Source organism: Prenolepis imparis, unplaced genomic scaffold (assembly GCF_030444845.1).
Source record: "Prenolepis imparis isolate NDT839.2.m4 unplaced genomic scaffold, iyPreImpa1.0 SCAF_4, whole genome shotgun sequence".
In the NCBI taxonomy this organism is placed as follows: Eukaryota; Metazoa; Arthropoda; class Insecta; order Hymenoptera; family Formicidae; genus Prenolepis; species Prenolepis imparis.
In genome coordinates this window covers 20,759,952-20,831,164 of record NW_028141162.1, presented here as the reverse complement: position 1 = coordinate 20,831,164, position 71,213 = coordinate 20,759,952, and the positions used below count along the sequence as shown (strand labels likewise).

The window sequence follows — 71,213 nt, the reverse complement described above, 5'->3', positions numbered from 1 at the left end:
AAGCAGTGGTATCAACGCAGAGTACTTTAACTGATTAACATAATATCACTTTGTAATATTAGTAAAATAAAAAATTAATAATAATATTCAATATAAAATAATATTAGGTATGTATTTATGTATTATAGAAATAATATTAAATATATATTAAAAAATATGAGCAAATGTAAAAGCATTATTTTTACAATATTTTTTAATCGATTTGCAAAAATTCAGTACTCCATATTATGACATGTTTCATGATGTGTATATAAATATAAAAAATTACGATTGACATAAAAAATTATGATTCATCTCTGCATATCTGATAATATCAATCGAGCTCAATACTGTGTCTTCTATATTGACTCTCAGAGTTATAATATTTTCGAGACAAAGTATGAAATTCGGTCTATTATCCACCGCATTCCAGCAATGCTACATTAGTTGATACAATGTCGGTGGACAGTTGAGAGGTTTTGGTAACCTGTCCCCCGCACACACATATTGCCATACTTCAGAATTATTTTTGTTAGAATAGGGCTGCTTTCCCAATGATGTAATTTCCCACCTCACACAGCACATGATATCATACGAATATTCTGTACTCATACTATGAATGTACGTACTGTATGTAATATACTGAGAATATCTCTATAATATCTTTTGTAGTATATTATTTCTCGTATATTCTCACGATGTTTTCAAAACATCTCTTTGTAGTATATTATTTTTCGTATATTCTCAGAATATACGAAACTCATCAGTAATATTTGATCTATTTATCGAATATTCTCAGGATATACTAAAATATGTATTCTCAGGATATACTAAATATATATATTCTCAGGATATACGAAACTCATCAGTAATATTTGATCTATTTATCGAATATTCTCAGGATATACTAAAATATGTATTCTCAGGATATACTTAAATATGTATTCTCAGAATATACGAAACTCATCAGTAATATTTGATCTATTTATCGAATATTTTCAGGATATACTAAAATATGTATTCTCAAGATATACTAAATATATATAATAAGTCAATATATATTCTAATCTAATCTAAATATATATATTCTCAGGATATATAATACTACAATATATATTCTCAGCATATAGGGACTTCCGTTTCCGGTGAGATAGTGTGTGTAAGGCAGAAGCCCGTTGCAGTTTTTAGTGAGTGATAGAGAGAGGAGAAAGGAGAGTGAGAGAGTGAGAAAGGCGTGAGAGAGAGAGCGGTGTGAGAGGAGTGAAAGGAAGTAAAGGTGGTGGGCACTAGGGAGAAAAGGGAGGAAATAAAGTAACGAAGAGTCAGCTCGGGGAGAGTGAGGTTAGAAAGACAGGGAAAAGGAGAGGCACGTGGTGGGAGAAGAGAAAAGACAAGCAGGATAAAGTGCAGAGGGAGTAGAACAGGTGTAGAAAGTGAGGAGACTAGAAGCACGAAGTAGGCAGAGTAGATAGAGGAGAAACTGAGTAGGTGGGAAAAGAATAAGAACAGATAGATAGAAGAGAGGTAACGCGAATAAATAGTAGAGAGAGGGCAAACAAGTAGAAAATATGTCGGAGAAAGAAAAGAAGAAAGGAAAGGAACTAGGGAAGGAGCTGTTCAGTAAAATAAATAAAATAGATCGAAGAGGAAGCATGGGAGACATCGAAGAATTATGGAAAAGAAAGAGAGAGGCAGTAGAAAAGATAGAAGAAGGGATCTGGGAAAGAGATAGATGGGCAAACAAGGAAGGGAAAAGACAGCAAAAAGAACTGATAGGAGAGACAGGAGAGGGACAAGGTGAACCGGGAAACTGGTGGAGAGAGATGAAAGAGGAGTGGAAAAAAGAGATGAAAGAAGAATTTAAAGAAGCAAGGGAGATGATGAAGGGAGAATGGAAAGTGCAGTGGGGGGAATGGCGGAGAGAAATAGAGAATATTATAGAAGGGAAGATGAAGGAAAGGGAAGAAAAATGGAGGTTAGAAAAGGAAGAATTATTGATGAGAATAGATAAAGTAGAGAATGAAAGTAAGGGGGACATAAAAGGGGGAGTAGTAAGCAAGAAGGTAGAGGAAATGGATAGGTGGATAGAAAAAAGAGAAAGAGAAACAAGGAGAAAGAATATAGTGATAAAGGGAGGGAAAGGCACAGAAGAGGAGATAGAGAAGGGAATTGAAGATACAATAAAAATACTAGGCATAGAAAAAGACATAGAAGAAAGGAGATTTATAGGGGGTAGGGGTAAAGGGGAAAGAAAGATAGCGATAGTAAAAGTTAAAACGATAGAAAAAAAGGCCGAAGCAATGAAGAGAAAAAGAGAGATAAAAGATAAAGAGATTAGAGTTGAAGATGACTTAACGTGGAAAGAGAGAAGGATGAAATGGAGACTAGAGGATATAGCAGAGAGAGAGAGAGAGAGAGAGAGAGAGAGAGAGAGAGAGAGAGAGAGAGAGAGAGAGAGAGAGAGAGAGAGAGAGAGAGAGAGAGAGAGAGAGAGAGAGAGAGAGAGAGAGAGAGAGAAAGGGAAAAGAGTGTGGGTAAAATATAATAGGATACAAATAGAAGGAAAATGGTGGAGATGGGAAAAGGAGAAAGAAAGACTAGTGGACTGGGAAGGTAAAACATGGAGGACACAGGGGGAAGAACAGAAGGAGAATATGGAAGTGGAATAAAGAAAGTACACAGTGAGAGAGAGGAGGGGATATCAAGAGAAGAAAGATGGGGAATTACTTTTTGGAACGTAGCGGGGATATCTAATAAAGACAAGGATTTTTGGAATAGGGTAAGAGAGTGGGATGTAGTGATGTTATTAGAAACATGGATAGAGAAAAAAGGGTGGGAAAGAATAAAAGACAGATTACCGAGAGAGTTTATATGGAGAGCACAAATGGCAGGAAGAAAAAACAAGAAAGGGAGAGCAAAGGGAGGGATGCTTTTGGGGGTGAGAAAGGGGTTGAAAAGGGAGGAAGAGGATGAAGAGGAAAAGGAAAGAGAAATGACATGCAGAGTTAGAATGGGAGAAGAGAAGTGGAGGATTAAGGGAGTATATGTAAACGGGGACATGAGAGAGAAGTTAGAAGGGATAAAAAAAATGGATGGAGGAAGAGGAGGCAGGAGTGCAAACGATAATAGGAGGAGATTTTAATGCGAGGACAGGTGAGGAGGGTGGATGGAGAAAAGAGGGAGAATCAGAGGAGGAAGTTAAAGGAAGGAACTCAATGGATAAGAAAATAAACAAAGAGGGAAGAGAGCTAATAGATTGCTTAGAGAAAAGGGGATAGTTTATATTAAATGGATCCATGAAAGGGGACGAAGTAGGAGAATATACATATACAGGAGGAAGGGGAGAAACGGTAATAGATTATATCTTAGGAAACGAGGACACAAGAGAGAGAGTTAATTAGAAGGAGGAATTAGAAGTAGGAGAAGAAATAGACTCAGACCACCACCCGATTACAGTATGGTTGAAGAAAGGAACAGGAGAAAGAAGAAAGCAAGAGATGAGAGGGACGAATAAGAGAGGAAGATGGGACGAAGGAAGAAAAAAATTTAGAGAAGAGATGGGAATGATGGAAGGAGGGAGATTAGGGTTAGAAGAAGAGATGGAGCAGGTAGAAGAAAGAATAAAAACAACCTTGGAAGTATGCGAGAAGATGGAGAAGAAAAAAAGTAGGAACAGAAGTGGATCGTGGGACGAAGAATGCAGGAATAGAAAGAAAGAAGTTAGAAAGGAATTGAGAAGATGGAGGAGAGAAAGAGAAAGCGGAGAAGAATACAGAGAGAAAAAAAGAGAATATAAAGATCTATGTGAGAAAAAGAAAAGAGAAGAAAGAGAAAAAATAGTAAGAGAAGCGGGAGAGGCAAAGACAGAGGGAAGAGTATGGGAATTAATTAAAAAAGAAAGGAAAAGAAAAAAAGGATTAAACGAGGGGATAGAAATGGAGAGTTGGACAGAATATTTTAGGAGACTACTCGGTGGAGTAGAGAGAAGAGTAGTAAGAGGATGCGGGACAAAAGAGAGAGCACAAGGAGAAAAGGAGTTGGAATGGGAAGAGATGCAGAAGATAATGGACAGACTAAAGGAGAGGAAAGCGATAGGAAAGGATGAAATACCGAATGAAGTATGGAAGTACGGGGGAGAAGAGACGAGAAAGTGGGGATGGAAAATTTGCAATAGAGTTTGGGGGGGAGAAGGATGGCCGGAGGAATGGAAGGAAGGGATAATTATACCTATTATAAAGAAAGGTGAGGGAGAGAGGGAGGGAGATTACAGGGGAATAACATTGATGCCTTCATTATATAAAATTTACGCAACAGCCTTAGGTGAAAGATTAAGACAGGAAGTAGAGGAAAAAGGGTTATTCAGGCAAAGGAAGTCAGGCAGGGTTCAGAAAGGGAATGGGCACGATAGACCAAATATACGCGCTAAACTACCTAATAAATAGACAGCTAGGTAAAAAAGGAGGTAAAATGACGGCAGTATTTGTGGATTTAAGGGCGGCCTTTGATTCGGTGGACAGGGGAAAGTTGATAAAGGCAATGAAGGAAAGGGGAATAAGAGAGGGGTTGGTGGAAAGAATAGAGGAAGTATTGAGAGAGACAAAGAGCAGGGTAAGGGTAAATGGGAAACAGGAAAAGATATTTTGGACGGCAAAAGGTTTGAGACAGGGGTGTCCATTGAGCCCAACACTATTTAATATTATATTGGCAGATTTAGAGGAAAAAATGGAGAAGGGACTATGGGGAGGAGTGAGTTTAGGGGGGGAGAAAGGTGTACTCGCTAACATATGCGGATGACATAATATTGATGGCAGAGGAAGAACAAGATATGAGGTCAATGTTGTATAGGCTAGAAAGGTATTTGGAAGAAAAAGGATTAGAGTTGAACGAGGATAAGACAAAAATAATAAGGTTTAGGAAAGGAGGGGGAAGGTGGAGAAAGATGGATTGGAGATGGAGAGGAAAGAAGCTAGAGGAGTTAAGGAAATCAAATATTTAGGATACATTATACAAAGAAATGGAGGACAGGAAGCGCAGGTTAGAGATAGGAGAAAAAGAGCGGCCATAGTTATGAGAGAGGTATGGGGTATAGGAAAGAGACTATGGGGAAAAGATTGGGGAAAGAGATTATGGTTGTATGACACACTGGTATGGACAGTAATGGGATACGGGGTAGAGATATGGGGGTGGAAAGAGAGAAAGGAAGTAGAAGGAGTACACGAGAGATTTATGAAGTGGACAATGGGATTAGATAGAAGAACTCCAGGATATATGGTAAGGAAGGAATTAGGAAGAGGTATGATGAGAGAAAGAGCAGGGAAAAGAGCATGGGGATTCGAAATAAGGATGGAGGAGGGAAAAAGGGGAGAGATAGCTAGGAAATGTTGGGAGGAGATGAAAGAGAGGTGGAAGAAAGGGAAAAGAACAGGGAGTTGGGAACAGGAGAGGGAAGAATTTATCAGAGAAAGAGGGTTAAAAGAAGGAATAGAGGAGGAAGTACAGTTGGGGGAGATGGAAAAAAGGGGGAAGGCAAGGCAGGAGAGGGAAGTAGAAGAGAGAATAAAAGAATCAAAGTACAACAGATGGTATAAGCAAATTAAAAGGGAAGGTATCTCAGGGTACCTAAAAAAAGGATGGTCAGAGAAAAGATGGAAAAGGATTATAAGATTTAGGTTAGGGAATGAGATGAAAGAGGGATGGTATTGGGAAAAGGAGGAAATAAAAAATGCAGAGTTTGTGAGAGAGAGGAGGAGACATGGGAGCATGTGTGGGAAAGATGTGTAAAGGGAGAAAAGAGTGATGGAGAAAGTTGGCAGGAAGCGGTGGACAGGATACTAGGAGAGGAAGGGGAGGGAGAGGAATGGATGATGGAGTTAGAGGGGATAAGGGAGGGAGGTTAAGAAAAGGAAAAGAAAGAGAGAGTGAGAAGAAGAGAGAGAGAGAAAGAGAGAGAAATGAATGAGAGGAGGAAAAAAAAAAGAGTAGAAAAGTACAACGGAAACGGAGGTCCCATAGAGTTAAATAGTATTAATTAGACATTAAGTGAGACTAAGATATATAAAAAGGATAGGCGAGAGAGAGAGAGAGAGAGAGAGAGAGAGAGAGAGAGAGAGAAAAATATGAAAAAATGTAAATATATGTAGTCGTTTAAGGAAATGTAAGAGATTGTAGAAATTGTAACCCCATAGGGGATCAATAAATATTATATCTATCTATCTATATTCTCAGCATATACTAAAATGATCAGCAATATTACATTTTTTATCGGATATTTTTGGAATGTATGAAGCATTCCCATCAAACCCAGAATATAAATAGAAGTAACATATGCGATATAACAAATTATACGTTATATTAATGTTGACAATTTACATAATTTTCTTTTGTAACTGCAATATATATAATGCATACATTTATACATTTTAAATTACGCGGGATTTTGATAGCTAATTAAAACAGACATCTTCCGGAAACATACGACGGTGCTATTGCGAAGATAGTTGGTCTTTTTCGGTTTGATTCATGGAAGAAAGAAGAGCTACGTGGGGACACGATTTACATCAAAGGTAATCTGCTTATTTTCTTTAAATGATCAACTAATATATGTATGTCTGGTTTGTCCTTGGACAAGAAAACGGACGTGCTTTTTGCGCAGTCTTCTTTGTGAAGCTTATTTTTGAGAAAGTAATTGACCATCAAAAATCTTGCCGCGTGCTTTTTCACTTGTGAATCTCTATCAAATTAATAGTCTTTTATACCAGTTGATGGCCGAAAGTCGAATAGACGACTGGGTCACAAGCGATTGAAGAAGAAGAATATCTTGTAAAACCGTTGTCCGAAAAATCTAGATTAGGTTATGTATTTTAAGATCACGTTATTGCAACATAAATTTTTTGCCTAATTCTAAATTCCATTATTTTGAAATGGATGCTGGCTTTGTACATTTTTTACTAATTTTTATACAATCTAAAATATATTAAGTAAAGTATATGGTTTAACTTCATACGTGAATATCACGGTAGTCACTGCGGTAATCGTCCTATAATAATATCTATAAATCTGTTCTTTTTAACTGAACTGGCCGCAGTAGTTCAGAGTTTATCTTTTTCCTTCCAATGTAGAGCAAAAAAGATCAATTCTGAACTAGTGCAGCCAGTTCAGCTAAAACGAATAGATTGTCGGTGTGCATTAATTGATTTGCGCATAACATATATATAATCATAATCACATTGTTAAAAATGAAAAAATATATGCGATAGAAATCATATTTATTAATGATATTATTTGATTAATAATGAAGCAGATATATGCAATAAAAATCATATTTATTAATGATATTATTTAATTAATAATGAAGCACTTTAACGATTATATATATATAAATAGTTTGGGATTGGAATAATACATATCGTATTTATGCAATAACATTTTAAAATCATAAACCACAATTGTTTGCAAGTGTCGGTATTTATGTAATTTAAATGTCTTATGTTTCAGTGTTCTCAGAATTCTTGTTCCTTATTAGACCGCTTTTTGCAAAGTTTCTGTATTTATTGCAAACTTCTTATATTTGATATTGCTTATAAAAAGTGAAATCTGCTTCAACAGTTTAAGCAATAAAGATACAATCCGAGAGAACACGTAAGTAAATGATACAAATATCTGTAAATATATAGTTATTAAAATAGTTATTTTTTTAAATTAAATTTTCGTATATTTTATTATAGGGTTCTTCTCACATTTAATTTTTGAAATCTGCTTCTACAGTTTAAGCAAAGATACAATCCGAGAGAACACGTAAGTAAATGATACAAATATCTGTAAATATAGTTATTAAAATAGTTATTAATTTTTTAAATTAAATTTTCGTATATTTTATTATAGGATTCTTCTCACATTTGATTTTTGGAACATATTACTTGGATGAGAAGTAATAGATATTACTACAAAAAGTTATATACTAGAAAAGTTTAAGCAAAAGTTAATTATATTGATAATTTGACCGAAGATACATTGTGGACACGTAAGTTAAATATATAATATATATTGCATTATATTCAACGATTTAATGTTGTGATATAAAATAATAAACATATAGGAAACATGTGATTTTCTTGAACACATTTCTTTAGGTCATTTTTGCATATAAAAATATTGATTACTACTTTTTTAAATGAGTATTTAATATTTTCATGCACAGAATAACCTAACGAATTGTTAGATTTGTGCTTGAATAATAATTTTTTTCGAAAGCACTTAACCTGTGTTTGAAACATTTATATACCAATGTCATTAATAATCATGTGAATTGATTAAGTGAGGCAAATTTTCAAAATATTTAAAATTAACCCTTTATAATACCATATCCATAATACCAACTCTCTATAATACCAACTTTGAAGTAACGTACTCATATATATCTATTTTTTGATTCTTATTTAAGTTTTTTACCACAACAGCAACTATAATATCTTATTCCAAGTTATAAACTGTTTTCTTATATTCAAAAGTTTAAAAATTGTAAATTAATTATTAGTTTCATCCAAAGATTAATATTTCCTAGTTTCATGTTATAATTTTTTCTTACACACGAAAAAGAATTTAAATTATAGAGGGTTATTAAGGTCTCTTGTAATTTCAACAAAAATGTTTCACAAAGTTTAATATTTTAATATATAATAGTACTCTACAAAATTCATTATTTTATATCGTAACATCTTTTAAATATTGCTTAAAATAGTGTGTGTGTATTGTATATATATATATATATATATATATCTTATCATTTTCCTACTCGTGTTTACTATTTAAAATGATGGAAGGTAAAGATTTGTATAAATACTAGTAGCAAGCAGTATCATGTAGAACATTGTCCCAAAAAGTGAAAGTTTGGGGATGTAACTGCAGAGATAAAATAAAATTGATATGAAATTTTTAGAGTGCATGATAAATTCAATATTACATTGATGTATTGACAGGGGCGGCACTTTGAAATGCAAACTTAAATAGAGTTGTTTCTTACACATTTCGTATTTTGGCTATAACTATCTAATAAATCATTTTGAAGACCCATGTTTATGTAACATTTTTTATTTCTGCTCACGGAACATGCTACTAAAGTTAATTCGAAAAGAACATAAAACAACCTTGTATGCAATGCAATGTATTTTGTATTTTTATTCTATTTTATTGTATTGTATTCTATTTTTATTGTATTTTATTCTATTTTATTCTATTAAGTACCTTTAAAAAAATGAAGAATGAGAGTAAAACCCTCAGAATTTTATTTTAGTATTATATTCATTATATTTTAGGAAATCTGCATGAATTTCCCACACATAAAAGAATTCTAGTAACTACTGAAAAATTTGACGCGATAGTAATAATACAATTAATTGAAATTATTTAATTTTTAACGTTTTCTAATTGATAAAGATATTTTATTATCATATTCAGGAATGCTCAAGTTCTTAATTTCTCACGTTTAATACTTAAATACATCTAGAACATACAAGGTGTTCAGTGTAACGGTCCGCGCGCTTTTTTAGACGTTTCCGAGTTCAAAAAAAGTTTATGCAGTAAAAATTAATCTCTGTTTTACGTAAACTATTATACTTGCAATAAAAAGTTTGAAAAAAATATTTTTTTCATAAAAATATCAATGTTACCTTGAAATTTTTAAATATAACCATATTTTTTATATATAAATCGATTCCTCACAATATTCTGCATAAAAAGTTATGAGGGTAGGAAATGGTCAAAAAATGAATAGTTTACGAGATATTTTATACTTTTACATAATCTTACATAAAGTATGAAATATTATATCTCATAAAATATTTATTTCTCGTTGATTTTACTTTAATATTTTTATGCACAAAATAATGAGAGAAATCAATTAGTGCAAAGAAAATACATAGTTGTTTTTTTTAAAAAAAAGGGTAATTTGCAACCAGCAGCTACATACTTTTTCTTGAAAATAACTATATGTTTTCCTTACATCAATTGATTCGTCTAATTATTTTATGCATAAAAGTATCAAGCGGGGAGCACACTGCACTTTCCGTAACCGTAAACTTAACCGTAACGTAAGAATTCGACCAATCGAATCCTTACGTTACGGTTATGTTTACGGTTATGGAAAGTGTGTGCTCTGGCCTTTAAGGAAGATTATCGAAAACTAAGATGCTTATTCTGTAACTTTTAACAATGTTGTTATGCATCACTGCGCAGATTTTTTGTATTATGTAATAGCTGTGCAATGATACATAATGACATCATTAAAGGTTACAGAATAGGCCCCTAAATATTTTATGAGATATTTTGTATTTTATGTCAAAAAATATATCAGATTAAGATATTAAATATTTCATAAATCATTCAATTTTTGGCTATATTAGCCTTATAATGTTTATTTATTTAGAATATTACAAGAAATGTATTTACATAAAATAGTTAGGGTAATCCATTAAAAACAAGTAAATCTTGAAATGACCTTAAAAACCGTCACCTACAAACATTTCTATAATATCAACTTATGTCCCCCTTGAAATACTGCAACTTTTATTTGAAACATTTTTCTCTACAAACAATATTTTTGGAGATAAAAATTTGGAACGCTTTATTTTAAATACCCGGTACTTTGTAATATATAATGTAATATATTTTATGAAATATATAATATTATTTTATAATGGTTATAATTATACCACTAATGGTTATGATAATATGGATTTAAACAGAATCAAAATGAATCGAAAGCGTCCAAGAAAGGATATCTTAAATATATCAAAACGACAATTATATAGATTAGTTAAACAAAAATCAGAAATTATTTCTAAATCTGTGTTGAATATGACTGCCATTCCATCACATAAGAATATTAATGATAAACGCACGAATAATGTGGAAAATATCTTAAAAATTAATTCTGACATGACAGATATTCAAAACAATGCGCAAAAAGACAATGTTTCTAATGAAGGGAATAATAATAATGATATATTAGTGAATTATGAAGATTTCAATACAGATAAATATGTAAATGAGCATAATTTAAATTCCCTACAATGCATTACAAGAGATTCTTGCGAAGTATCAATAGCTCAGAGAGAAGAATCAATGGGATCTGAAAATGCACACTTGAATAACAGCAATTTCAAAAATGATCTTGTTGTTTGGGCTACAGAATATCAAATTAAACAAAATGCTCTGAAAGCACTACTTCTGAAATTAAGACAACATTCTTGTTTTTCAACATTGTCGATAGATCCACGATCATTGTTAAAAACGCCAAGAACACAAATGATACGTGTAGTAGCACCAGGCATATATTATCATTTTGGCTTACTAAATGTTATATTAGATGCATTGACATTAGAAAAAGATATTGATTGTGTCAAAATAAGTATAAACATTGATGGATTACCATTATCAAGGTCGTCACAACAACAATTTTGGCCTATATTAGGCTCAATCGTTCCGTATAACAATGTATTTATCATCGGAATTTATTATGGAAATGAAAAACCAGCAGATGCAAATGATTTTTTACAAGAATTCGTTGATGAAGCAAATGAAATATGTGAGAATGGTATTTATATCGATAATCATAATATACAATGTAGAATTGAAGCACTGATATGTGATACACCAGCCAAAGCATTTGCTTTATGTATAAAAGGACATACAGGATATTCTAGCTGCACAAAATGCATTACTGAAGGAGAATACATAAAAAATCGGATATGTTTTCCACAAACGGATGCGCCACTTAGAACAGATGAGGATTTTATGCAGAAAGTTGATGATAATTACCATAACCCAGATGTAACATGCAGCTTATTAAAGATACCTCATTTTAAACCTGTCACAAATGTTCCTCTAGATTACATGCATTTAGTATGTCTTGGAATAACGCGAAAATTAATATATTTATGGCTTGGTGGAGATTTACACTATCGTGTACCGCATAGAGCAGTAAAAGAAATTTCTGCACGTTTATTGACACAATTAAAAGCATCGATATCTTCAGAATTTGCTAGAAAACCACGAGGGCTGGATTGCGTTAAGTTATGGAAAGCCACAGAGTACCGATTAATACTATTGTATACAGGGCCATTAGCTTTTAAATCTATTTTAAAAAACAATGTATATAGACATTTTATGATATTTCACGTAATTATCAGAATTATGTCTTCCAAAGATTTGCATGAATATTTATCCTATGCGCAAGAATTAATTTTATTTTTTATTGAAACATTTATAAAACTTTATGGAGCCCACAATGTGTCGCATAATGTACATAATCTTATGCATCTTGTAGACGATGTTAAGAAATTTGGATCACTCGACAACTTCAGCGCATTTAAATTTGAAAATCATATGCAAACATTAAAGAAATTACTTAGAAAATCTGAAAAGCCATTACAACAAGTAGTACGGAGATGCATTGAGAAAAAACTAAACTTATTAGATATATCACCATTAAGAACTATTTCGTCAGATTCTATTTTAACGCATTCAAATCTAGTATCATTACATTATGATGGCCCACTTACATCTGACTGCAACAATCCGCAATACAAAGTTATTAAATATAGTGGAATTACGTTCAAAGCTGGAACACTTGCAAATAATTGTTGTGGCTTAAGCGATGGTACTATTGTATGTATCGAAAATGTGGCGTACTGTAAAAAGCAAAATATTCCTATGATTATAGGATATGAATTTTTGGAAAAAAAGGATCTATTTGACTTGCCTTGTCCATCTTCTTTACTTGGGATATATTCTGTACATTTATTGTCACATTTGAAATCGTGGCCATTAGAAATTGACAAGGAAATATGTAAAATTACCTTGTGAAAATAATAAATTTGCAGTTTTTCCACTATTACATAGTAAATTATAATGTGTTGGTATGGTATTAGGATGGTTGAAAAAAATTTGTATTCCATCGTTGAATTTGAAGATGGGCTCCAAATTATTCCAAAAAATTGGTTAAGCGCAGATTTAAAAAAAGCTTTCTGGTCACATTATACAAGTAACAAACGATATGATACAGCAATTAAACTAATGGAACAGCCACAATCTACATGGTTGGAACACCCAATCAACAAAATATTCGGGACATTTTGTAAGTATACTTCCTAATTTTCTTTTTATTCTGATCTTTTTATTAAAATTAAATTAAAATGTGTAATATAAAATCAATACATATATATTAGGGTGGTCGTTAAATGGAAGATCATGTTGGATGGTGATAAATCAGCTCCAAATGTAGAAAAAATGATTCTCTAATTTTTTCAGATTTTTATTTTCAGCCCTGAGTCTCCCTGTTTGCACGTGAAATACCTAAAACAAAAGCCCAATGTATCATCAGGACCACCAATACAAGAAAATAAGCTGTATTAAAAAAGAATACAAAAAAAATTATATCTTCAACAAAAAAAAATCAATGGAAAATAATAAATTAATCGATATATTGATTACTCCGTAAAATAATAATTTAAATTTTTTCACTCGATTTGTGTGTAGTATAACACACACAACTCGAGTGAAATACCTCATATACGATGTTTTACTATTTTCACGGCAATGAAACGTATTTCATAAAATGTCGCTATTTTAGACTAGAACTAACTTAAATAAATATTTCTTAAATGAAAAAGAAAATTACGTGCCAACAGGGAGACTCAGGGCTCAAAATAAAAATCTGAAAGAATTAGAGATTTTTTTTTCACATTTAAAGCCGATTTACGACTATCCAACATTAAAATTCTGAAAAACCCATATAAGGACCACCCTAATATATATATATATATACATATGTACATTTATTATTACATATAGGTTTATCGTAAAAATTTGTTTTATATATATTTACTATATGGTAATAAAGCGATTTAGATTAGATATTAAAAATGATAACACTAATATAAATTTTATTTAGTTTAACTTCTTTTTTTGCTTTTTATAAATAAAAATAATTCAAGTATAAATATATATTAATACTATTATATATTATTTGCGAGTGAAAATATTGAAATATTATGTTTTCATAAATAGAGTTAACGTTTTAAATGGTCTGAAATAATTTACGAAAATAAAAAATATACACGAAGAGATATAACGTTTTCGACTATATCTGGTTTACCGGGTCTAGTTGAAAATGTTGGTAGATTAATTAGAATAATATTGTTTTTCTTTTTCAGCTTGCTATGAAAAGGTGAGGAAAAAATTAAAGGATGCCGAAGATTTATCGGATATAAATTCCTGCACTGAAACAGAAGAATATTTTTAAAAATCACGAAAAGTCAGAGCCGCTAAAGTAATAAGTGATTCATCGAATAGCAGTGATGACGAATTATCTGAAGAAGACGATTTACTGCAAAATGTTCCAAAAATTCGACAGAAACAAATAACGACTACACATAGCGAAATAAGGAAAAATATGCAAACTGGTAAAAATCTAATAACATAGCAATAATAGATATTAAATTTAAATAATGACTAATTATATATATAATAAATTATAATTTATAGAAAATGCGAATGTCTCTTGTGCGAAAGAGCAAGTTCAAAAAAAATAAAAATAAATTTATAACAGAAAATGTCGAACCGTGCTCTGAGAAAATAACAAATAACGATTCCCGTAAGTATAATCCTATAAAAACTTACCTTTAAAAAAAAGGTAAAAAAAGACGCCTAGTATGGGCACGCCAGTAGTGAAAAATTACCCATTGCAAACCCATGTGTAGAATCGTATGAAAAATTATTCATTGCAAACCCATGTAGAATTGTAGTATAAAAAATTACCTATTGCAAACCCATGTAGAATCATATGAAAAATTATCCATTGCAAACCCATGTAGATCGTACTACAAAAGTAATGATATAAAAATTGCGCGCCAAGTGAAAGTAGAAACTTTTGTACCAGTGGAAAATTTAAGTTGCAAACCTATAGAGTCGTATAATGAACCAGTGAAAAATTTAAGTTGCAAACCCATGTAGAATAGTATAAAAATTAAAAAATTATTAAAATTAATATGAATAAAAAAAAATTAAAAAATTTTAATTAAAAAAACTAGGCACTGCTAAATTTCAAAATTAATTTTAGCATATTGTTTAATTTAGCAGTGCCTAGTTTTTTTAATTAAAATTTTTTAATTTTTTTTTATTCGTATTTATTTTAATAATTTTTTTAATTTTTATACTATTCTACATGGGTTTGCAACTTAAATTTTTCACTGGTTCATTATACGACTCTATAGGTTTGCAACTTAAATTTTCCACTGGTACAAAAGTTTCTACTTTCACTTGGCGCGCAATTTTTTTTATATCATTACTTTTGTAGTACGATCTACATAGGTTTGCAATGGATAATTTTTCATATGATTCTACATGGGTTTGCAATAGGTAATTTTTTATACTACAATTCTACATGGGTTTGCAATGAGTAATTTTTCATACGATTCTACACATGGGTTTGCAATGGGTAATTTTTCACTACTGGCGTGCCCATACTAGGCGCCTTTTTTTACCTTTTTTTTAAAGGTAAGTTTTTATAGGGATATCATTCATTTTTGTATATGATTTAGATTTACTAGGGTTGCTCAAATAATGCCATTTTTTTCAGAAACTATTTATTAAACAGGTTTGAAATGTTTTTAAACATACATGGATATTTCTTCTTTTTAAATATATATTATTTTTTAATATAATCTCAATCAACTTCTATAACCTTATACCAGCACGATACAAGTATATGTATGCCTTTACTGTATCAACTCTTATTTTTTCTACGTAACCATGTCATCACAGCTTCAATCATCCCCTCATCATCTTCCCAATCTTGTTTCGCAGAGATCTTTAAATTATATGTTTAACACAGTTTAGCGATAGCTTCCAATATTTAACTTTTTGAACCACTTAATTAAATGCACTTCGCGAAATACGGTTTGGAAGATGAAGAGAGCGTGATTCAAATGTGAAAACATGGTTACGTGGAAAGGACAAAAGTTGGTACAGTAAAGGCAAGTAAATACATATAATGTATCGTACTGGCATAAAGCAATAGAAGTTGATTGAGATTACCATGTATATTGTGTATAAATTGTTGAATAAATATTCTGAAAAAATAATGTAGGGCATTACTTTTTGAGCAACTCTAGTACTATTTCAAAAGATTACAATGTCCTCATTCTGTATCTGTAATGTAAAACATTTAAATCATATTTTATATTAATAATTATATACTTATGAAAGAAATAGTAGCATAGGATGGCAGCGTAACAAGAAAGTAGTTATTATTGTGAAAGAAATATAGAACATCACATATAAGTAGTATTGCATATCACATGTATGTAGTATACATTGCAAAATGTAGATCCTTCTATTTCTTTCTTGAATACATATTTATATAATGATATTTGCAACTACTTTCTTGTTACGTTACCATTTTACTATTTCTTTCATAATAATAACTACTTTCATGCTACGCTACCATCCTACTATTTCTTTCATAAGTATATAATTATTGATATAAAATAAGGAACCGAATAATAAAAGCTAATAATAATAAATAACGTAAAGATGTATTTTTGATAGCTCATAGCACTCATAATAGTACTATGATTATCTATACATTATTTATTATTATTAGCTTTTATTCGCTTCCTTATTTTACATCAATAATTATGTATTTATAAAAGAAATAGTAGGATGGTAGCGTAGCATGAAAGTAGTTATTATTATGAAAGAAATAGTAAAATAAAATGGTAACGATACATGTGATATGCAATATACTACATACATGTGATATGCAATACTACTTATATGTAATATACTATATTTTTTTCATAATAATATAATAATAACTATTTTCTTGTTACGTAACCATCCTATTATTTTTTCATAAGAATATAATTGTTAATATTGTTATAAGAAATATAAAATAAAATAATTACTTGATTCTTATAAATCTCATCTTCTTCTTCTATCGATTATGACCCTCTGGCTGGATTCTCTTATAATAAATAAAAACGAGCTAACCGCACACTTAACCTATGTCACATGTCACATATCACATACACGTTATATATATCCCGGAACATTTAACCTATAAGCACACATCTGTCTGTGGTAAACATTACGAAGCACTAGCGCCCTTGTACCAAAAGCTGGAACTGTACAAGAATCGCGCATGCGCATTGGGGACTTGCGTGAACGATGATGATAATGAACGACGTGGACGTTTCTTACACGAAATTTTTTATATTGAGACTTAACATCATAATATTTCCGTTTACAAAGCATATAGAGCAAAAATAAAGACACTTTCCTTATATAATTCGACCTCAATCTATCGATTAAGACTAGTAAAAACTCGATCGCTTCAGCCGTTATTGAGCATCCGAAATCTATGATTATCTCAACTGTCCGATTCGCGTAAAGATACACGGTGCCTCGCTTCTAAGGGGTCGGCTTCGCCCAAACTAGGCGCGAGACACTACCGTGTCTCTTGATCTCTTTAAAAGAAAACACAGAAACTTAAAATTATAATGAAATAGAAAGAGTAAAAATAGAAAATAATTAAAAGAAAATAAAATTTACATTAAAGTTTACATTTGAAAATTATTATCAAGAAATAATACAAAAATAAAAGTAGAAAAGCTGATGTCTAATTATTAAATATCTTTTCTTTTTCTTTCAGAATTACAGCAATATATGAGCGATGATGTTGAATCAGATACGTGTACTTTTAATAATAATTTACAAGGTAACACGGATTGATTTTTTGCTTATAAAAAATTTTGATTAATATTTTGATGTTATCATACATTAGATGACAGAAATCCCAAAAGAGATTTATTCACATCCTTTATTCATAACGAATGAATAAATCCCTTTTGGGATTTCTATTAAGTAATGTATAATATATTCATGATAATTACTTTTATAATGTTATTAATATTATTGTTAATATATGTATAATATTATGAATATGTATAATATTATATATACAGGGTGTACCAGAAAGATGGATACCCCGGATTAACTTGAAGGGATGACATTTTTGAAAGAAATGGTTTTACACTCTTGTTACGTCCAGACTCAAGGAAGGAAGAATCGAAAGGAAGGACGTAACTACTTAAATCGAACAACGCCAGGTAGTGCGTTTTGTTCGAGCCGAACGAACGTTAATGTGTTCTCTAGTTAATATTTCGAGTTTTTCGCGGAGTAATTTATGGTCGTCGGTTGTAGAAAATAAGTCCGCCGTAGCCCGAGCCAACTCTCGCCTTAGACGACGATTGCGACGATTTCGGGACCGCTTTATGACCCGTTGGGAATGGCGCGTAGTCTCCACTAACAACAGCGATATATGAGAGCTGTTCTTCGAGAAAGAGTCCTTGAATTCAATATTTATTTAAGAAGTGAAATTTTAATATTTATTCCGAAGAAATTTGCATCTTTGCAATTTTGTTTAGGGTGAGAGAACTTTGCGAGGGCTCTCACTGCAGTTATGCAGGAAACCCGACGGATACAAGGGAAGGTCGCGGCTTGCGCTGCAGCTATACAGGAAACCGTGAAACCAGGGCTCGCACTGCAATTATGCAGGAAACCGTGAAACCAGGGCTTGCACTGTAATCATGCAGGAAACCGTGAAACCAGGGCTCGCGCTGCAATTATGCAGGAAGCCTTCAGCGGGGGAAGGAAGGGTTCAGGAATAATTAATACGAACTTCTTCGAATATTAGGTAACAGCTTTGAATAAAAGAAATTAATTTATTCAAGAACTCTTTTTAGTAGAGTGAGATTGTATATGCATATAAGGGGACTTACTACTTATGGCGTGCGTCGATAAAATGTTCGGTTCAAGATCGGCCCGTTGTAGGATCAGTGGGCCTCTAGGTCTGGCTGGTATATCCAATTGTTGTTATGCCGGAAGTTCACAGAGTTTCTCACTGAGTGTTCACGCTGATCTCACACTGAGAATTCGCACTGAGAATTCTTTCGCGCACTAAGTGTTGCGGTGAAAACGCAAGGAAACTGTGGATGTTCAACGAAGAACGATAAGTGACGCTCCGCAGAGAAGTTCGCGTTTATATCCCGGTTTTTTATTCACGCCCTCCGTTCCGCCTTTTGACAAAATCCTGCGAATAGAAGTTCATAATCGTGTTTTTAATATTTTTACTTTCCCTTTCTATGGGGAGCGTTGTAAGGATCGACGAATCAAAAGTTTAGTGCAGGCGTCTGCGAATCGGAGCTCGCTTTCCCAAAAATGGGGATGTCTCGAGATTTCGATATCGGCGGCGGTGTTTGTTGTTAGTTTTTCCTATATCGCGATATTTGGCGTTTGTTAATGCCGCTTTTATCGGGTTCTCGCTTTATTGCACGTGCGGCTTAGAGCTTGTTTGCTGAGAGGCGATGCGTGTGGCATCTTTTTAATCTTTATATTTTTCGCCGCTTCCTCGCGAGAGTACCCGCAGGTGTGCTATCTTATTTTGCACACTTTCGTTTTCATTATTTGTTTTCCCCTAATCTTACTAGGGAAGGATTTGCTTTCGGTGCGTTCCCGCCATCGTTGTGTTTTCCCGATTTACAATGTTTGTCGGTTTCTCGCGAGAGTTTTCGCTGCGGTGCCGCTTCGCTTGGCACGTTTAATTTTATCAATTCGTTGTTCTAGTTTTCCCCTCAAAGGTGGGCTCGCTTTCGGCCCGCTCTCGCCGTCTTTATGTTTTGCCGATATGTGATTTTAACTTATTATTCGCGAAGGTGTCGGCAAGAATCCGCTTTCGGCATCTTTCCGCCTGGTCTTTTTTATTTACCGATTTTGTAATATTTATCGGTCGCTCACGATATCTGCAGCTGTCCGTTTCGCTGGGCACGTTTTCGTTTTATTATATACGTGCCGCTTAGATTATTATTATCTCTTTTCTTCCTTTTTTATTTAATTTACCTAACAAACTTCGCCTTGGTCGTGGGAAAGAAAAGAATCGTGGAGTCCGCCGGACGTAACACTCTGTATAATATTATTAGTAATATTATTACAATAACATTTTTTGTTATTTTTAGAATCACAATCAAAATCACAAAACTTGTTAATCAGAAGCAAATAAACTACTGATGTAGACGTTGATGATGATTTAAGTATGTTAATAATTTTTATTTATTTTTAATTAGGATATACTTTATGTACTTTTTGATATGTATAATATTCATTTTTGCGTAATATTGTCTAGTATTGTGAATTTTTATAATTGTGTAAAAATCGCATTTTATTTGTATGTTTTTATAAGCATAATTACAAATATTATTTTCATTGATTTACAGTAAGTGAAAATTTTCGCCGATTTATAATTAGAAAACTGATAACCTTGGAGACGAAAATGAATATAATCCAAAGATATCAAAAGTTAATTATACAGAAACAGTCAGTTAGTTCCTTAGATTCCGAAGAAAATAAAGTTGACATTTTCCAAAATCTACCACTCAAAAATCAAAATGAACTTGAAGCGATGGAAACAAAGTTAAACAACGACTCAACTTATAGAAAACATATGGTAAATTATATCTCTGATGTTCTACATAGAATAAGTTTTACGAAAATAATTATAATTCAATAGTAAAAACAACTGGATAATGAATGTAAATGTTTGCAACGATAAAAAATAATATATAATATAGATCGATGAATATTAATGTGCAAGATAATTTTATTACAAATATTCTAAAGTCGTATATTACTTTAAGACTAACATATTACCATTTTTTTATATAAAAGTTTATATTTAAAGTTTTCTTCCATAATAATTTTCTGTTGCATTTCTCAAGATTTAAGTTTTCATTAATATATCTTCATTATAACATCATTAAAAAGCTTTTTAAAGTAAAACTAAGTCAATAAATGACTAGGCGAAACATCCAACTAATAACAGTATAATTATGTTTTAGATTAAACAATTGGCACGAATTGTATGCCAAGATACGAAAACTTCGTGCATTCGACTTATGAGACAGATTTTCACAAATCAGTTGACAATGGAATATAGTTGGTACGGAGCAAAGAAGAAAAATATCTTCTCAAACTTACAATTATGTAAAGTAATAATGTATAAGTAAAATTTAGAATTGCAATTTCGAATTTTGAATCATTAAACGGCATAATTTTGTATACAAATAAAAATATATACATTTATAAATATATCTATACAGCAATTTACTTATTGAATTAAGTAATAAAATTTCTTAATGAATTAAGTAAACATTTCTTTTTACAAATATTGGTATTTTAAGTAATTTTTATTTATATATTGACATTAAAATTTGTTCTTACATTTTGTAATTATTAAATTTAAACAAATTATCTTTTTTGAAAATAATACAAATTACTAATGTTTAAAAATTGATACGTTTTAGGTGTGATAAGAAACTCTCATGCAGATGCAACAGATGATCAAATATCAGCACCGATAAAAATATGGTTAGCCCATGCAAAAGAACGCAATGCAAAAGAGAATGCCAAAGAAAAAAATGATATTTGAAGGAAAAGATAATTCTTTTTATTAATAGTTCCTAAAGTTAAGTTTCAAATATATGCAGAAAATAAATATATTATATTATTATTTAATAATATATAACATATATTTAAAAGTATATATTACATTAAATATTATATATTATAATAAAATACAATTACATATAATTATATATATATATACATATATATATATATAATAATTATACGAGTATAATAAAATAAATAACATTTTATAAAATATGCAAAATTTATGTATTAAATAAATGTGCAATATATAAAAATGAGAAAGACTTTTTTTCTCAAAAAGTAGATACTTCATATAAAAATAAATAAAAAGTATGAAATGACATTTTTTTGTCTAAAGCTTTGTTTATGAACTAAATAATTTCATATTTTTATTTATTTTTTACATAAAGAATCTATTTTTTAACCTATATTAAACCTATATCCAACTATCTTCTGCATATATTCATGTGTAAGGTTATACCTTACTCAGTAGCGCGGACTACGGAAGTAGAGGGCGCGCATAGCGTTTTGTGACGTCACGCTCAGAGTGACGTACCGGCGTCTGATTGGTCGAGGTGGCGCTGGCGTGACCGACCACCTCGACAAGAACGCGGGATCTTTGTCTTTCGTTTCCGGGACTGCGAACCGGGCGGACGTGTATCCGACGCGGGTCCGCGATCTCGTGGAATACCTTTTGTACCGTTGCCAAAGTTAATTATATAGTTTGATTACACTACGGCTGTGTTGTTTGTCGCGTACCCTGCCTGAAAGCGTATACCACCCCTTCCGCCTTCCTGACACTAGGACTCGTTGAGTTCCCACGAGGTAACCTCGTGAAATATCTCTGAGCCTTACAGTTTCAGAAGTGGGATATATAGATACGCAGAAGGGTACAGTACTCGGCGTTGTGAGATTAAAGACTCGTGCATGGTTTTCGGGCATTGTCATTTGGCGTCCGTTTCCGTCGCGTCGGCTTTGCTCGCGAAGTGTTTTTCGGTCACGTTGTGGTTGAGTCGCCATTTTGACCACGCGCTTTGTCGAGGCACGTTGCCCGTTAACGAGCCGCCATTTTGTTTCGGTGCTACCTCGTGGTGCGTCGTCGGAAGTGAGCAGCCATACTGGTCACGTGATCAGCACACATAGCATCCGTTTTGGCGGGCTCGCGGTTGGCGCGGTTAGCCGTCGTGTCTGTTTTTGCCGAACTTATTTCATAGTCAGTGGTTTTTCGTGGTTCACCATGGTGAACCGGACCGTTATTCAACGATGTCATTGGAGGAGCTCCATGGAGAAGCCCGCATGTTCAAGCTTACGAACATTCCAGAGGATAGGACAAGCTGCATCGAAATGTTGACAGCGCATTTGGAAAAGAACGGTCCCCTGCGCGAGGTGCAACATTCGGCCCAGGTTGCTGAAGAAGCAGTGCAGCCAGCGCTGTCATCACCAGGTAGCCCGCGGTCAGTTCATTCCGATCAGCCTTTCTATACGGTCAGAAGAGGACCGCCTCAGTCGGAGGACTCTTTTAACAACCTCTGTACTGTTTTAACGAATCAACTTAAACTTCAGAATGAATCAATGCAACATCAACAGCAGCTGATGCAACAGCAACAGCAGTGGATGCAACAGATGATGGCCTCACTAGCCATTAGCCAAGGATCGGTGGCTCAACAAGCCCGACCCAATTCAGCTCCTACGGCTGTTGGTTACCAGAACCAGCCTCACGCAAGAGATTTCACAGGAGCTGAGAGTTCCGTTGCTCCAGCAGGCAACGCAGTAAAATTTCTCTCATCGCAGATCCCCACCTTCGGTGCTACAGAAGAGGAGGATATAGAATTATGGATCGAGAAGATCGAAAGCGTTGCTGAGTTATTCAATCTTTCATCGGTGGTGATGCTGGCCGCTGCAGCTACCAAATTATCAAAGTCAGCACGTCGTTGGTTTGACCTGAGCTCAGGTGAAGTAAACCGGTCGTGGTTATGCTTCAGGGCTGCCATCGTAGACCGTTTTAAGAAAAAAGTCTTGTACGATGTTGTCAGGAGGAGAGCAGAAGCACGAAAATGGAGCTCCTCCACCGAATCGTTCCAAGATTATTCTATGGATAAGCTGGCTCTCATGAGAAATTTGAAATTAGAAGATGTCGATGCCATCCAGTTATTGATCGGTGGTATCAACGATGTCTACGTCAAGTGTATTGCATCCTCACTACGGGTGGACTCGCTAAATCAGTTCCTTAGAGAGATGCAACATATTACCTCAAATTGTGGTGATGCTTTTAAGAAGTTTGGTCCAGCGAATACCAAATTTGACAAGTTCAAGGACAGCGGTTCCAAGTTTGCCAAGGCTGGCGAAACTAGCGGCGCTCCTGCAAAAGGTGCTCACCAGCAGAAGCCCGGGAATGCTGCTCTCCATTGTGTCTACTGCCGTGGTAGCGACCACGTACGGATCGACTGCCCTAAGCTCAAGAAGAAGGAGTCGGAAGGCAAGGCGTCTCTTCTCAAGGGTCAACCCGCTGCCGTCGCGGTTGTCGAGACTGCGGCTGAGGATTCGGCATCGACGATTGCGTGCGTTCAGGGTAATACTATTCAAAAAAAATTTTTCGCGGACCACGTGGTCAAAGTTGTTAAATTAAATTCAACCATTTGCGATAAATCTGCGTTAGTGGACACTGGAAGTCCAATCTCCTTTATCAATGCTTCTGTATACAATGAGTTTTGTAAATTTAGTAACGTTTCTTTGAAAACGTCGGACAAATGTTATAAACTGCTTAATGGTCAGGTCGTAAATATTCTAGGTATCTGGTCTACTAGTATCGTTTTTGATGACTTGCCTAGTCTTTCAGCTTGTATCGATTTGCACGTCTTTAAATATGATTCCGTCTCCGCGGATATTATTATCGGTCGAGATTTCCTCTCTAAATATGAGATCGATGTCTCAGTAAGATCAAAGGAAGAAAAAATTAAAATCAAGCTGTTTTCAGAAATGGTTTTTGTTATTGACGCGGAGGAAGCTCCTAGTAACGACATTTTTTCAAAAGTGCAGGCAGATTTGGACCAGGTCACCCATAAAAGTTTAATGATTGTGCTTCAAGAGGTTGAGGACACGGAAGTGCAGCCTCCGCAGCAGGATTATTTAGTTAATATTTCTTTAAAAGATAACTCTGTTTTCGCATACGCTCCAAGGCGGTTTGCTTGGGCGGAACGCATTAAGATAAGGGAGATTACGGACGACCTGCTCGAGCGTGGTATTATTAGACTTAGCACGTCACCGTATTGTGCCAGGGTGGTGCCCGTAAGAAAAAAAAACGGAAACATTCGGTTATGCGTAGACTTACGTCCACTCAATTGTCGAGTGGCCAAACAAAAATATCCGTTTCCAGTGATCGAAGACTGTTTGTCGCGTTTGAGTGATAGGTCGGTTTTCACCCTACTGGATTTGAAAGATGGTTTTTATAATATTAAGCTTCATCCGGAAGCCACAAAGTACTTTGCGTTTGCCACTCCGGATGGGCAATTTGAGTTTACAAGATTACCTTTTGGATATGAAGCGCCAGCAGAATTCCAAAAGCGCTTAATTCAAATTTTACATCCGTTAATTAGAAATGATAAAGTCATCATATACATTGATGATATCCTAATACCATCTTCATCCGTTGCAGAAAACCTGGCCACTCTCAAACTAGTTCTTATTGAACTAAAAAGGCATAATTTTCAAGTAAATTATAATAAATGCCTGTTTTTAAAGTCAAAGATTGAGTATTTAGGATACATTATATCGCCGGATGGCATTACTTTAAGCTCGCGGCACGTAGAAGCGGTTAAAAATTTTCCGATACCTAAGAAAGTCGTTCAGGTTCAAAGATTTCTTGGTCTCACGAATTATTTTAGAAAGTTTATCAAGGATTACGCCTCTAAGGCCAGACCACTTCATAACCTCCTTAGAAAATCTATGAATTTTTATTTTGACAATAACTGTTTAGAAGCTTTTAATATGTTGAAAAATGAGTTAATTTCTTTTTCTGTTCTTAGTATTTATAATCCGTTCTTAGATACAGAAATTCATACTGATGCAAGTGCGGTTGCAGTCGCAGGCATTCTGCTCCAAAAACAGAAATCGGGTTCATGGTCACCAACTACCTATTTTAGCCAAGCTACCAATCAGGCTGAAAGCAAATTTCATAGCTTCGAGCTAGAGATGCTGGCTATCGTGAAGACCGTTGAAAGGTTTCACATTTATTTGTATGGATTACAATTTACCGTAATTACGGACTGTCATGCGTTAGTACATGCAGTCAATAAAGCAAATATTAATCCGCGAATAGCTCGCTGGATTCTCAAACTTCAGAATTACAGATTCAACATCATTCATAGAGATGGCAAAAAAATGGCTCATGTGGATGCACTTAGTCGCATCGTCAATTTGGTTGAAGCTTTACCACTCGAAAAAGAATTAGAGTACAGGCAGTTGCAGGATCCCCGATTGAAGTTCTTGGCTAGAGATTTAGAATATGAAGATCACGAAAAGTTTGATTTGATCGAAGGCCTCGTTTTTAGAAAGGGCATTGATAAATCCCGTTTCGTGATTCCTGAGTCTATGATCATGAACATCATACGTGTATACCATGATGAGATGGCCCATTGCGGGGTCGAAAAAACCGTTCAAGGCATAGGTAATAATTATTGGTTCCCGTCGATGAGGAAAAGGGTCCAAAATTATATTGATAATTGTCTGGTTTGTCTAATGGCAAATGCAGCTACAAATTCTCGCGAGGGTGAAATGCAGTACACTGATTCGCCAACGTCTCCGTTCGCGATTATGCATGCGGATCATTTTGGCCCAATTTTGGAATCTGCAGATGGTTTTAAGCATTTATTCCTAATTATTGATGCTTTTTCACGTTTTACCTGGTTTTTCCCCGTTAAATCAACAACTTCAAAAGAAACCATCAAATGTCTAACAGTTTTGTTGCAAACGGTTGCAGCTCCAAGAATTTTAATCACAGATCGTGGAACTGCTTTCACGTCGCAAGAATTTACTAATTTCACAAAGCACCACAACATTGAACACCGTCTCGTTGCTGTAGCAGCGCCATGGGCCAACGGCCTTATCGAAAGAGTCAATAGATTTGTCAAAGCGTCTCTTAAGAAGGTGGTGAAAAATCAAGAAGCTTGGAGCACACATATTCCTTCTATTCAGTATGTGTTGAATAACACATACCACTCATCAGTCAAGGCCTCGCCGGCCAAAATTCTCTTTGGCACTGAGCAAATTAATCAATCAGATTCTCAGCTGATAGAATTTTTAAGAGACCTAGCAAAAATCGAGTTTAATCACGAAAAAGAGAGTCAATAGTCGAGAATTAGCGCTTGAATCTTCTAAAAAAATCAAAGAGTATAATAGGACTTACTATAATGAAAGGCACAAAAAGCCTTCGCAATATAAGGAGGGAGATTACGTTCTGATTAGGGATGCTACCCTTAAACCAGGAGAAGATAAAAAATTAAAGTTTAGATACAAAGGTCCTTATGTAGTAGCCAAGGTCTTAAACAAAAATAGATACGTTGTTAGAGACATCCCTGGTTTCAATATCTCGTCGAAACCATACGACTCTGTATTGTCTCCGGACCGCATGAAGCTGTGGGTTAATCCGATTGCTCCCGCAGTATAAGTTAATTTTACTATTATATTAATATTTATTCTGTTTGTAAGCGTTTTTCTAGTTTACTCTATTGCTATGGTATTTATAAGATGTACTGTGCAATTTTCTTTTAAGTTCATTCAAAGTTATATTCATTTCATTATAAGTTTTTCTGTTCCTTTAATTAAGTTCCGTTGTGAAAAAAAAGCGCTAGTCTGATAAGCTACTGTGATACTTTTATACATTTGTTCATTGGTTTGTTTTCAAAGTTTATGTTCTTAGTAGTCTAAGTCAAAATAGAAGAAATGTATTATTTTATAAAACATTCGGGTCGAATGTCATTGTCAGAATGGTCGAGCTGTAAGGTTATACCTTACTCAGTAGCGCGGACTACGGAAGTAGAGGGCGCGCATAGCGTTTTGTGACGTCACGCTCAGAGTGACGTACCGGCGTCTGATTGGTCGAGGTGGCGCTGGCGTGACCGACCACCTCGACAAGAACGCGGGATCTTTGTCTTTCGTTTCCGGGACTGCGAACCGAGCGGACGTGTATCCGACGCGGATCCGCGATCTCGTGGAATACCTTTTGTACCGTTGCCAAAGTTAATTATATAGTTTGATTATACTACGGCTGTGTTGTTTGTCGCATACCCTGCCTGAAAGCGTATACCACCCCTTCCGCCTTCCTGACACCAGGACTCGTTGAGTTCCCACGAGGTAACCTCGTGAAATATCTCTGAGCCTTACACATGTATAATTTATTAGTAATATGCTTAAAATATTTTGCAAATGTACTGATTATATACCAAGAGATATTACTAGTAGATATTGATAATGCAATCAAAATATTTTATTAATATACTTATAATTTACCAAGAAATATTCTCAGTATATACTGAGTAGGGTTCCAGGGCAGACATAGGAACATTCTCCGAACATTCTCAAAATATCGTAGTACATATTTCGAATATTAATGGGATATACACAATTTACATTCGCGATATACTGCGTACATGCTCAGGATCTACCTGTGCTGTATGGGACATTAGTCCCCGAATGCCCAAACATCGCTTTGTGAAGTAGATGTTCTGTCCACCAAAGATTCCGGTGCCATACAACGAACAGGAAGCAGACCATCTCCTTTCTAAAACATAATTTTAGCGCAGTTAAATCTATTATTAAAAAAAAATCATCTATCGGAGCTAACGTTAAAAGTAGGTAAAGTTAATTAACATATCTCTCTCTTCTTCTTCTGTTCATGTACAAATAAAAATAATTTATTTTTCTCGTACATTTTAATTATTTAAAAAATGTATTGTATAATGTTGTTACATGCAAAGAAAAAAAAATTATATCTTTTAAATAATTGTAATATTTACCATACGGTAATAGTCATCCTTGTAAATATCTCTAGCTAGTCCAAAGTCGCCAATTTTAACAATACGGGTTTCTCGATTTCTCGACGATACTAAGCAATTTTGACATGCGAAATCTCTATGTACGAAATGCAGCTTTTCCAAATAGCAGCAGCCTCGTGCAACATCTTCGCACATGGCAAGCAAGTCTTGCACTCGCAGAGAATGTGGATCAGACGATTGCAATGTACGATTCTCTCTCAAATATTTCAGCAAGTCACCAGCTTCCACTAATTCCAATAAAAGCAATGGTGAATCAACGTCCGAATAGATGCCCAATAATCTTAGCACATGTTTGTGACGAAAGTGGCTCATAAGTTTGGCCTCTTGCAAGAATTTTTTTTTGTCCTGCAAAGAAGCATTTTTTCATAGCATCTTTATGGCGACAGGCGTTGTGCCTGATCCTTCTAAATTCCTAACATAACTTACCAACATATCTCTCTCTCTCTCTCTCTCTCTCTCTCTCTCTCTCTCTCTCTCTCTCTCTCTCTCTCTCTCTCTCTCTCTCTCTCTCTCTCTCTCTCTCTCATTTAATAACTCAGCAAATACAAAGTAATAACATCAATGTTACAATTTCCTACTCAACAATGTTGTAACTTTTACGTACAAGGCATGGTATAGTTGCGGTTACATTATTGAGTGGAAAATTGTAACATTGATGTTACTGTTAGATATTAGGTTGGGAGAATATTATGGAATATAAGTGTACTTACATTTTGTGATCGTTTCTCTTCTTTTTTCTTTTCTTCTTTTTTCTTCTCTTCTTTTTGCATTTTTATCCGTTCTTTCTTTCTTTCTTCTTTTCTTTTCTTCGATTCTGATCTTGTCGTTATACTTTTAGCCATCAACTGGTTGTATAATAAAACGCGTCCGCACTTGTTCAAGGCCGTTTGTTGCACGATATCGCCTATGTATTATGTATTACGTAGCCGCAGTGATGCCAGAATGGATACGCTGGCAGCAGCAATAGGCCGAGTTTCCACTGAGCGCGTCACGCGTCGCGTCATCCGGCGCATCACCGAGTTAACCAATCCGGATGACGCGACGCATGACGCGCTCAGTGGAAACTTGCCATGCGCAATAATTTGCTGCTGCCAGCGTATCCATTCTGGCATCACTGCGTAGCCGTCAATTGACAATAGTACCACTGAAATTAAGTCGATGGCGCAATAATCGTTTGATCGATTTATTGACCGTAATTTATAATAAGTAATTTCATTATTATGTACTTATAAGATTGGTAATTTGTGCAATAAATGTAGATACAGATTACAAATTTTTTTCAGGATTATCGAGAAATAGATTTAGCATCAAAACCACATATATCTCATTGTTGAAGATGCCGCTTGATCTCTGCGCATGTCAATAATTGGCGGGAAACATTATTACCGCTCTGATATACTTAACCTTTAGTTTAAGTAAAGTAATAGTGAAGTGAAGTGTGAAGAAGAAAGGAAGTGTGAAGTGTAAGAAGAAAAGAAGTGTGTAGTGCCAGAAGAAAAGAAAAAGAATAAAAAAATTCTAGAAAACAATTTACAGGTATTTTTTATACTTCTGCACATATTATTTCTTATTAAATCAGAGTATATCTACGTATACTACTATATGTTATTTTTTCAAGGTTGGTTGAGTTGGTTTTAAGATTTTATATTTAAGAATATATACAGGGTGTTCAAAAAATACCGGAACCCCTGAATAACTCAGAAGAATCGAATTTTAGGAAGAAATACCCCAGACAAAAGTTGTAGGGTTAAAGAAAAGGAACTTGATGGTGACCTAGAACTTGACCTTGAGGTCAAGTTTAGAGGTCATTTAAAGGTCAACTCGATTTTTCTAAAATGGAAACCCTCATTTTTGACCTCGGATTCGGAATATATATTGTTACGTCCCTGGATTACATCCCCTATGCGTTTCCAAGATAACATCGTCAAGGAGATTATTTATGAACAACCGACACGAGATTGTTTCTGGACGCCATGATTTGGACTGGAGTGACAGCTATCAAACTGATCGGTCGCGCGGTCTCTTGTTACATTTATTTAACGTGCTCTTGTATTCTAATTCCATTAAAGTTATCGAATTCTTTTATATATCGTCTGGTTCATTTCCCGGCGCGAGTGTGTGTGAGAGTGTGACGTTGCGTTGCGCGCTTCGAGCTATCGCGAAACTGTCGCGCGGACGTAACAATATATATATATATATATATATATATATATATATACAGGGTGTCCCAGAACTGGCGAAGAAGCTTTTAATGACAGATTCTTCATGAAATTCTAAGTCGAAAAGTTCTTTACAAAAATGTGATCCAATGAATAGAATTTGAATGGTGAGGCATTGAAGTTGACGTATGGGAGCGTATGAAATTCGCGCGGTCAGGAGCGTAACGGCCAAGCTCGGCACGGGTACAACTTATAACTCGTGTATCGCGCCGATGCGTGTTTATCGTTACTCTATAATATTCTGTTATTAATAATATGAATTAATTATTCTCATTAATAATAATATTTATCTTTATCAATTAATAATTTTGTGTACTTGACCTACTGGTTGAATATCCTTAAACTATTTGAAATTTTTTATATTCTTCTCTGAAACTTTATTTCAATATTACACTATTATTTAATTATTCATTAACTATTTATTTATTTTTTTCTATTTTTCAATATTTATTATTTACTCATTATTTATTTCATGAAGAATCTGTCATTAAAAGCTTCTTCGCCAGTTCTGAGACATCCTGTATATATATATATATATATATATATATATATATATATATATACATGTATTCGTTCTTAAACTTGAACGTTGTATCTTTATAACTGTCCAGAATAGGATACATGTTTATATAAACTTTTTTGCTTAAAATGATGTGTACAATCATTGCCTAGAATGCTAACCATTCCTCCTGAAACACCCTGCATAATATTTAGAAGTATATAGCTTTTTCTTGTTAATATATATACTTCCAAATGTATCTAATAAAAATTAAATAAATAATAAATATATATTGTGTGTGTGTGTGTGTGTTCGGACAAAATTAATATTTCAGTATCAATTTCCTCTTTTCACAGTTCAATCTATTATTCTACGGTTTCGATCGCACACCTGATCGCGTTTCTGTTTTTCTTTCTATAACGATGTTTACGTCTTCGATCACATACATCCACTCACACATTTTGTTTCTTACTGTCAAGACACACATACACACAGCGCTCGAATTTCTGCTGTCTCCTTGCTTGTCGACAATCGTGAGTCTCTCTGTAACCGTCGACGGAAAATAAACGGTCTCTCAAACAAAGTCTTTCAATATTACTCTCGACATATTCCGACGTCTCCAGGAACCTAGTTACTTTCTTACGCGATTCCGAGCTATCCTTTTAGTCTAAGAAAATCTCAGAACAGTGTATATTAATGTTCAATATTTTTTATATTCTGTTAAATATAATCAAAATTAACAGATTTTGTAATTTCCCAATAAAGTAACAAGCTAACAGTAATGTAACATCAATGTTATAATTTCCTATTCATCAATGTAACTGTTACATATAAGGTATGTTACATTGCAGTTATATTGTTGAGTAGGAAATTATAACATTGATGTTGTTACTCTTATGTTGTATTTATTGGGTTGTAAACTTTTTGGTGACAACAGTTGACAGCAGATGACATATATAATTATCTGAATAATTAAAAATATATTTTAACTTCCATCTATCTTGTAACGACCGCTTTCGCGAGACACGGATAGATCAACCGGGATCAGGGCTCGAGAAAGGATTAAGTACAGAACGCCGATGGTGTATAAAAGAAAATAAGAAGTATATTTACTGTGGTGTACGTATATACAAGTGTGCATAAATGTATGTGCGTTTGTGCGTGTAGGCGTGTATCAGTTTCGAGCGTGTCTTAATCGGAAATACAATGGTGTTGTGTTTGGCGGTACACGGTTTATTTCCCCGGATGCGCAATGCCTGTATGTACGAACTCGGGGTGTAGGTGTGTGAATGTGTGTGTGTGTGTGTGTGCGTGTTCGTCGCCGCTCGGTCGTGTTGACGTTGCGTATGGGCGCGGGGTCGGCGCAGTGCGACGAGATATATCGAAGAGAGCGCGGTCGGACGGCGCGCTTAGAATTCGGTTGTTTGCGGCTTTAAGCGTAATCGCGCGGTTCGTGGCGTAGCAGGGCGGCGTGTTCCGGCCGCCCGTTGCGTCTTTTATGGATTGTGTGTAGGAGTGCACTGGCTGCCGCGAAAGCGCGGCGAAGGCGGCGGAGCTCCACCCGTTGGGGCCAGTGCACATAGAAGAATTGACCGCGGCGATCTGGTTCCCGAAATAGTCTCGGGAGAGGCGGAGCACGCTTCCACCTCGGAACCGGAAAGGCGTTCGGAACAGGAGACCGGATGTCAGCGAGCGCTGAGATTTGTTCAGTAGAGGTCGAGGACGCTTCGGCCTCAGCTCGGTAACTCGGTAGGTTTAGTTCGACGGTGCCGGAGCGGCGGTGTCGCTGAGAGGGCTCTTTCTCTCGGGACCCGTCTTTTTATACGCGTGAGTTTCGGGACTCGTGGTGGGGAAACGAGGTTCGGGAATTCTCGATACGCGTCGTGGTTTTCCGGAGCGTCTCGCTCTCCGTTATTACCGCCGTGTAACGGCTGTAGCGATTTAAACGAGGGGCGCTAAGCGCCTGCTGTTCTGCTCGGCCGATGGTCGCCGGGCGCAGCCTTCCGGTCCGTGGTCGACCGGGAACGATGGGGTTGCTATCGTTACAATCTTATTCTTTATTATTCTTGTACGCGTAGTTTTTTGTACGTAATACTTCTTAATGTAGCTAAATCAATCAATCAATAATACTAGTATCATATAAATGCAGTGTTAAAAAAAATTATTTGATTTATATGGTATAGATAGTACACACAATCTTGAGTAAAAGGCTTAGTAAACATAAAAAAACTCAATCGTTTCAGGGATATAATTGTTTCAGACAAAAATTGTATATTTTTCAGAGAGAAAGAAAATAGCATTATTTATTTTTAATTTGATGAACGTTTTTAAAGTCATTTTAAGAAATCAATTTTGGTTTTTTAAGGCTCCTGGATCCTCGTCGTGGCCATGTTGGATTGTGACGTCAGAGGCGAGAAAACACACGCTGAAAATTCTTAGATGCCATTTTTAAATGAAAAGATATTTCGATGAAACACTATTTCAGATGGCTTTAGCACACTTTTAATATACCTCGAAACTATTCTTTTCCCTTGACAGTCAATTAACAACCGTAAACTGATCATAATATCAGATTTTGTCATGCGGAATGACTGCGCATGTGCAAAGAGCAGACGGACTGGGCCTCATATTATAGTTATTTTACAGCTGTTGATTGATTATAAAAGGAAAAGGATAGTTTTCGGGGTTTTTTAAGAGTGTGCTAAAGCCATATCTGAAGTGCTGTTGCATTGAAATATCTTTTTATTTCGAAAAGGGATCTAAGATTTGATGTCAAAATTCCGATATGGTCGGCGAGGAGCCAGGAGGCTTAAATAAATACCTTCATTTTGAATGCGCATACAAATGAAATTGAATTCGTACGACTATGCAATATGTGTATTATATTGACAACAGAATGACACAAATAAATAGAACACAAAAAAATAAAATAAATTTATTTAATAAGAAAAATAAGATTTGTTTGTCAAATTACTTCAATAAATGTTCAAAATGATAACCTGAAATAATAATGAATAAATGTTGAATGGCTGCTATTGTATATTTGCCGTATCTGAAAGAACTGACAATTTTTCAAATTTTATTTTAAGTTTTTCAAAGCTTGTACTTATTCATATATTATAATCATTTTTCATATCGCTTATGAAATGTAGCATATATTTGTTTACGTGTATGCACACATTTACTTATTGTTAGTTTTACATTTCATAATTACAATATCAACAATGTTTGTAATGTACGAATAGGTATATTCAAAAGAAATAAAACATAGGAAACTCATAAATAAAGTTAGGAAAATTGTCAGTTTTATCGGACATAGCAAATATACAATAGTAGCCATTCAATATTTGTTCATTATTTTAAATCATTTTGAATCTTTTATTTATTTTCAATGTATTCAGATTTACAAATGCCGCATCTCGTATATAGAAAAATAGAATACTAGCAAGATTTCCTTGCCATATATATATTTGTACAACCAAACCTTAAATAAAAATTCTTTATAATAATAATAAATACTTTATAATAATAACCATAAAATTAAGTTTATAAATCGATTATAAGTTGGAAATTATTGATGCCTCGACATTTTTGTTGAGGAAAAATCTTCTCCGAATGATTATTTAATCATATAATATAAAATATGTCGTTTTTAAGATGTCAGTTTGTTTAATATTTAATATTTAAGATTTTGTATCGAAGTGAATTTGAATGTTAATAATTATCGATAGAACTCTTCAGGGAGCCACCAGAACTCTTAACATAATTGCCGGTTACCAAGAAAAATGTTCACCCCTAGTAATTCGTCTCATTATCTTAAACATAATAGTATTTTAATATACTTACTTTAATAAGATTATATAGATAACTAAATATTCTAGGAGATATTTTATATTTTATGTTAAAATGTGTTTAGGTAAAGATATTGTTTTAATTATGTTTTAATGTAATGTTGAAATTTAAATAAAAAGTATATTTAATTTAAAAATTATTTAAAATTAATAAAATATTTTAGAAATCAAACACAATAAAATTGTTATCTATAAAGAAGTTACATTTTAATAAATTTTAATAAATTACAGCTATCATTATTTTTGTAAAGTGTGCATTAAAATTTAAAATAAAATTAAGCTTTTATTTAAGAAGGCGTGCAAGAAGATTCAAGAAAAGAAGAAAAGAAGATCAAGAAAAGAAGAAAAATCAAGAACACAAGACCAAAAAAAGAAAGTTATAAGGCTGCTGTGTGCCTGTTGTGCCTGTAAAAAACGGCTGCTGTGCGCCGATACAAGGCTGCTGTGCGCCTATAAAAAGTGTCTGCTGTGCGCCTACAAAAAGTGGCTGCTGTGCGCCCATACAGTGGCTGCTGTGCGCCGATACAAGGCTGCTGTGCGCCTATAAAAAGTGGCTGCTGTGCGCCTACAAAAAGTGGCTGCTGTGCGCCCATACAGTGGCTGCTGTGCGCCGATAAATTATTACATATTTACAAAAAAATTGTATCTTTTGTAATTATTATATTTTTATCGAATATATATAGATAATGTCTGTAAAGACAAAAAAACATAGAATTCTATCACCTAGGGATAAAGATATAATCATTCGAGGTGAATGGTTAACCGATATACATATGGAATATTTTGATTATTTATTGCAAAATTGTTCAGATTATAGACCTGTCGAAACATGGCGATTACAACTTCCTGATACTATTTAGTCTATGCCAATTGATAAAAAACATACAAATATTACATAGTTCGTCAGGTCCATCAGATGGACATTGGGTGTGTAGTTATTACGGTAAAAAAAATATATTTATTTATGATTCATTAAATAATAAAAAATTGCATAGACATCACAAACAATTTTTGAAAGGATTATTTCCAATATATAACTTTGAAAAAAATTCTGTCAAATTTCCTACTGTACAATACCAACCAAACGGTAGCGATTGCGGGGTTTTCGCAATAGCCTTTGCAATTTTATTGTTATTCAATATTAAACCCGAAAAAATAAAATATGATCATAGTTTAATACGTTTGCATTTAATTAAGATTTTTGAATGTAATGTTATTGAGCATTTTCCACAAGATCCATAATATGCTCCTCAAAAGGTGCTTCCATTAGCAGTAATAAAAGCAAGAGAGACTGAAGCAGACCGTATACGTACTATACGTCGATGTGAGACGGAACAACAAAGTTTGAATTGTTTAGAAAAGCAACGTCATATTTACCAATCTAAAAAAGAATTAAGTAATAATTAATTACAATTAATGGATAATGTTTCAAAGAATTTCATGAAAACAATGATATTTATGAAGAAACTAAGCAGCATGATTTGGAAAATCACTGCGCGTAAATAAACGTGCACGCTATACACAAGATTTAGAAAATAATCAGGCTAAAAAACATGATTCATATGAGCAAGATTCCGAGAATAATTGCATTGAACAGCATGATCTGTATAAACAGAGCTTTAAAGATAGACGCGCTAAACGACGCGATCGTTATAAACAAAATTTAGAAGACAATCGCGCTAAACAGCGATCGATATACACGAAATTTAGAGGATAATCGCGCTAAACAGCGCGATCGATATAGACGAAATTTAAAAGATAATCGCGCTAAACAGTGTGATCGATATAAACAAAATTTAAAAGATAATCGCGCTAAACAGTGTGAGCGATATGAACAAAATTTAGAAAATAAACGCGCTAAAAAGCGTAATCGATATCAACGAAACTTAAAAGATGAACGCATTAAAAATCGATATCGATATGAACAAGATTTAGAAAATAAACGCGCACAAAAGCGTATGCGATATTCGAAAAACTTTGAGCATGAACGAGATAGACAAAAAAGATTGGATCCTAATCACAAATGGCTTTATAATAAGCGATATTATCAGAGAAAAATACAGAACAAATTCAAGATAAAATCTACATTTGAAATAAAAACTTGCAATATTGTCAAAAAACTTATTAAAAAGTATGAACAGTTCTGGTCGAAAAACACCATAAAACTTCGTTATTCTTCAGAAATATTTATAAAAAATATTACTGAAAGAATCAATATTAAAGGTCATATTGAGAAACGATTGAAAGCCGAAAAAATTGTACGTTCGTGCATGTGTATTCGAAAAAATTATATTCGCAATATATACAAAATGTTAAGTTTGATTAAAAAGAAATCAGAAGTGTGTTTGACTCTTATCGCAGATTGTTCTACAACTGAAGACAAATTAACTGCGCTATGTGGCGAATCTAGACATACAGCCTCATCTGAAAATTATTTCATTGAGTCTACATATCATCATGATGTAAATCCATTGGAATCTTTGGTAATGAATATAGAAGGAAAAGTAGTAAACATATTACCATTAATAACAGAACGAGCTAAAAAATCTTGGTCGTGTAATACTTCAAACTGTAAAATTAACGATCCGCTTTTAATTGACTGTTCCCTGATAAAAAACATCGATAGAAAACAATAGGAACTGATCTGTAGAAAATCTTATCGTTTCTTATCGTATCTTATTGTTTTACTTTTTAGATTTCGAAAGAAATGTTATCGTTTTTTATCGTTTTCTTTCATTCTCTGTTAAAAGCTGATTCAGTCGTTAGAATACGATAAAATTCTTATTGTGATATATTGTTTTTTATTGTTTTATTGGAATTTATCAAGAAAAAATGATTGAAAATCTATTCGTAATCAATTGTATATTTACAATAAAAAAAGTTTTAAGTTTTTTAACATACAATTACGAAAAATCCTATAATTTTTAATCATGCATCAACCATAAACAATTGAAAACGTATTTTATAAATGTATTATCGTAAAGTTAAAACAGAAAACATCCCCGATAAAAAATCGATAGAAAACAATAGGAACCGATACGATTTGCAAAAACAGTACATTACAATTACATTGCAGTAATATTACAATCTTGCAAGTTGCATTGTAATACTGTAGGGACATTATAGAAACATATAACTGTAATATTTTATGAAAAATCTTACAGCAACATTCCAAAAATATTATAAAAAAATAGTATTCAGTCAAATCGTTAGTTCCTTCATTTACCGCTATGCGACGCGCGATTCACTATCTATCTCGTACTTAAGTTTTAGTCAGGAGAATTAAGTTGATGAAATTAGCTCTAAGACTAAAGGTACAATTGTCTCTTAACTTTGAAATGTCGAGTAAATGCTAGATTTAACGCTTGATGTTATAACATTAATAATGTTTTATAACATCAGCATAAACTAGAATTTACTTAATTTAAAGATAATTATAGAAATATATATATTTTACTACATTAAATTACTATAAGTAAACATAATGATGAAAGCGCGTAATATATCGAAATAAAAAGTTTTATTTAATATTATTTTTAATATATTGCACCGTAATAATACCATAGCATTACATTGTAATTTTTTTAAAGGCGGAAATTTTACTGTTGCCACATTCTTGCAGTAATATTGCAGGAATATTTCACAACTCACATGCAATATTATAATGTTAGATCTATGCAATATGTTTCTACAATCATTCAATGCTGTATGGGTTAGCGAAAAGAAATGATAAGAAACGATAACATATTAATAGGATACTTACGAAAGGAAACGCTAGAGAATCAATCGTACATTTATGATATTCTTTCGTTAACTTTCGATTCATAACTACGATTAAAAACGATGTAATCGTTTTCTGTTGTTTTCTATCGATTTTTTTTATCAGGGTTATCAGAAGTCTCTCGAAACCGTAAATACATGTACTTTAAAGAATGAACCAATACTGATGTGTAATACTGCAAGCTGTAAAATTAACGATCCGCTTTTAATTGATCGTTAGCAGAAATTTCTCGAAACCGTAAATACATGTACTTTAAAGAATGTACCAAAACTAATGCAAAATATTCATAAATGTACTTTGAAAACTTCAAATGAGAAATTGGGTCATATGCGTAGCTGTTATATTGATTTAACACTTTGCGAAGGAATGTTTCTTCCAGTTCAATTATTATCGCCTCATTTTCCAAAAGTAAGATATATGAAGCGTTTAATTTACCAACTTACAGTTTTTTATCGAAAGATGGAAAATCTAGATGATGCATTAAATCATGCTGATATGAACACTTTGAAATTGTGACTTCTGCACAGGAAAAAATAGATATGTACAGACATTAACGGACTGATACAATTTTGAGTGATGATGATATTATTTTTAAATATCGTAAAGCATTTAAAGCGTTGACTAAACGCTCTGTGGACACACCACGACATGTTTGTGTATCGTGCGATTGTGTTGTAAAAAAAATGTTTCTAAAGTTAATAGTCTTCAGACACAAATTTGGAGATATTTAATGACGTATGTACAACAACAAAAAGTTGATGCGCAATATATCTATATGTAATTATTGTGCAAGCAAATTTCGTAAAGGCTTAATGCCTGCATACTGCGTCTTAAATAATCTCTTTACAATCAGGTGCCTGAAGTAATATCATCTCTTAATAAATTTGAAAAAATTCTTATACAGAGAGTTAAAGCGTTTCAAACTGTCCTCAAAATGGAAAGTGTTCTTAATAAAAAGTTGCCTCAAAGACAAATGGTACCAAAAGTTAAAGGTAAAACATTTCATTTACCACTTCCGTTACAGGAGACATTGAATAAATTATGTTCTAATACTGATCCAATAAATATTAATCATGAATTATATATATTAGTTAGAGGTGTCCCGACAAAATCAAAGATTATTTGGGAAGAGGTAGTTGATGTTAAAAAAGTATTTGACGCTTTAACGTGGTTAAAGCGCAACAATACTTTATACTCTCATATTATGTTGCCAAATAATCACAATGATTTACATTTACCAAAATTTAAAAATTCTGAATTCCAAATGGAAGAGACAGAAGATAATGCAGAAGTTGCTGATGATGAGACTAAATTATTAAATGATCCGATAGAAGAGATAAATGATACATTAGAAGGCCAACGGAAAGCAATGTTAACTCAAGTTACTAATGCTGAAAACGATGGCTATTACGAACAATATACTATCTATCCCTTATATGAAAAGAAAGCAAATAAAACTGCGACAGCCTTATATCAAATGTTAAAAATTCAGGACTTGTCTTTTAATAATCGTGAGCAACATTTAGATTTAATGTGTTTTCCAGATTTATATTCTTCTGGTATTAATGGACAACGTGAGATTAGACAGGTTAAACTTCATGATCATGAATTTATTAAATGTTGTTTGACATCTAAACATCCACAGTATAGATTAAATCAACAATACTTATTTTATTTATTGAACGATGCAAATATGCGTCAATTAAGTCGTGGAATTTTTCATAAAATGAATGTAACTAATTCGCGACTTTGTTATACAGCTGCAGAATACTTAGACGCAATGTCGAAAGAATTGTTGGAATCTAATTTGAATACCATATTTGCCACACTTCGAAATACGGAGCAATATTGGCGTACACCGAGAAACGATTTAAATTGTATGACGCAGCATTATGGACCTGCGACATGGTTTTTAACACTAAATCCAAGTGAATGGTTATGGGAAGATTTAGGTGAATATATTCGTGAAGTAAATGGATGGCATACTGGGCAACTCGCTTACTTCGCGCATGCGCACTCCATTTTGGCCAACACAAAATCGAGAGAGTTGCGCTACTGGATATACTGTGATACTGCTGTAGCAGCACCTACTGGTATAGCAGCATTTAATATAGATGATTTGACAGTTCATAGATTGCTTCAATTACCCGTTGAACATGGTCAAACTCCTAAGTATAAACAATTATCTGATCATGTATTAAAAGTTTTACGAGCAGATCTTAAAGATGTTATTCTTTTTGTAATTGATGAAGTGTCAATGATATCTAATTTGACTTTAATATATATACATTTTCGATTGTCTGAGATATTTGACACTAGTGATTGCGATAATGGTTGGTTTGGTGGAAAGCATATTCTTTTATTCGGAGACTTGCTTCAATTACCTCCTGTACGCGAAGATCCTATCTTCATACATTTATCAGATAAAAAAATTGCTAAATATCTTGGTTCTTTAAATGCTGTTAATTTATGGATTACATTATTTGAGTATGATGAATTGACAATCAATATGCGCCAACAAGGAGATAATTCTTACCGTGAGTTATTGTCGCGAATTCGTATTGGTTTAGTGACAAAATCTGATTGTAAAATTTTAGAGAGTAAAAAAATATCTTTCAAAGCTGATTCTTTCGAATCTAGATTAAATGAATTATGTGATTTTATTAACAGTTTACCATCGGACACTGTTTGTTTATTGCCAACTTGTAATATGTGTAATGTCCTTAATGATGCAATGTTAAATCGCATTGTTTCCAAAGAAATATTATTAATTGCTCAAAATACGATTGAATGTATACCATATGTAAAAAAGAAAGTATTAAAAGTATTGTCAAATAACGATGATGATAATTCTCAAACAGCTGGACTTTCAAAACAAATTAAAATTAAAATTGGAGCAAAAGTTATGATTCGGCGTAATATCGATGCTAGTTTGGGTCTTGTAAACGGTACAATTGCTAAAGTGATTTCAATTATACAAGAAACGTCTACTGATGAGGTAGAAAAGATCAATCTTCTTTTATCATCAGGTTTAGAATATGCAATTGAAAGAGTAAGTGTTAAATTTCAAGTGTTGGATAGAGCATATGTTATTCGAAAACAATTTCCATTATCTCTAAGTTATGGCATCACAATTCATAAAAGTCAAGGATTAAGTTTGCAAAGTGCTATTACGGACATTGGCAACTCTGTATTTAGTTGTAGTCAAATTTATATTGCCTTGTCGCGAGTAACATCTCTAGAAGGAGTACATTTAATTAACTTCGATCCTTCAGCAGTAATAGCTAACGAAAAAGCTATTATTGAATATAATCGTTTAAAACAGATACACAATCCGAAAGCAGAAATGATTGCTGTGTCAAAAAAACGCTGTCATAAAGTGAAAGATGTTCCATGGGCGTTACCAAAAGTAGTTACTTCTGTTCAAAAATCAAATTCAGATCAAAAAATTCAACGTACTGTTTCAAATCAAAGAATTCAAAGCACTGCTTGGGTCATACGTGGTTTTCAGAATACAGACAAGATTTCATGTTATGCAAATACAGTATTGCAATGTTTATCACATTTAAATGTTATTAGGCAACAGTTGATTAATTGCGACAAAACAGATGTTTTACTATGTATATTAATGCATCGATATGAAAATGGAATGCGTAATCTAAATACATATGCAATACGGCAATGTTTAGGAGAATATTTTTCGAGCATCGTAAAACGAAATGCGTATGATTTTCTTACAGCACTTTGCGAAAAATATGATTGCATAAGAAATTTGATACAACATCAGGTAACTTCTACCAAGCGATGCAAAACATTTGGCAATACAAAAACTATTGTTGAAAATAATATTGCTATTTCAATTTCCTTTGATAATTTAAAGAAAAAAAGTTGTAATCTTAATGATTTATTAAATGCTACGTTTTCACATTGGTTTCACTTACACAACGAATCATGTGAATATTGTACTGGAACTGATAAAATATTTAAAAATGAAGTAACATTAACAAGAGAAATAATTGTTATTTGTTTAATACAATTTATATCACAAGATGGTAAATTAATAAAAGCAGAACACAAATTTAACTTATGTGCTGTTCCAACAACTAAAGTATTAATAGCGGGACAATTGTACAAGACGATGAATGCTATACTTTATGATAGTTCGTGCACCGATGAAGGTCATATTATATAAGCATATGTAGAGAAGGACTATCTAATATTTGGATCAAAATTGATGATGCGCAAGTTAAAAAGAGGCAGTGGCCTAGTAGTCCAGGTAATGGGGAGTTTTAAATGGAATTAAGTCGGGAAGTTTTGAAAATTGGTAACTGTATATTTTTGTGATCCTAACAACATACTAAATTTGCAACCTCGACATTTTTCCGCCGGCGCCGCTAGCTTGTTAAAATGGGGGCAAAAACCTGTTTTTTTCCAAATATTTCGGCTCTCATGCATTCTAGCGCAAAAATAGTTATAATGAAAAAGAAAGAGAATAAAATTTGCTACAATTAAGGTTGTATACAATTTTTTCGTACAATCAATAGTTTCAGTGAAACAGCCCTAGGAAAGTGAAGTATTTTCTTTCGTATCTAGAAAAAGTGCATTTTTTCGTACTTATTTTATTTATTATCAGTTTTTTTATCAGGTGGTACTGTTTTTACTTTCTGCATTGTGTTTATCATTTTGTAATATTATTTGAACATAATGCTGTAATAACTCATTTCCACACCACTTTTTTAAATTAAACAATATGCTAAAGTTAATTTTAAAATTTAGCAGCGCGAAGTTTTTTTAATTAACATTTTTTAATTTTTTTTATTTGTATTAATTTTAATAATTTTTGTATAAATTTTTAATTTTTAATGTTTGTATTAATTTTTAATTCTGTTTTTTATGTGTTTTGTCTTATTCTTTTATTATTATGATTCTACATGGGTTTGCAACTTTCAGTGTGAAGAGAGGTCTATAATTATATTTACGATTCTACATGGGTTTGCAACTTTCAGTGTGAAGAGAGGTCTCTATAATTATACTATTCTATATAGGTTTGCAATTTTAATTTTCTACTGGTACAAGTTTCTACTTTCACTTGGCGCAATTTTTTTGATATCATTACTTTTTTTTGTAGTACGATTCTACATAGGTACGATTCTATACATGTTTACTGCGCGTACTTATAGATGGATAGAAATATGCCTCTTGTTCTTGCTGCTCCTATTTAAGTATTTAAATAAATATGATTTAGTGTGTATTACTGAGACTTATTTAAAAAATAGAGATAAGTTTAATGTTGCAGTATATGATAATAATGTGTATATTACAATTGTGCTTAGTTAATTATAAAAAATTACTCTATTTTAATTATATTAACTATATACCCTACTTTAATTATATTGTTATTTATAATAATAATAAAGATTTTATAACATAAATTTTTATTTATTTGACGCAATTTTTTGATATCATTATTTTGTTTAGAAATATTTAATTATTTTGTACAATTAAATTATATTGTATAAAATTAAAATGACATTATTTTTTAGAGCAGTTTTTTACAGTAATTTATAAAAACACTTTTTTGTATAACACTTTTTCATATGGCGTGTAAACTTGACGCCCTTTTTTTACCTTTTTTTAAAAAAAAAGGTAAGTTTTTTTATGGTAGAAAGAGATAGCGGAGCAACTGCAAAGTATACGAAATAAAAACATTTTTTTCTAAACTGCATTGTTTATGAGATATTCGACACACACATATGTATATACATAATTTGAATATTTTGTTTTCAGATTAATGTGCTGTGTACTACAACTCCGGCTATTGTACGTATCGGTGAGTGAGAAATTGTTTATTTTAAAACATTTCTATAGCGGTAATGGGGGTGTTTATAATATGTTATAATATCTTATTTGCGAATAATATTTTTTGACAAAAATCAGCTGATAATTATCAAAAATAATTATCGAATTAAAAATATTATAACATCTCTTTCTAAAAAAGACATGTTAAGTCGATTCTCGCGAGTATTGTTGCATCTTTTCCGCGATGCTGATTGACTGTTTCGATTCGCATTGTGCGTTATATTCGTAGCATCGAGAGGCAAATTAACTAAAATAATGTTTAAAATAATATGTTATAATACTTTATCCGCGATTAATATTTTTTGACAGAAATCAGCTGATAACTGTGAAAAATATTAATCGAGTTTAAAGTATTATAACATTATTTAAAATTACACAAATAGAATTTTCTCTTAGAATTTACCTTGAAAATCATGGTAATTGTGGGACAATATGGTATAGAAAGAATTTGTTTAATATTTTAATTTGTTTATGTTTTAATTTGTCTAATATTTTAGATTGTCTTTCCTAAAAATTGTTGAAAAAGATTACTATTTAAGTAAATCTGTCAGAACGCACGGTAATTATTTGTCAAGTATTTAAAGTGAGTTTCTCGCGAGTGCTTTACGCTGATACAGTTAGTATCGCCATTGTACCGCGAGATGGCTTCGCGGCGAACAGTCTTTCCGTAGAAGAAAACAGTCTAAGAAAGTATATAAGGCGATGAAACTACTTACATGATGTCTTGATGTTCAACTGTTCAAGGATTTTTAAGAGGATTATTGGTAACACTTTTATTTTCGACACATTTGATTTGACACATTATTTACGGACGTATTGATTCAAAATTTATATTCTCGTCAAAGTGAAAGTTATTCTCTAAACGTGTTATATTGTGTTCTTATTTAATATTAAAATTTAATCTATATAAAATATCTTTAGACAAACATATTTAGAGGATATTGTTATTTATAAGCGTTTACTGATAAAGAACAGATTACGTTATTTTGTAACTCGTAAAAAAGGGGAGAGTAATAATAATCGATATAGAAAATAGTTTCTAAAATTTAATCTGCATCAAATTATTTTCTTGATGAATATTCTATTTCATTGCAATTCATTATGCATATCGTCTGCTAATTACTGAAATGAAATAACTCAATTTAGAAAATTTTTAATATATACATATAATTTAACCTATTTAACATATATACTGCGTTTGGCAATGCAAATCGATCATTGTTTTACTCGTAATGTTGCCAACGCTACAATAACAAATAATTTTTTTTATTTTGCCTTGAACAGTTGGGGTAAATATATTGGACAAAATTTCAGCTCGCATTTTATATGTTGCCGATGTAATACCTGTGTGTAATACCTATGTACTAATTACTTTTACTGATTTGTCTTCTATTTTTATTTTTTGAGGGTTGCCATTTTTTAAGATGGGTACATTTTGTTTTGGTTTTATAATTTTATTTTTCATTCGTATTTCATTTGTATTTTCTTTTTCAGACTCATCTAAATTTATGTTGTTGAAATCAGTTGCGTGTCTTTTTTTTTGGTTGTTTATTCGAAGTTTTGCTTCAATTCTGAAATGTCCTGACTTGTGATAGGATATATTTTAATATAATGTGGTCCTTTATAATTGATTACTATTGCAAGTACATATGTGTTTTCTTGATTATCAATTGATATTCGGAATTGTGTCGGTGATTTTTTCAACATAAAATATTTTTCTCTTCCATTTATCTTTCATGAAAGTCCGAATATGTTTTATGTCTTAATAGGCAATCAAAAGTGATTGACATAAGCTATCAAATGCACACGTATTAATCACTCTTACCGATTTGTCTGTCAATTTTATTTCTCGCAGATAATTGTCATTTTTTAAGATTGGTATGTTTGCATTTTGTTTCAATTCCAAAATTTTGTCTTATTTCTTTTTTATCGATTTTTTCTTTTTTAGATTTATATGAATTCATATATTCGTCGAAATCAGTTGTGTGCTTTTTTCATTTTTGTTTGTTTATTCGAAGTTTTACTTCTTCAATTCTGAAATATCCTGATTTGTGATAGGATATATTTTCACGAAAACATAATGTCGTGAAATGTCCTGATCCTTGATAGAATTTGATATGACGTGGCCCTTTATAATTAATTATTTATGCAAGTATATATGTATTCACTTGCTTATCAATTTATAATTGAAATTGTGTGGATAAGTATTTTAACATGAAATATCTTTCTCTTCCATCTATACTATATGTTTCTTTAAAAATCAACGGACCTAAAAGAATATAAATTATAAATTTATTAAACGTACAAAATTAATCTTTAAATGTAACATTTACCAGCTGCTGTAACTTTATCTGTAGTACTCGAAAAACACATCTTGCAATTTTTTGAAATTTTTGACGTTAAGGTTAAATAATTTTGAATTACGTCACCAAATAATTTTTCCAATAATTTTCTATCTTCTAGGAATAACATATTTATAGTAGTACGTTTTTTGTACAGCCATTTGAGCAGAATATTTCTTGTTCAATGTTCGCGCAGTCGATCATTGTTTTACCCGTAATGTAGCCAATGCTACAATAACAATTAATTTTTTTTATTTTGTCTTAAATATTTGGGGTAAATAAATTGGACAAAATCTCAGCTCGCATTTTATATTGTTTTTTTGTGATTTTTCTCTAACTTAGAATATTTCTCTTTTCCATTTATCTGCCATAAAAGTTCGAATATGTTCCATATTATATGCATTTAGAAGAGATTGACATAAACTATCAAATGCGCATGTATTTATTACTTTTACTGTTTTGTCTTCTAATTAAATTTTTTGAAGGTTACCATTTTTTAAGATGGATATATTTTGTTTTGGTTTTACAATTTTATTTTTCATTTGTATTTCACATTTGTATTTTCTTTTTCACACTCATCTAAATTTATATTGTTGAAATCAGTTGTATGCCTTTTTCTGTTTTGGTCATTTATTCGAAGTTTTGCTTCTTCAATTCTGAAATATCCTGACTTGTGATAGGATATATTTTAATATAATGTGGTTGTTTATAATTGATTACTGTTGCAAGTTTATATGTGTTTTCTTGATTATCAATTGATATTTGGAATGCACACGAAAGACGATATAAATAATTATTACCAAGCATTCTGTATAATAATATGCTTAGCATCAATATTACCGTAATTAGCATAAATGATAAATAATGGCTCTTAAAATTGATTCCGCATTGAATTTCTGTTTCCTAGTAAATTTTTTGAGCTATTATATCTCCCCATTCTTTGCTTTTAAATCGGATGCAGACTCGTCTACCATACACTTTTGTAATTAATAAATCTTGATATTCTTTGTGCGTTAATGTAGTTGTAAATGTTTATTCGTTATTTATATTAGTAACATCATTTGAAGCATTGATAGATTGCCTACTCTCATTTTTATTTTTATTACACGAAAGTATTATTATTTTATTATTTTAAAAAAGTTTGGTGACACGCTAAAAACTAATCGATCCATAGTTGTAAGGAACATACTAACAATTGCGATGTCGCTTCCACAAAAAACTTTACCAATGTTTTCAGCATACCTAAATAAAAGTATCTACCGCCCGCCGTATGTGTGTGTGTGTGTGCGCTTCTTTAGTAAAACTTTTATCTCTCTTTCTCTACCATTTTCTTATCCTTTCCCCTACATTAAAATAATTAGAGAAAAGTTTTACTAAAGAAGCGCACACACACACCCACACACTCACACACACAAAGTCTGCCCTTTTTAGGGCCACTTGATGTACAAATTTGACTGAATAACCTCCCCGCGGTGTACATTGGATAATGCAAATGCCGATGTCAACTTTGAAGCTTCGTATCTTGGGAACGGCTTGCGTAAGAGACATCAATAGATAGTGTTTTGAAAATCTCGACAAGAGGGCTACAAGAATGTGCAATAAAAAATAGGGGGTTTCATTTAAGAAAACATCGATGACCTTGACCTGGCCTTCAATAGGTTACTCAAGGTCAAGTCCATATTTTCATCATCTGCCCCCTTCAAGTCCTACAACTTTTGTCTGAAACATTTTTCCGTATCTTCCAAATTTTTTGAGATGTTTGCCTGGGGAGATTAAAATGGGACACCCTGTATATATATATATATATATATATATATATATATATAAATTTATATTTATATCAATAAAATTATAAAGTACAAATTCAGAAGAAGGCTATATGGAGCCACGCGTAAAGTGTAGGTACGCAAATACTAAAAACAAACTTGTTGGAATAACAAACTTATTAAACCTAAACGTTTCGGTCCTTTCTTTGGACCTTCTTCAGTAAATTTAATACAATAAATTATAATGTGGAATCTACATACTGACGCACGCAGCGCAAAAAGCCGTGAGCCCCCCGATCGATACCCCACTAAATAGACAAAGTGAAATAATATGTCATGAGGTACTCAAAAGTGGACTCTAATGAAGAGTATAGTGAGGAATTTCCGACCGGGGGCTCACTCTTACTCACACACTCATCCATCGCACGTTCACACGACCGTACGCGGACGCGTCCGACGCACGAGTGAAGAAGATATTCGGTTTGATGCTATTTATAAGGCGCCATACAATGGCTCATAGCCATCTTCGTTTAGTTGTTATCGAAGTCCATGTCAAACACAATGTGTGGAATTTATTTCTCTCCCTCTCTCTCTCTCTCCCTCTCCTTATCCCTCTCCCTCGCCACTCTCTCTCTCTCTCCCTCTCTCTCCCCCCTCTCTCTCCCTTCCCCCCTCCGTCTCTCTCCCTCTATCCCTGTCCCCCTTTCCTCTCGCTTCCCCCCCTTCTCTATCTCCTTCTCTCAAACATACAATGTATGGAAATTAATGTTACAACTGATTTATGGCTCTATAAAGGAATTCGATAACAACTAAACGAAGACCGTCTTTCAGGAAATTTGTGGCATATTTGTCACAATAGATATATATGCTTGACTTAGACACTCTGTGTCTTCTTGTCGGTTTAGGCCATTTATCTGGCGCCTGATAAACAGCATCTCTGATACAAGTCTCTTTCTTAGAAACGGTTCCTCATCCAAGATCTCAATGTTATCCCAATCGAATTCGTGGTTATTCAGCCTGTGGTCCGTGATCACGGATTTTTGCGCGGTGTTTCTTTTTATGTGATTTCTGTGCTCCCTAATGCGCGTTCTCAACTGTCTGCTGGTCTGACCGACATAAGAGGCATTACAATTTTGACATGAAATTTTGTATACAACGTTATTATGCCAGTCTTTCTGCAGTGTGTCTTTATGCACGCGGATAAACGAGCGTAACTTATTCAAACCTGTGTAGGACATTTTTACATCTAGATCACGGACCACATGGCTAAACCGCTCGGAAAATTTGGGTATGTATGGGACATTAAAATATGCAACGCGGGCCGAATTAGTATCAGGTGTTCTGTTAGCGTCACCTGAATTATTATTTTTATTTCTCGCAAACAAAGTCCTAAGCCTTTCGTGAAATGTTTCAAAAATCAGTTGCAATGGATACCCATTATCACGTAACACCCCAATGACCAATTCGAGGTTCTTTTTGTGATATCTTGGGTGTGATAACCAGAAAGCCCTATCTATTAGGCCAAATATTGTGCCTCTCTTGTGGCAGAGAGGGTGACAGGAGTAATAATTCAGATATCTTCCCGAAAATGTTGGTTTATGGTACCAGTCGAATTCAACATATCCCCGGTTTAGAATGAATGTAACATCCAAAAAATCGAGTCTATTGCCCCCCCCCTTTCCAAAGTGAACTGTAATCTATTATGACACGCGTTAAACTGTCTTAGTATCTCCTGGTTCGTCCCGGGAGGGACGGCCAACGCGATATCATCAACATAGCGTACGTAGATCGGGAGTTCAAAAGGAAGGTCTCCTATCACCCTGCTCTCCAAATCGCGCATGGTTAAATCGGCTACTATGGGAGACAGCGGAGAGCCCATGGGCGCTCCGAAGGTTTGTTGATAGATTATGCCATCAAAGGTGAAAAAAGTTGAGTGAAGAACAAGCCGGCCCCCAAAAATTCCACGCGCGGTATCGTACAGTTATTCTCTATGAAATTCCACCTCGCGGCTATGCCGTCAACTGCCAAATCCAATGGGATGTTAGTGAATAGAGAGACCACATCCAGTGAAATAAGTTCACAATTGTCACCAATGTAAGTTCCATCGAGTTTGTTGACCAGTCGAAAGCTATTCTCCACATGACTGTCCGCCGCCGGGACCGACTTGTATATGATTTTGTGGAGGAACTTCGCAAGACGGTGCAGCGGCGTGTTCAGTGAGGAGACGATGATTCGCAGGGGGCAGCCCGACTTGTGAATCTTAGGGAGCCCATAGGCTCTCGGCAGTACCCCCTCCGAACAATTCAACGACCTGTATGTCGTTTCGGATATGTAATCTAAGTTTTTCGACCTTGTAAGCAATTCATGCAAACTGTTGATAATTCTTCTGGTGGGATCCTTCTTTACTCTAATGTAAGTATTTGTATCACCAAGGAGGACCTTCATTTTTTCCAAATAAGATGTCTTTTCTAAGGCGACCGTTATATTGCCCTTATCGGCTCGCGTAAAAATGATATTAGGATTATCGCGTATAAACGGTCTCGCTGCTAGGGACGCGCCCGAGAGCTCCTTATCAAACAAAGATTCTTCAGGGTTGCAACTGGCCAACTTATTAACAATTGCCGACGACCTCTGGCGAACCAAAGGCCGAACGCCAACTTCCACTCTGTCGATACTATATTCTATATTTTTGATAAATTCCATAAGAACTCGATTTTTATTCTTACTTGGTAAACAAAAATTGTCGCCCAGTTGCAAAACTCCCTGTATTTCTAATGGAATATCTGTTGAGGAAAGGTTTTTAAACCACTTCTCCCTGATGTGCAAAGGGGAGACTGTGTGGTTGTCAAAGGATAAGGGGTTCAAGTTAATAGTAAAGGAGGAGGAAGTAGAAGGAGCGTTTAGAGGTGTGAAGGAATATTCGGAACCCCCGGACGGTCGCGCCCGACACCCGTTAAACGGGATCAATGACGCGCCAAGATTAACGCCTCCCTGTTGATCACGTGCCACAGAAAAATATTGGGCTGGACGAATATTAGCTCTAATCAATTGTTCTTTTTTTGGCAATGAGCCAATTTAATTTCTTATCCAGTCTGCTACTTTCACTCACAAAGTGGAAACGAAGAGACCTGTTTTGTAATGCGCACGCTACGTGCCAGTCTGCAACCATGCGTACGCATCGCCTGAATACGCCTATGAGCATCACAGATCTCTACGTGTGTCATACTTTTGGTAAACCGATCAATAATATGATTCAACTTATTTATTGATCTAAAATGGTACAGATTGTTTTTGTAACATGCACCTCGGTCTAAGTGCGACGGTGTAATGTTGTAGTTGAGGCAACTTTTTAGAAATTTAATCCCCAATCTAAATTTTGAAATAGACTTCTGTAAGTCAATCCACTTCTTCATATTCTTAACCACGTCGTTACCAAAATTAAATTTAATGAATTGGAAAAATGTTACGGGATGCATAGTTTCAGTCAGCGTATAAATAATAAGTCAACAATGTAGGCTCCCTGCATTGATAAATTACAAATTTGTTATTCCAACAAATTTGTTTTTAGTATTTGCGTACCTACACCCTACGCGTGGCTCCATATAGCCTCCTTCTGAATTTGTAATTTAACAATAAATTAAATAATAAAAACAATAAAAATCAGTGTATGATTTGGCTATGAGAGCATTAGCGCAGTTAGTGAGGCGCAGTATATTTTCAAAAACAAAGTATATTTAGATATTACATATATGTGTAATAATAGCGAACGTTTCGGCTCATTTTTTGAGCCTCTATCAGCGCAAATTACAAAAAATTCTTAATTTAAACAATACGAATAAAGGGCAAACAAATCACCGGGTTGAGATCAATTAGAGTCATAAATGTATACTGGTATGGTGATAGAGGATGTTAGTATTATTCTCTCCAAGCGTCCAAGAAACGGTTTCTTTTTTTTGTTGTTAGATTCGAAACGAGATATTCAAATTCAATGTGGCCGCATCTAAGAGTTGAGGGTGACAGTATTATCCAGCGATCAAACTTCACTGTTGCAATTATATCCAAAGATAAAACAAGACTTACAGATTTATAGATCTCGATTACGACGAGAAACGTATAATGTCATAATTGGTGTCGGGTGGTGAAATCAGATGTGAGAATGTGATTGTTCTTTCACTTACAAAGACTAACATACGACTGACATCTCGTACGGTTAAAGTCAGAAAAGTGGATGTCAAGATGAAAAAACCAAACCAAACGAACAAACATTTCAGAGAGTCAAATAAATAGAGGGACAAAATTTAGGAGAGTCATGATTAGAAGGCAAACAATAAGGACATTAGATCTGTGAAAATAGAAAAAATATGATGAAAAAAGTCAAAGTTTCGGCAAATCAACTACTTAAAAAAGAAATAACAATAAAGACGTTAAAATTGTTAAAAATAAAAATTAAAAAAATTAAAAAAGTTTTTTATCAAAAACGAGGACGGGATATTTAGAATAATTGGACGTGTCGCGGTCAAATTGTTTTAATTTATAGTTTAGGAAGTTTATCAATTAACGTCGAATAAGTATTTGGTAGGAGTTCTGTGTCCGTCTGTAAATTTATGCTGTTCGTTTGTCTCTTTATAAACATCATTTCAGAAATGAGTCTTTTTTCTAAGATAGGTTCTTTATCTAAGATTTGCACTTCCTCCCATCTGAAGTCATGATCGTAATCGAGTCTATGGTCCGTATTTATAGTCGTTTGTCAAATCTCAAGAGCGTAACGGTGAGATACTCAGATTAAAGTAAAGATCAACTGAGACTTTATTCACCTGAGAAACGTAACGATTACTCACGTGAAATTCGTCTTGAGATTCAAAATATTGATTAAAGCAGCGATACGCGCTTGTTTGAAAATAACCTTTTTAAAAATCAAAGTGAGTACAAAAGTGTCAATATGTCATCGACACAAAAGAAGAAAAATTTTACTTCTTTTGAAAAAAAATTTTCAATGGAGTGCATGATAAAATATAAAAATATAATAGAAAATAAAAAAACTGATGGAACTTCTATAAAAGCCAAACAGGAAGCATGGCTGAAGATAGCAGCTGCTTTCAATGCTAGCACTTTCATTAATGAAAAGGTAATTTTAATATAATTTACAATAAATTTATAAAGTAATTAATTATTTAGTTGCGCGTACACGTGTATGTGCATATTTACAATGTATAGTTTTACACCTTTCTCTCTTTTCCTTTCCCTCTTTCTCTTTCACTGTGTGTGCGTGTATGTGCGTATTATTTGAATGATTTTTTTACATATAGGCTACAGATAAGCAATTGCAGCGCTTATGGCTAAATTAAAAACAGCGACAACGAAGCGAGTTATCGAAAGAGAGACAACATCGAATTGCCACTGGTGGTGGTGAAGCTATTGGAGATGCGAAAATAAATCCACTAATTGAAATTTAAAATTTTTTCCTAACTTAATTGTAGAAATTCCGTCAGAAAATGATTCTGACAGTCTTCAAACTGCTCTGAACGTAAGAATAAATGTTTACTAATATTAATAATGTTTATCAATGTACAATTAGATATTATTATATTATAGCTAATAAATCAATTATTTTATTTGATGATACTGTGCCAAGTGTTTCGATTGAAGAATCTGAAGATGGAGGTATTATAAATTATTTAATATTACTTAATACGATACACACACATACACACAACATTTCTATATTATTAATATATTTTTTTTTTAATAGATATGGAACTTTTGAAACTAGACTTGACACCTTCTGAAATCATAGGTACTGTATTTAAATTATTTAATATTTAACATTTATAATAAATGAATAAATAAATAAATATATATATATATTTACAACGTACCAAGCAAAAATTCGTGCCCCGTGCACAAGTATTTAATTCCAAAGAAAAATTAAATTTCGTTGGAATCAACGCACCGAAATCCGCGTACGGCTCCGATATAGCCTATTTAATTCTGAATTTATATTTATATTTAATTTTTAAATATTAAAATTTTTTATTGTTAGATATGGAACCGACCACGAAAACCGAAACAGATGAAACAGATGATTTAAGACATTCTTCAATAAATAAAGAACTTAACTTGACACTTGCTAAAGTCATAGGTAATTAAATTATTTAATATTTATAATAATTAATAATTATTTAATATTTATAATAAATGAATAAATTATATAAATATAAATTATATAAATTATGTGTATATATTGTGACCTTTATTTATTTGCGAGAAATCTCGATCACACCCAGAAGGGTCGATCGTCTAACCCAAGGTCTCCCTTCGACGCTGCCTTTCGGGAGTTTCAAAAATTTTACTTTCGATGCCTCGAATGTTCGTGGGCGCCAGGCGTGATCTGTCGCACCGCTCCAATAAAAGAATCGTGAATCACGAATATCCCTATACGGATCTTAATTCGACGTGGAACTCCCCGAGAGATAGCGACGGAAAAGTTTCGCGGCAGCTCAGATTACAGGAAAGGGGTTCGAGGTCGCGGCGCAGGATACGAAAATAATTGGACACTCGATATAGAAAAAAAAGTAATTTAATATAGATTGGGGAAAACCCAATAAAAAAAAATATATGGTAAGGATTAGTACGGGGCCAATTATGTAGTGCAATCGACATGGGAGATTGATCCCCGATAATTCACGGCGAGGGGAGAGCCGTCAATCACACGATGTTAGCGGTCCTTGGAATGCTTGGCGACGTTGCTTAAAGTCGCGCGCGGGATCGAAGTCGGGGTCAAGGCAAGGGGACTCGTCGATCTCGAATCCGGCGGACGATATCCCGATTAAGAAACTTTCGTGCGCGGAGTCTAACCGGATTCCGGCAACGAATATTTTCGGTAGTATCGGCAATCGCCTGGCTTTAACCCGCGACCGTAATCCAATTCCCAAGCCTATATACTGGCACTTGACGGCGGCAGTTTCGCTGAATTTTATAAAGCCGCTCTCCCCCCGCGTTATCTAGAGATTTACAAGCAATTTTTCGCGAACAATAATTAGGACGAGCGACGTGCTCGACTACGCGAAACACGCGGCGGCGTGTCCGATTACATGCCACGGACGCGTGGCTCGCTCGGCTCAGGGAATTCAATGGATACAAAAAAATAACTGTAAATAAAGAAACAAAGAGAATACCTTGGGCGTCACGCCGAAGGTTTCCGCCTGAGTTATAGACAGAAATTACTCATAGGAAATTCGACTTAGATAGTCTCAATATAACGCCGATACATTAATTCCTTAATATTAACCTAACATCTTAATCGCGATTACGAGCTCACCGGGATGTGACTGATTCAATGTATATAATTCTCGGTACCGGGACTACACTATGTTCGAGCTCGGACTGTTGGCGATTTCATATGAGAGAGAGTATGCGAACCACCAAAAAGAAAAGGCTCAGACGCGTCGCAGTACCGCGAGGCCACGTATCGATATCGTGTAAATTACATTATTCTCGCAAAAAAAACGCCCGTAGGGGCGGCAACGAATTACGCGGTGGCCTGTCTTTTCCGGCCTTACACGTCCGAACCGGCTACCTTATTACTTTACGGCTGGAGGGTGACGACGCCGTCGCACCGGTATCTCTCCGCGTCCGTATCTCGTCCTTCGTGATACGCTCTGGATTTACTCGTCACAGGACCTCTACTCTCCACGTACGCTCGCCGAACAGTGACGAGAGGGAGGCCCGCAGGAGACACGCCGGCGACTTACTTGTCAATTAGGCCACGTGTGGCGCTATTGGGTGTCAGGGACGTCGCGCGGTCGTTTAATCCGGCCGGCGCGGGTCTTCCCGATTTTTCTGGTCCCCGTATCTTTTCCTCTCGGGTCACCGAGGTTGATTTGGCTGGGCAGCGTACAGCGGACCCGTTCCCGCTTCCCGGGGCTCCGGATGTCCTCCTCGTCGAGTCCTTGATCGATTTTGGATCGCATCCGGCCCCGGGCGCGGGGTTTGCAGCGGGTCTCTCGCCGTCGCCTCTGTGGGGCTCCTGCGCGTGTTACGCTCGGAGTGGCCTTCCCCATGTGATCTCCTCGGTTTCTGTGGGACGAAAGGTCTCTTTTAAAGGGCGGCAGCGTCGATTCCTTTTATGGTTGGATTACCTATTTATTTATTTTCTTATCTCACCTAGCGTGCTCCGTGTAGGATGTGGCCTCCTCTCGTCCTGGCTTCTCCCTCGTCTCGCCTCCGCCTCCGGATGGGATCTCGTCTCATCTCCTCCAGCCGCTTCTTATCGCTAATTATTCAACTTATCGGATAATACTACGCGGAATGAGGGCAGCGGAATCGCGTCCGATTCCGCGCTCGGTTCGCTCGCTCTCTCTCTCTTCCGTTATACGGGAGGAGAGCAGAGGTCTCTGGGACCCTCCCGACCGGGCCTTTCGGCCCTTGTGACTGACAATCAAAATATGTCACGTCACAATATATATATATATATGTATATATATATATTATACATACATACATACATACATATAGATGTGTGTGCATTATATTTAATTTTTAATTATATTTTTAATCATATTTAATATTTTTCAATATTAAATTTTTTATTATTAGATATGGAACCGATAAAGAAAAACAAAATAGATTTAACACCAAGAACTTTTTCAAAGCGTCTCCAATTTCAACGTAACAGAAGATAATATATGAAGAAAAAAAAAGTATTATTTTAGAAAACGAAGCGGAACAAAGATTATTATTATTAAAACTTGAGAAAAAATTAAAAGAAGAACAAATTTTTAGAAAAGCAGAGAGAAGCTAGAGCACGGGCAGATATTGCAGAATTAGAATTAGAAAACTTAAAAAAAAAAATTATTTATCTAAAAAAGTTAATTTAAATGTTAATGTTATTAATATTATTATATATATAGATAGATAGATAGATAGTCTTTATTCGGCGTCCCCTAAGGGTTTGCCTAGGAGCTTTAGGGTAGCTCCAACCCATTACAATCTCCCTTCTTCCACCTGGCCACTTGCGACCTCACAATATCTCTAAAATACACATACAGAATTATTCCATCTTCTCTCCTCCTTCTCTCCTCTCATCCAGACTCATCCTTCCTTCTCTCTTATCTCCTGTCTTACTCCGTCTCCTTCAACGTGTGCTCCTTCCTCTCCAAGTCCCCTTTCCTTTACATATAAATCAAAAACTTAAACATTTAAACATAGACCTAACCATAACCATTCTCCCTCTGCGCCATCTCCTCCCGGGCCTCTGTTTCCTATTCCTTCTCCTCTCCTCCGTTCCTCTCTCCCTCACCCTTTTACACAATTTTTCTCAATCCCCTAACCTGGCCAATTGGAGACCTCACAATAATCTCACCTAACCTCCCTTACCCTTTTCCCCTCTCCCCTCTTCCTCTACTCCACTTCCTCTTTATCCTCATCCCCCCTCCTACACTACTCCAACCCTCCCCCCTCCTCCGCCTCTCCCCTTATCATCTCCCTACCTTTATCTTTTGACCCACTCTCCTCCCTCGCTATCCCACCCCCATTCCTCCCCGTCTATTTCTATCTTCCTATTCCATACCCTTACCGCCTTCCCTTCCCATTCCTCCTCTCTCGCCCATTCTAACAATTTCCACCTTATTCTCCTCTCCTCCATCGTCAAATCCTCGTCTATGCCGACTCCCCACTTTCTCCTAAAATCCCACTTTCTCTCTAACAGCTTTTCCCTATCCTTCTCTTCCTCCAATTCCACTATCAGCACTTTCTTCCCTCTTTCCCCCGTTCTCTCTCTCTCTTTAACTTCCCTCACCTTCACCTCCTTTCCTACTGCCCATGCCATCAACCATTCCATCATCATTCTTATTTCTTCCTCATCTTCCCCCTCTATCCCTCTCCAAATTATATTCTTTTTCCTAATTCTTCTCCTCTCTATCTCCTCTTTCCTCTCTCTCTCTCCTCTTTTTGCCTTCCCCCTCCCTCTAATCTCTTCTTCCTTTCTACCGCCCCCCCTTCCCACTTCCTCCCTATCCTATCCTCCTTTCCACCCTCTTCCCTCCCCCTTCTCCTTCCTTTTTCTCTCCATCTTCCCTCTTTATCTCTTTCCCCCCTTATCCTTTCTCCTAACTTCATCCTCTTCCATCAACTTGCACCACCAGTCCCTCCTAATTCCCTCCGTATTACCCCACGCCCCTCTCTCTACGCTTACTTCTCTCCTTTTCGCCCTCCCGACTCTTTCCTCCTCCCTACTATCCCTTTCTGTCTTACTCCTCATTCCCCCCTCACTCCCTTTCATCGTTTTCCCTTCCCCTTTCACCTTCCTCCCTCTCACCACCCCCCTCTCGCCCTCGTCCGATGTCCTCTCTCCTCCTTCCTCCTCGACCTCCTCTACCTCGTCTCTCTTCCCTTCTCTCTTCTTCCTGCCAGCGCTTACTTTCTTCTCTCTTCTTCCGCTCTCCTCCTTCCCCGGCATATCTCCTCCTCTCTGCCTTTTGCTCACACACCCTTCTCCTTCCGCCACCTCTTCCCTTCGTTGCACTGCCTCATTCCTGCCATCTTCCATCCGCTCTCCTCCGACTCTTCTCCCGTCCTCTCCCGCTGTTCCTTTTCTTTCTTCCATTCTTTCCTCACTTTCCTCCTCTTTCCTCCGCTCTCCTTTTACCACATCGCTCCACCTCCCGTCCTCTCCGCTCTCCAACTCTTTCTCTTTGCACTCCTTTCTCCCTTTTCTCCTTTCCTCTTCCCTACTCTCCTCCCCTTGCATGCTCATCCTCCATAACCTCTCACTCGCCTCCATTCTCTCTAACCTTTTCTCCACTCCTCTTCTCCTTTCCTCCTCCACATTCTCCCTCTCCGCGTTCCTCTCCATCATCTTCAACATCCTCTCCATCATCCTCCTCATCTCCTTTATCTCTCTCACACCGTCTTTTATCCACTCCATCATTCCGCTACCACTCTATCCAACCAACTCCGTATTAACACTGCTACCGAACTGTACCACCTTCTCTCTTCCTCTGGCCTTTCTCTACTTCTATACTGTTACGCACACGTGCCACTGTTCCAACCACCTGTTTCCGCTCTCTCTGCCGCTATCATGGCGCCCTCGATCCTGCACGTGTCTCTCCTTGCTACATCCAGCGCCCTCTCTGACAACGCCTCTTCTCCATACTACCGCTCTCTATCTTATCCTCCTTTTACCGACGCTTCTCCTTATCCGCCACGTCATCCTTCCTCATCCCGTACCTATCTTTCCTTCTTTTCCACACTCCAATTTTCCTTCCGCCAGTGCACCTCCGCCGTTCCATCCTTTTCTTTTCCTTCGCGGCCACTCACTTCATTTCTCCCAAGCCATCTCCTCCACACCCATTTTCCTCCTCACTATAACGCCACCACTTCTCACCTAAACTCGGAGCACCGACCGTCACCTGTCACTACTCCAACGGCCATCTTTCCTCCTCCAATATTATTATATATATAATTATATAATTATATTTATGTATGTTTAACCAAATACTCAATTTATTGTACATGTTTAATTATAATATTTAATTATAATAATATTTATAATATTTAATTATAATTATAAAAATATTTAATTATAATAATAATTATAATAAAAGTGTTTTAATTAAAATATATACAAATAATTAAAACATAACATAACGCTTTAAGTAAAATGTGTTTGAATTAATGCTTGGCGGATAGCCATACCTTCTCCTGGACGCGGTGGTATCGGATTTATTGGTATGGGCAATTCAAGAGGCAAATTATTCTCAATTATTAAAACATCTTTAAGTATAAAAGCAATATTATGTAAAACTGCACAAGCAACTATTATGTTGCATACTGTTTCCAATTTATTCCCCATTCCTCGGCTCAAACATGGAAATCTTCTTTTCCAAATTCCAAACATACGCTCTACAACATTGCGAGCTTTAACATGAGCGCGATTATATCGTACTTTTGGAATTGTCTGAGGATTTAATATGGGAGTATAAAGATATGGTAGACTGGGATAACCATTATTACCAAGTAATGCACCTTCTAATTCTCTTTGCATGTACTTCATATTTACACGAGACATATTAAATATGCGGCTATCATGTGTGCTAACAGCCCATCGGGCTACGATATCTAAAAATTCTCCTCGAGGTCCAGCTACAGCTTGTACATTTATTGAAAAAAACGATTTTCTATTTCGGAAAGCTTCATGAAATTGTTGGCCTGGTGTATTAACAATTTTGATGTGTGTACAATCAATAGATCCATCGATTCTTGGTATTCCATTCCAGCCTCCGTGTCTGCCCAATTCTTGATACATATGCCAATTTCTTTCAATTTCTTCACGTGTACTTGGAAATTTAACGAAAGTCCGACGCATACCGGCAAGAAGATTTGATACATTACGAATAATATTTGAAACGGTAGCTTGAGAAATTCCTTCTAAATCATCACATACTATCTATAGAAATACAAATTTATATGTAAGAATATATAAACAGCATTTAAATCTGGATATAGAAATATATTTAAAAAAGAATTAATTAAGCTAACTTGAAAGGATGCTGTAGCATAAAATCGGAGACATAAAAGAAGCTGTTTAATTGGTGATATTGGAAGACCTCTTCTTGATGGTTTGCGAAGAGGCTCTATAATTTGAGGAAGAATGTAATACATTACAGATTCTTTTCGAAATCTGTATCGCTTGATGAATTCATTTTCAGACCACCATTCGAAGGGATTTCGTCCATCTCTAATATAACGCTTTGGTAAACGTTTGTGCAATTCATCATATATATCATATTGATCATAAATATCATATTGATCATAATTATCAATCCAATTCATTTTAATTAACCTATAAACTGTCAAAAAAATTAATTACATGATTTATTTTTTTATTATTATAAACACTTTTAAATTGCAATTTCACGTAAGTAATCGTTACGTTTCTCAGGTGAATAAAGTCTCAGTTGATCTTTACTCCAATCTGAGTATCTCACCTGATACGCTCTTGAGATTTGACAAACGACTATAAATACGGACCTATGTTCGGTGATAACAGAACGATTTGTGGTATTCCTTCTAATGTGATTACGGTGTTCTTTTATTCTTGTCTGCAATTGTCTGCAAGTTTGGTCCACGTAGGAAGCATTGCAATTTTTGCAATCTATTTTGTAAACTATGTTGCTGTGATTTTTATTTTCCAAGGGGTCTTTATGAACTTTTATAAAATTGTTCATCTTGTTAAGGCCACTATATGCAATTCTGGCATTAATTTTTTTCGCGATAGTTTTGAATTGTACAAAGATAATGGGAACATAAGGTATGACAAAGAAAGAATCCCACTCCTCGCCCTGCTTACAAATAGTATTTTCCCTATTAGCATTATTGTTAAATACAATGTGTAATAGGTTGTGTATCATTTCAAAAATAAAACTCAATGAATAGCCATTGCTTAATAGAATTCTAATGCATAATTCCAAGTTTTTTTGGTGATATTGCGGGTGAGATAAAAGTATTGCTCTGTCAACAAGACCTATAATTGTACCTCGTTTTTGGCATTTAGGGTGTTGTGAATAAAAGTTTAGGTATCTACCTGAAAAAGTCGGTTTGTGAAACCAGTCGAAGTTAATGTAATTATTCTTTAGAATTAACGTTAGATCCAGGAAGTTCAATTTACCCGCAACCCCGATCTCCATGGTAAATTGAAGTCGAGGATGAAAAGAATTGAAAATTGTTAGTAAATGGTTGTAAAAAGAAGGAGGAGCTACAAGTATGATATCATCAACATATCTCATGTAGAAAGGAGTGAATTTGAGCGTTTCCAAAGCTTTGTTTTGAAGGTCTTGCAAAACGATATCAGCAATGATAGGCGAAAGCGGTGAGCCCATGGGAGTACCGAATGTTTGTTTGTAGACTACATCATTAAAGACAAAATAGGTTCAATCTAATATGAATTTAACAGCTATTAAAAATTCATTATGTGAAACGGGGCACTTTTTTGTGATAAATTGCTATCTTTTTGAGACACTATCCATTGCCAGATCTATTGGGATATTTGTGAAAAAAGATATTACATCTAGAGAAATTAAATTCATGTTGTCATTAATATATGTATTTGATAGTTTGTTAACTACTTCAAAAGAAATGTGTATTGGGTTTTGGAAAATTGTTGTACATGATTTTATGAATGAAGGATGATAGGTTATACAATGTGTGGCGGTACACGCCACACGGACGCAGTAATGCGTCCCGCAATATAGCATGTCAGCGCCGAGTACCGAGCGCCGCCGCTACGCGGCGCGCGCCAAATTAGCTCTCCCGTGAGCCAAAGCCGCGCGGGCGGCTACATACATACCGCGCGCCGAGTACCGGGCACCTCTGCTAGGCGTCGCACGCCAACTTTTGCTTTCCGCAATTAAAAGTTAACGCGAAGAGAATATAAGAAGGCCTCCTGCGGAGTTAATTATCTCTCGCTGCCCACGAAAAATAATTATTTTCGGCAGTGGCGCTTAGCCGCCGGTATTCTACAAGAAGAGTACAAAAAGACAGCAAGACGTCTTGCAAAAAGAAAAATCTCGCTCCTCTGCGAATAGAGAAGATCATCGGTCGCCGACATACTCGGCCGACGCCGCTGCATCTCCTCTGTAACAAGAGGAAGTCGAGCAACTCTCCAACAGGCGCCAAACGCCCTGAAACCGGCGCACCCTCGCCTACTACAGGCGCCAAACGCCCCGAAGCAGGCGTACTCCCGCCTTGGTCCGGCGCCAAGTGCCATATCTACAGCGTCTCCTCGCCTTTACCCGGCGCCAAACGTCGCAGCTCCGGCGTACCTCCGCCTTCCTCAGATGTCAAGCGCCACAGGACTCCCGTGGACAAAACCGCACCCAAGCGGCAGCGCAGCAGCAACAACAAGCGTCCAAGGACAAACGAGAAGGACGTGCATCAGGTAGAATCCAGGGAACGATGTCGCATGCCGACTCCTGTGCCCGATACCACGGACACCTTGGAGCTACACCCGCTGTCGCCTATTGTCTTGTCCTCGACTGAGAATAGCCCGAGGCATCCGCCAACTCCTAGGGCCCTCCCGGAGAAATTGCCACTGAAGGACGTGTATCTGGGGTGGCGTCTCCGCCCCTGGGACTCTCCGCCAAAAAGCCCGGTGGTCGTAGAGAAAGAGACGCGGGAACAATCCACGCAAACCTGCGAGGCCAACCAGCAGACCGAGGAACACGGTACGCAAACGACGGTGACTCCTACCAAGTAATCTAAGGACCAATCGACGCAAACCAGAAAGCGCGGGGGACAGAGGAAGTATATCCCCGCGCCAGACAATTATAAATATACACTGATACGTCCACCGATGTAAATATGTGAATAGTAATTATAAACCATGTTCATTTAACCTCCGAGTCAACGATTATTCTCTCCTTCTGCGTCTCATACCTAATCCCTATCGATCCACCCCAGCGAAACGCGCTATACAATGGACTATTTAGAGAGGAAACTATTATTTGGAACAGACAATTTGGTTTATGGATTTTCGGAAGACCATAGGCTCTCGGCAAATTCCCATCGCTACAGTACAGATATCTATACGTAGGCCTTGAAATGTAATTAGCATTCTTCCATCTTGTCAACAAATCGCGTAAGTTACTTGTTAATTTATTAATCGGGCTTTTTTTAAAAATGATATACGTGTTAGTGTCATTAAGTAATATGTCTATTTTTTCATGATATTTATCTCTGTCGAGGGCGACCGTAATGTTCCCTTTATCTGCGCGTGTTAATATTAAATTTGGGTTCTCGTTCATAAATTTTTTTGTATGGAGTACTAATTGGTGGATTTGTGTGTTAATTTTGTTATTTGAGGCATTGTATGATGGAAAGTTGTTAATTAAACGTGTGGTATGGTTTCTGATTTCTATTTGATTCGTGTGTGGTAGTTTTTTTATATTGTTCTCGATACTTTTTATAAATTCAGTTAGTTTAGTATTATCAGTGGTCGGAAGGTTGAAATTTTCTCCCAATTGTAATAGGCTTTGGATCTTGGGTGGAATGGTAGTAGATGACAAATTGATAAACCATTTGTTGTTTATGTCTGTGATGGAATGTTTGTGGTCATTAAATGATAAGGGTCCAATTTGATGCCTATTTCAATATATTCTTTATTCGGAGGTGAATTATATTAATTAAACGAAAAATTTGTTTTTTTCTTTCTTATGAAATCTGCAATGATATTGTATTGGTTTAATGTTATTTAATGTGTTCTTATTTTTTGTCAGCAAGAATTTATATTTTTTGTCAAATTTTAAAAATTGATTAAATAAAAGTATTTATTGTTAGATGGCCAAAAGTTAAATGAAATATTTTGATGATTTATATTTCACCAAATTTTTGGTCAATCTAACTAAATAAATACTTTTATCAATACGTTTTATACGATTATATGCATACGATTTTATATTTATTATTTATTTTGAATCACCAGATTGTGGAAAATGGCCGAATAGAATGATTAGCCAGATAATTACCGGATAGATAAAAAAGTAAAGTCGGTTGGGCTGGATACCGGATATTTACTTGATATGTGGCATCCCTATAAACTCTAATTGTAAAAATAATATTACATAATATAATAAAATATTTTTAATCAAACCCTATAATTTTTTAACTTGCCTCAACATAAAATTAAGAAAATTTAAAGTTGCATATTATTTCCAAAATTACCACCGACGTCAGCTTCATCCAAAGCGCAAATCCAATCGTACAACCTCTACATGGTGAACTTTTGGTGAAGCTGATATTGGTAGTAATTTTGGAAATGATATGCAATTTTAAATTTTTTAAATTTTATGTTGAGACAAATTAAAAAATTAGGTTAGAAATTGGGGAAAAGATTTTTCTGCCACAGATTGTACTTTTTTAAATTTTTTATCAAAGCAAATCAAGTTTTTTAAATATATTGTACGCATCGATCATTTTTTCGAAATTTGAACATACAGATCACTATAAAGAAATTATCACAGCAAGTCTATGATTTTTCGTCTTTGGGGTACTAAGAGACACAAAAATTTAAGCCCATAAAATTTTTTTAGTTACCTTGAGTAATTTTTTTCGAAATTTAAACAAAAAAGAGAAAACTCGCGAATTTTTTCGTTATTTTCATCTATTTGTAAAAAAGTTCACGAATTAAAAAAAAATTCGGCCACTATATCATACTATAAAGCAAAGATTCAGCTTTAAGAATCCAGTTTTAAAATTGCTGTATGATGATTTTTAACGGAGTTATGAACGAGCAAAGTGAAAATGACTACTTTCTCTTCAATTCTCGATAACTTGATAAGGAAAAATCAAAATTTAAATTTTAAAAAATAATTTTGCAGGGAAAACTTCAGGCTTTAACGAGAAAAAGTCAAAAAATTTTTTCAAATTATTTTATGCATACGATACGTCTACAAAGTGAGAAGAAAATTTTCCATTTCGTTAAGTTCGTTGTATTCTGTATATAAAAAATCCAAGAATTTAAGAAAATGAAAAACAGCTGTGACCTTTCGGAAGTAAAGATTTCAAGCTTTAAAACCCTTTTTTAGAATTTAAATTCTCATGTTTTGAAACAAAGTTATAGCTATTTAAAATTTGCCTATTCTTTAGACAATTTTCTTTGATTCCTTAATTATTTTGCGGAGTGTATATTATAGGTAATATTATTGATAATAGATAAAAATATATTAATATTTTAAATAATCGATTTATATTGACTACAATTATTAAAGATTTGTTTTATTTATAAGATATATAAATAAAAAGAAATGTATAAATTTTAAAAAATGTTTCTTCTCTCCGTAAATACTATATCTGTACTATTATTGTAACTATAGTTAATCAATTGTGTTGAATATATTTGATAATCTTATTATAATCTTATTATTATCATATATATATATATATATATATATTGCGACGACTTTTTCCTTCCGATTCGCGCACGGCAAACCGGACGGATGGAGCCGAATCGTCTACAAAAACGAGACAGATATATTTGTTAATTAATTTGCGCGTGTGAGCTAAGGTGTCGGTCGCTCCGCGCGTACCGCAGCGGAGACAAGGGCCGTAATTACTACTCAACGATGTCTAGGGCGCCTGACACGATCTTTCACGTGTCAATCCGCGAAATAATCCGACGCGAAATCTTGGCCGAAAACCCGCTACGGGCCGGTCAGCTCTCCTAACGGTAGAGGGGCAGGGTAGTGTTGCCGCGAAACCAATAGATTCGAGAATATTAAAATCGCGAATGTTAAACGCAGGAGTTACCACTTATGGGACGAGACGAGACACGAAATAAATGACTGGAGATGATTAATACGATTAATAATAGGAATTTATTGTAAAAAGAAAATAACATAAATTTGTTAACGAAAAATTGATAAAACAGAAATATAAAAGCAATAAAAGAAATTAACAAGTAATAGGCCGAATGCGACGGAAACATCAATCCGTTCAACAGTAATGATAATTTTTCGGTACGAGAATGTAATGAAGAAAATACGATGCTAGGGCTTCAAATAATATTAACGGTAATGTTAACTTACAAAAATTATTAAGACAATAATAACCCAATGGACTAACAATATTCACGCGTAATCATAACCATAATAAGCAGACGAAATTCACTAATTAGACTTAAGACGGCGAACCGTAAGAGTGACATAGGCTCTCGCGCCGCAATCTGATATCCTTGCGACGGCCCGTGGTCGGTACCTCGCTCTCTTTCTCACTCTCACGTTCGCGCTCGCGCGTGATCTCTCTCACTCTCGCTCTCTCTCGCCGATTGTCGCGAATATTCTATATTCTTCACGAGCGCTTATAATCAAATCGACATTACTTCCGCGATCTGACTCTCACACGACAAAGGCTCTCTTTTGAACACACAACGCAATTAGACACAGACGCGACAACGCACAGTCGCGATACGCAAACCCGACCGAATCCCGGAGAGACGATAATAACGCGTACTTTAATCTACGGACTGACGGTCTCGGAGGCTCTCGCCACTTAACGTCGATCGCTCGCAAACACTAAAGCACAAAAGGTCGGGCAGAGCCCTCGCGAATTTCGCTAATCTTAAGTTTCACCAAAAGCTCGCGACGACGTTAGAGTGGCTAAGGCTCGGACGTACAAGAACGTGATTAATAGTAGTTACACGGGTGACCTCGATACGAAAATCTCTCTCCGTGGGCACCTCTGCGTCTCCGGTAACTCGAAATCTCGTTAGCCTCGAGATCAGCTGACGCTCGGTAACGGGCACGCACCACGTAGGACAGGCAGCACAAGAGTGTCGGATCTACTGCCCTGAATCGATATCGGGACTCAATCCTGCGCGAAAGGGGTTGCGCGGACGCCCACCCAATTATCGTATCGCACGACTTATCGCCGTCGCGCGGTTTACGCACGGCCGTACTTAGGGCAACAGCGCCAGTAGTAATACTATGCCGGTTCTAACCCAGGTCCTCTGAGGGGGGTGCGAGGCGCGGGGGGTTCTCGGCGGCGAGGGGTATGACGTCACGCGGGGCGGGGGTATCTCGGTGGCGCGGGGGCTGACGTCACGCGGGTGGAGGGGGATGTTTCGACAAAGGAGGGGGAGTTTTCTGAGTGCAATATTTGTAGATGGTATCTTTACGACTTTTTTATGAGGGGTCTTAGACATTTTCCCCAAAAAGGTATAGAACAAGCGCCGATGATTGACAATTTTGTACCCTCGTTAATATAATTTTATTATGGAAGCGCCGATGTCCGGCTGCTCGAACTTGTCAACGGAGCGTTCTAGAATCCATAAAACTATGTTTCTCATTTTATGGACATTTTATCATTAAGATATTCTTTTGTGGAAATTTAGGAAATTTTGAGGGGGATGAGGCTGCGACGAACATGTCGAAACGTTATTTATAGGTGAAAATGTAAAAGCGTTGACGTTCGGCAGCTTTGTACCCTCGCGGAAAATCTCCCATAAACGAGTGCGAAACATCTTCCTTAATATTTTTTAAGGAAAAATTGCGACGTATCGGCGCCAACGTTCGGCTGCTCGAATTTTTATAAACAGATAGCGCTCGATTTTATTACTATGATATTCCTTTGCGATAATTTTGAGAGGGATAGGGCTGAAGCTTATGGAGAGTGGGTCTCCGCGTCAAAAAGTCTTTAGCATTCGACGAGTTAAAGTGTCCTATGCGAAGTGTCAGTGGCACAGTGTAGTGAGTTAAAGAGAAATGGAAAATAATAATTTCGAGAGAATATTAGACGAGTCATCTGATGAAGATCACGAGTTGTCGGATAACAATGTAGACGAATCTGACGAAGATCATTGTTGTTGAGTGACAGTAATTATATTAGTGATCGCAGTGAGGACCTTACGGATATTCACGACAAGGTAGTATCTAATTCACAAATTCTTGCGCTAAACGGACGTACAAAAGTTTGCGCCATATACTTTTATTATTCTACGGGTGGTGCTCTGGCTTTATGTACTTCATGTATGATCTCTATTCAAGATTTCGGACACATGTATGCTGTACGAAAGCATGTGATTAAATTACACAATGCAGTGGATTGTCGATGGTGTTGCTATTGTAGAAAATCATTGTGTCAGATATTTCCATGTGATATGTGTCCTATTTGCACAAAATAAACTTTTGGAGATTGTGCTGGGACACTTAAAGTGAGAATTCTACAAGTGTTGTGAAAATGGCGAGTCAGAAAAAATCGAAGGTGTCTTCGGTGGTACAGTTTCTACGAAATCGTGAACTCGGTGTACAGAAACCCCAAACAAAAGATTTGGCCCATTTTATAGAAATTCATGAAGATATTTTAAGAACAACTGGCGGTTTATCTAAATGCTTCAGAACACACAACAATATCAAATGCTTTCGACGTCGCTATAAAAGCTGTGTGGTTTACTTTAAAGGATCTGAGGACCCATATATTGGTCGAATGGATATGCCATCACCATCGGCATCATGCGAATCATCGGATTATGATTTTTCGGACCAAGATATTGAGGAACCATTATAATTTTTCAGACCGAGATATTGAGGAACCATATTCTCCCTAACCTGTCATGGAGGCAGTATGTAATACTTGTAAGTATTTATTTAAATAAATTAAAATATTTATAAATTAATAAAAAAAAATTTTCTGTTATGCAGAAGGGACCCCTTGCTGTCCCATAATGGTCCTCTACCGCCTCGCTGCCACCGCCCCACCACCTCGCAGCCGCTGCTCAACCGCTTGCCGCCGACGCATTAAAAATTTTTATATTTTGTTTTTTAAATTTATATTGTTTATCTATTTATCTTATTATTTGTATTTTTCTTATATATTCATATTATATTATTATATTTTTTATATTTTTATATTATATTCATATTATATTATTATATTCTTATATATTCTTATATTTTAAATTTTAAATTCACATACACACACATTCATACGCACACACACACACACGCACACACACACACACACACACACACAAAATTATAAATATTACACATACCAATTTTATAAATAAAAAAAAAAAATTATTTTAAACATAAAAACACATATTTTACTTTAGAATAATTCCTCTCTTTCCTCCCATTTATATTAAGAATATTATTATAAAAGAATTATTATTATTAATATTGGAAAAAAATATTTAAAAAAAAAAATCTCCTTCGCATGCACCTCGCGCTATCTCTTTCTTCTCTCTCGCGCTATCTCTCTCACGGTTCCTAGCCTCGCGCTATCTGTCACTCTTTCGTGTACCTCGCCGCGACATATCTCTCCTTCACATGCGCTATCTCTTTCTTCTCTCTCACGCTACCTCTCAGTCTCTAGCCTGGCGTTTCCCCTTCCCCGTATGACGTCAGACCCCGCAAGGACCCCGCAACAAGTTATGTATGAGAGCTGCTTACGGGTGGGAGAAAGATGGAGAATGGAAATGCATGCAAAAATTACATCATAATTTAGACTTTAAAAACTCTTTATTTATATATTTTTTCTTACATATTATGGACTAAAAATTAAAGCTGCCAGCTCACAATCGATGAGTTGATGTTTATTGAAGGCGTCGCTAGCGCGTATTACATTTGATACTTCTTTAGGATTCTCGTTACATTGGACGCGATATTTGAAAATTGTGTAAATTTAACATCGACTGTCTCGGTAATTTTAACCAATCGATCAAAAGATACATCAATGCATGGATCGAGATCGAACATACGGTGTAACGTCGATTCGATCATCATCATGCATACATTTGAAGATTCGAGACTTATGAGTTTGGCGTTGTTAATCGT

General features: G+C 34.9%; 3 protein-coding genes across 3 annotated transcripts; all 3 read left to right on the top strand.

Moving 5' to 3' along the window:
* The first annotated feature begins 10,725 nt into the window (after positions 1–10,725).
* On the top strand, positions 10,726–12,840 carry LOC145935626 (uncharacterized). The gene has a single exon (XM_083037110.1). The coding sequence runs from the start codon at positions 10,726–10,728 to the stop codon at positions 12,838–12,840; it is 2,115 nt and encodes a 704-aa protein (XP_082893236.1).
* Positions 12,841–12,906: 66 nt separating this feature from the next.
* On the top strand, positions 12,907–21,520 carry LOC145935625 (uncharacterized). Its single transcript, XM_083037109.1, has 4 exons — positions 12,907–13,111; positions 20,310–20,539; positions 20,931–21,090; positions 21,396–21,520. The coding sequence occupies exons 1-4, from the start codon at positions 12,907–12,909 to the stop codon at positions 21,518–21,520; spliced, it is 720 nt and encodes a 239-aa protein (XP_082893235.1).
* A 19,658-nt stretch (positions 21,521–41,178) lies between these two features.
* LOC145935623 (uncharacterized) lies at positions 41,179–64,141 on the top strand. Its single transcript, XM_083037108.1, has 2 exons — positions 41,179–42,376; positions 63,471–64,141. The coding sequence occupies exons 1-2, from the start codon at positions 41,179–41,181 to the stop codon at positions 64,139–64,141; spliced, it is 1,869 nt and encodes a 622-aa protein (XP_082893234.1).
* The last annotated feature ends 7,072 nt before the right edge of the window (positions 64,142–71,213 follow it).

What these genes read in the sequence shown, in the direction of transcription:
- LOC145935626 (XM_083037110.1), top strand. Translation starts at nt 10,726, where the DNA reads ATGAATCGAAAGCGTCCAAGAAAGGATATCTTAAATATATCAAAACGA.
- LOC145935625 (XM_083037109.1), top strand. Translation starts at nt 12,907, where the DNA reads ATGGTTGAAAAAAATTTGTATTCCATCGTTGAATTTGAAGATGGGCTC. An exon ending in CAAAATATTCGGGACATTTT is followed by an intron (nt 13,112 to 20,309) that starts GTAAGTATACTT and finishes ATTGATTTACAG; the next exon opens with TAAGTGAAAATTTTCGCCGA. An exon ending in CAACTTATAGAAAACATATG is followed by an intron (nt 20,540 to 20,930) that starts GTAAATTATATC and finishes ATTATGTTTTAG; the next exon opens with ATTAAACAATTGGCACGAAT.
- LOC145935623 (XM_083037108.1), top strand. Translation starts at nt 41,179, where the DNA reads ATGATATCTAATTTGACTTTAATATATATACATTTTCGATTGTCTGAG. An exon ending in TTCAGATCAAAAAATTCAAC is followed by an intron (nt 42,377 to 63,470) that starts GTACTGTTTCAA and finishes CTCTGCGAATAG; the next exon opens with AGAAGATCATCGGTCGCCGA.